Consider the following 58,959-nt stretch of genomic DNA (forward strand, 5'->3'; position numbering starts at 1 on the left):
AACATATATAAATATCAAATTATCAAAGATGTGCCTACAGTATTTGTCAAAATGTGACTTGTCCATAGCATAATATATATATGTGGATTTTTTGTCTGTTGTTTTATGTAGAATGTTTTTATGTTGGCTTTTCTTGTTGTTATGTGTGACATATTTAATCAATAAGGTCTGAGGGGTTGTGTTATATGGCCAATATACCATGGCTATTGCTATTATAAACTGGTTGTCAATGTAATTAGAGCAGTAAAAATAAATGTTTTGTCATACCCGTGGTATAAGATCTGCTATACCACGGCTGTCAGCCAATCAGCATTCAGGGCTCGAACCACCCGGTTTATAAATTGGTTTGTACAATATTCGTGTAATGCAAAAAAATAAAAAGAAGAGGGTTGCCACTAGTTACCACAGCCACAAAGTCAAAATATCGTGAACAATTTGTAAAAAAAAATGTTAGGTTAGGGTTAGACAATGTTAGCAGTGTGGTTAAGGTTAGGATCAAATCTGATTTTAAGAAGATAAATTGTATAAATAGGCTGGGTTTAGCCATAATTATGACTTTGTGACTGTGGTAACTAGCAACGACCGACGAAGAGTTTACCTAAACATGGCGCCCTTGCTGGATTATAAAATCGGCGATTCTATGTTGTATTTTTTACCTTTGCGATCAAAATCGATTCTCCTAACATGTTCACTAATTTTGGTTATTTACTTGACGTCGCAGCCAGCTTTGGCCAAACCGAGTAGCCTCAAAGAGATCACTGACGGAAACTGGGAAGACATCTTGGCAGGAGAATGGATGATTGAATTGTAAGTACAGCTAGCAAGCATGCTAAGCTAACTGCTGAGCTAGTCATATAGCTACGTTGTTCGGCAATAGTCCCGTTTTTTGTAGTCTTGAATCGGCACGTGTTGATTTCCAAGCCACACCTAATCACCTAGTTCTGATCTTGATAAACTTTAGATAGCTACATTGTTGCATAGGCTTGCAGCTAGGAATCTAAATGAAATGCTTTCAAGTAACACACGATAATCAGGTCCAATGAGATGGAAAGCTAGCGTTTGGCTGCTGGATACTGAGTATTGTTGTTAGGCGTCTACATAGAATTAGCAGTGTTTCCACCACGATTTCTTTAAGCAGAGGTGGCAAACTTAGTGGGGGTGGGGGGCACCATACAAAAAAATGTAGACACCCTCTTGGCCACTGAGACAATTGCTGTTCTCAAGCTAATTTCCTGTAATTTTGTCATGGGGCAGAGCGAAATGTGCAGTTTTAAAGCCATTTTCTTGCATTTCTACACATTTTGCTATGGCTTATGCTGTGTTATGCTATCTGAGTGACTCAAACATTATAACAAAATCTATGGGGCCCCATGCCATGACATTTTTGGAATTTCCAACCGAGATTGCAGCACGGTCTGCATTTTTCATTGAGACCACACATTTGATTTTTACACTCCCAAAGATGAGATGTATACTACTTTAACTTGAAGCAGCAAATTCTGAGAGGAAATCTGAGATTGCTACATTTTTTTAAAAAACTTAAGTTAATGGTAGCTAATATAGCCATTGACTCTTGAAGAATATAACTTTAGTTCAATTGTCTAACGCCATTAAAATCCAAAATATATGCTTGTTTTACTTCATTGTTTGTAAAAAATACAATTGTAAACCAACACTGTATAGTTAGCACAGCTGAAAACTGTTGTGCAGATTTAAAGAAGCAATAAAACTGGCCTTTAGACTACTTGAGTATCTGGAGCATCAGCATTTGTGAGTTTGATTACAGTCTCAAAATGGCCAGAAACAAAAAACTTTCTTCTGAAACTCGTCAGTCTATTCTTGTTCTGAGAACTAAAGGCTATTCCATGCGAGAAATTGCCAAGAACCTGAAGATCTCTTACAACGCTGTGTACTACTCCCTTCTCAGAACAGCGCAAACTGTCTAACCAGAATAGAAAGAGTGGGAGGCCCCGGTACACATTAACAATGTCTACACTGTTTCTGATCAATTTGATGTTATTTTAATGGACAAAAAGTGCGTTTCCTTCAAAAACAAGGACATTTCTAAGTGAACCCACTACCATTCAAAGGTTTATGCTTTCATATCAGCCCAAAATAATCTTTCAAATTAAAAAGATATCCTTACTGTAGCAGTTTTGCACAGATTCATATGCTATGTGTGCCTCCAGTTGATGGACTACACTTCTTCACCAGTTACTTACACACAGGTGTTTGGAGCCCGCTAATTAGCACAGGTGGTCTTTCGTAAACAAGCACTGTAGCATGGAGATGTGTCCATGTGGGAACCCTATAAAGGTGTATATGAAGTAATTATTTCTTGCTAATATGAAAGATGAGTTTCGTATGTTTCCAAAACCGTACCGCAAGCGATGCATTTTAATGTTCATTACGAGCGTTGGGGCTCTTAACAAAACTCCCCAGCCAGAAGATCCTATCCTCCATGGGAGCTAAAGTGGTTAGCGTCAATGAATGGGGTAGGTTGTGTTGACCTAGCTAAGGTATTCTTCAGTGTCCATATGAAGAACTCTGATTTTAAAATCTTTTTACAATCATAGATATGGCTAATGTTGATCATTCATAATATGTTGACAACTGCTACCATTGAATCTTGGGTAGTTGTGTCAGCTTATTTTGTTTGAAAACTGTCTAGCTAATGTTATTGTTATGCCAATGTTTGGCCTCAATTCACTCTTCCCCGGCAGCTTTGCCCCCTGGTGTCCGGCGTGCCAGCAGCTCCAGCCCATGTGGAATGAGTTTGCCGACTGGGGGGAGGACATGGGTGTCAACATAGCGAAAGTGGATGTTACTGAACAGCCTGGTATGTATACTCTCCTTCCCTGGCTGACTGCCTGCCCGACCGTCTGCTTGTCAATTAAATCCCTTTTCAGGTTTCACAGAGCTCCGTGATTAAATTTCCCCTAGGTACAGATCTGCGATCAGCTCTCCATCCCCCAATCCTAACCTTAACTATTAGTAGGGAAAATGCTAAACTGACCCAAGATCACTGTCTATGGGTGACTGCACCCTACTCCTTACACAGATAAATTAGGCGGGGAGGGGTCAGAGAGCTTTGTATTAAGGCCCTGGCTGTTTCCCACAACACCCACTATGTTTTGTAGTGTAGAATGACATGCATTGTCTATCTAGCTATAGTCCATTATTACCAGGTTTTTGTGGACCTGTAATATTAGTCAAGAACAAGATGTTGGTATCATTCAGAGAAAGTCATATTATATATATTAAGTCCTATTCACTAACATTCTGCTCTCCTTCCCCCACCCGCACCTTAGGTTTGAGTGGACGATTCATTATCACTTCACTTCCGACCATCTACCAGTAAGTTTTCTCTCCGTTACGTGAAGTTACTGTATGTCTCATATCCTGTTCTTCTCACAGATGCATGCCAACTAACCACTGTAGACTGCACTCACCAGTAAATGTGATCATTTCAGTTTATAACCCTCACTGGAATGTGAGGCTGTTAGATAGCTTCAGACTTTGTCTGGGAAGACAAAATGTTAGTGTCTCTTTTTTTTTGCTACTGTTGTGATCCTACACCCAGTTTAGACACTAGCTTCCTATGTTGCTATAAAAAGGTAAATTATTTTCAATGGTAGAACTGTAAATATATAACCCTATAGCTTAGTGGTGCAATAGGCAAATAAACTACATCTGTCCTTATTGTGGTTAATGTCCCTATTGGCTTGTTAACCTATTTTCAATTGTGTGCTAGATTTCTATGATAACTGTGTGTGTGTGAATCAGCTGTAAGGATGGTGTGTTCAGGAGGTACCAAGGGGCTCGCACCAAAGATGACTTCCTAAGCTTTATTGATGAGAAGAAGTGGCAGGGCATTGAACCGGTTTCTTCCTGGTTTGGACCATCTTCCTTCATGTGAGTGGATGGTTTGATCGTCAGTCTCTTCTCCATACTGGGTCGTTCTGTGTGTAAACAAAATCCTTTTTGGATCTTTCTGAAATGTAATGAAAAGGTCAACTCGAGATGGGGATGGGCATGAGTAATCGAGAACTCAAGTACTCAAACTGACGTCAACTCAATCTTTAACCAGAGATTTAAAAAAATAACAATAAAAAATAAATAAAAAATCTAATACTTGTGTAACTATTTGGTTGAAAGTTTATCTTGGAGACCAAGTTAATTTGCTTTGACTCTAGTGTTCCATTTGTACATATGCATTTGAGGGACCAAAAAGTATATAAGCCAAGCATCAGAGTTATGTTCCCTAAATTCCCTTTCCCTCCGTGTCTCACGCCCTCCCTCTACTTCTGCGCCTACAGAGGTAAAAGCCTAGTTATAAAAACGTATCTAACTGACGAGATACACAAGCTACATTCCTTGCCAAATGATAGTTTTATCACAAATTCAAAATGGACTGGTTGGCTGAAGTAGTGATTTGTGTTCCAACAATGAGCTGCAGTTTTGGAATAATTGCGTCATTTTCTGCTTAGGCTATTTTCCGAATGTCACTAGTTACCACAGCCACAAAGTACAAATTGTCTCTATCGTGTAAAACCATTTTTGGTCTTAATATAAGGTTAGTCATAAGGCTAACGGTGTGGTTAGGTTTTAAAATCAGATTTTAAGAAGCAAAATTTTAGAAACAGGTAGGGGTTATGACTTTGAGGCTGTGATAACTAACTTTAGTGGCGACCCTACCTTGCGAACTGCTTGTGGCCTTTAGAATTGGTTTTGAACGACTTTATTTCAAAGGAGTGCCTTTTGGTTTGACAGCCTGTGCAGTTCAGCGCGAGATGACCGTTAGACCCGATGACGTGTTTCTGAGCATAGCTATCCGTCGCCTAGTGGTTAGAGCATTAGACTAGTAAGCGAAAGGTTGCAAGTTCGAATCGCCGAGCTGACAAGGTACAAATCTGTCGTTCTGCCCCTGAACAGGCAGTTAACCCACAGTTCCTAGGCCGTCATTGAAAATAAGAATTTGTTCTTAACTGACTTGCCTAGTAAAATAAAGGTCAAATTAAATAAAAAATGACCGCCTACAAGTGTGATTGGGGATTTCTATTGGAGAATCCGTTTCTGCCTATCTTAGTGTACTTGTTTTTTTTCCATCTTGTGCTCTTGGCGGTAGTGCAATTGATTCCTACTAGTTGCGAAGGGCTTTGGAAAAGTTCCCCTTTGAACCATTTTAATTTGTCCGCCTACACAGCGGACCGGACCACGAGAGCTGTGGCTAAACCAAGTGCACTAGCAAAGAGCTGCTGTTTTTATTACGTTAATGGTGCATAGGCTTAAAATTTTTTCCTAAGCCATGTTTAAAATAACAACAACAAAAAAATTGCTTTTTGACTGTGAAAGTGATCTTGACTCAGAGGTTGGTGACTGCTTTTAGAGGAAGGATGTTTCATACGTATTTATAGTTTCGGTCTGAAAGGTTTGTTGAGATATTTAAGGTTATAACATGAGTGACCTGTACCCAGTATGTGATATAGCGGTAGATGACTCTACATGGAAATGTATGGTAGCTATCTCATGAAGACAGCATCTTATTTTTACTCATTCTTAACCACAACTGTTCTTCTCGTCAGTGACACACACTACACTTCAGAACCACAGGAAATATCAAATACTACACTCCAACCTCCCCTGGTAGTTACTTGCCACTTAGTTTTAGGTTTAGACATGCAACCAACAGACCCAAATGGCACCCTACTCCCTATATAGTTCACTACGTTTGACCATAGCCCTGGTCAAAGTAGAGCACTATATAGGAAATGGGGTGCCATTTGGGATGCAAACCATGCTTATTTCTCCCTCTGTCAGCCACTGACACTTTAACCTGGTTAAAGTTTTGTTTTTAGCTGTTGATTATTTTAGCTGTTTGATTATTAGATTCTCATTAAAAAAAGTCTAAAAGGTATTTTATTCCTTTTCTTCCTCTGCAGGATGAACACAATGTCAGCTCTCTTCAAGTTGTCAATGTTCATTAGGGTGAGTCCTGCTGTTGCCTTCTCCCTGCGTGCTGTTAGAACCCATTTGTACCACACTTTGGAACAAGGCCTTCAGGGTTCTGTTCCGAAAGTATTCATAACACTTGACTTGTTCCACATTTTGATGTGTTACAGCCTGAATTCAAAATTTAATTCTCACCAATCTACACCTACTGCCCCATAATGACAAAGTGAAAACATGTATTTAGAAATGTTAACAAATGTATTGAAAATGAAATCTAGAAATATCTAATTTACATGTTAGAATAACCTTTGGCAGTGATTACAGCTCTGAGTGTTTCTAGTTAAATATCTTAAGAGCTTTGCACGCCTGGATTGTACAATATTTGTCAATTTGGTTGTTGATCATTGCTAGACAACCATTTTCATGTTGTGCCATAGATTTTCAAGCAGATTTAATTCAGAACTGTAACTCGGCCACATAAGAACATTCTCGGTCATATTGGTAAGCAACTTTAGTGTAGATTTGGCCTTGTGTTTTAGGTTATTGTCCTGTTGAAAGGTGAGTTCATCACCCAGTGTCTGGTGGAATACAGACTGAACCAGGCTATCCTCTTTGATTTTGCCTGTACCTAGATCCATTCTGTTTATTTTTTTTTATCCTGTAAAAACTCTCCAGTCCTTATCATTACAAGCATACTCATAACATGATGCAGCCACCACTGTGCTTAAATATGGAGAGTTGTACTCCATAATATGTTGTATTAGATTTGCCCCAAACATAACACTTAGTATTCATGACCAATTCAACTGCCTTTTTTTTTTTTTTTTTTCCCAGCATTATTTTTAGGGCCATGTTGCAAACCGGATGCATATTTTGGAATATTTGTATTCTGGGCAGGTTTTATTTCCACTCTGTTAATTAGGTTAGTATTTTGGAGTAGCTACAATGTTGTTGATCTATCCTCAGTTTTCTCCTATCACATCCATTAAACTCTGTAACTGTTTTTAAAGTCACCACATTGGCCCCATGTCATGAAATCCCTGAGCGGTTTCCTTCATCTCTGGCAACTGAGTTAAGGACGCCTGTATCTTTGTAGTGATGGGGTGTATTCATACTCTATCCAAAGTGTAATTAAAAACTTCACCATGCTCAAAGAATTATTCAGTGTGCACACAGTGATTCCATGCAACTTATGTGACTTGTTAAGCACATTCTTTTTACTCCTGAACTTATTTAGGATTGTCATAACAAAGGGGTTGAATACTTATTGACTAAAGACATTTCAGCTTTTCATTTCTATTTCATTTATACATATTTCTAAAAACATAATTCCACTTTGACATTAGTGGGTGTTGTGAATTTAATCCATTTGAATTGAGTTTGACACTTGAGCTATAGTCTGTATTTGTTCTCCCGGCTTGTCTAAAATGCAGTATTTTGAATTTCCACAGCCTGCGGGTTCTCTCTCCATCACCCTCATGTATAGGCTCTAGAAAATTCCACTGACATTATGGGGTATTGAGTAGGACAGTGACTAAAAATCTAAATTGAATCCATTTGACATATTGGCTATAACAACTAAATGTGGAAAAAGTTGGGGGGGTGTGAATACTTTCTGAAGGCACCCGTATAGGGAATAGCTGCCATTTGGGACAAATTTTCACATGATTTGTGAATAATTTTAGGAGACTGTTCTTCTTAAACATGGTCCGGGTGGTTTGACTTGCATTTGACTTACTTTAACTTACCTTTTTATTGCGTTCCTGTTGTCCTTTCCCTCCAGCGTTGCCATAACTACCTGACAGAGCAGTTGGGTATTCCAGTGTGGGGCTCGTACATCATCTTTGGACTGGCCACTCTCTTCTCTGGTCTAGCCCTGGGACTGGTTCGTTAAAGTCATACCCCTTGATATGTGATCCCTATATTCTGTCTTTGTTTGCTGGATTTTACTTGCACTTTGATTTGAATGTACTTATAATATAAGGTGTCCTGAAAGGCATCTGACAAAGTATTATTTAGTAGTATGTGCATACCCTCCATAGTGGGCCACCTATACATTTTTCCTACATTGCTCACATTTTGTATGACTTTGGATGTTATTGGAGGCAACGGGCGCAAAATAGATCATTATCTTACAGTAACATCAAGTCTGCTCACCTCTCTAACCTCACCAGCCTCCCTTCTGCATTCTCTTCTCAGATACTGGTGTTCATAGCTGATTTTGTCTTCCCATCACGACGATTTAACTCTCCAAACTACTACCAGAGTGAGTATGATATGACAGCGAATCCATGTTCATGCAAATGCAACTTTGCGAAGTTTGTTTGTGCCGACATTAAGCAAGAACTCTTAGAAGTTATAGAGGAAGAATACATGTAATCATTTATCATAAACATTTCTTTCGAGAACAGACATTTTCTTTTTTTTTTGTATCCTTCCTAAGTTGTGACCCAGTTTCAAAATTATGTGTGCATTCATGTTTTAATTTAGGAGCAATGGCATGGAGTATATAATGTAATATATTTTTTATTGTCATGTTCTGTTATTCACATTGCTTTTGTCACTTTCCTGTTCCAGAGAAACAGACGATGGAACAAGCCAGGCTTATTCAGCAGCTGGAGGAAGAGCAGGAGGCCGATGGAGAGGAGGATGATGAGGAGGACGATGAAGATGGAGAACAGGAGGTCGTCTGGAGGAGAGTGTCTCCAGTGGGCCGTCCCGAGGCCAGAGGGCCGGGTTACCCAGAGGAGGTCTTGCGAAAGAGGGTGGTTGGCAACCGTGAGGAGGAGGAGGACTCCTAGAGGGCTGGAGGGGAACTGCAGATGCCGTCTAACACCCGTGGGAGACGCGGCGGGGCTGGGGAAGCAGCCCGGTTCGGGGCCCGAGCTCATATTTATAAAGCGCCTCAGAATAAGAGTATTGATCTAGGATCAGTTTTGCCTTCTAGATCATAATAAATAAGATGACATGAGCAGGGGTAACTGATCCTAGATCACCACTCCTACTCTTTCATGCTTTATGAATATTAGACCTGGCAGCAGTAGAGTTTACAGCAGACCGCTTACAGAGAGCCCTAGCGACGCGACGTCGTACTTCCTGTATTCTCCCTCTGCTTCACCGGGAGTGCTCTGCTTTCACCACCAGCACTCCTGGACTGGAGGTGCTACTGTACACTCATAAGACTAGGGTTGTGTTCATTATCTATCTTTTGAAGAGAACAGACTGGAACAGGCAGGGTTTATCCAAATTTGTCCAATCTAAAATGCTAATTTTCCATTGCGTGCCCTAATGAACCAATTAAATTGGGTGTGGTTTAGGAATGGAGTGCAGTAGAAATGGCACATTTTTTGCCACTTTTATGCTATGCATTTCTTTAGTGTTTATTGAATCTCTTTGTGCGTTAATCCATGTTTTAACAAATTATATACAGCTTGTGTTTTGTGCATTTCATTGTATGATATATTCCATATAATCTAATATGTACTTGTTTTCTTTTCTCCTTTTTACTGTTTTTGTATCTCAGAAATCCCATAATTTATTTTCATCCAAGTCTTCCTTGACAGACTGTGCATCCACCCGCCGTGCTACTCCATAATGGTTTAGAATGGTTAAATATTGTGCAGAAGTACAGCTGGAACCTCTTTTCCACCTTCATAATGAGTGTAGTTGGCAAGCTTTTATACAGGAACTTGTGATCAAATATCTTCGGGGCAGGGACTCTCCGTTTCCATTTGGACTTTAATCAGCAATGGCACAAAGATGTTGACTTGAGTTACGATGCTCTGCTCTGGCTCTACAAGACTGGACGGTTTAATCTCTGCTGCCTGCCTGGTTTTTATTAAGTTTCACACCAATGTATGAAGGCTTGTGGTGCTAAACCTCCCTGGTGAATGTTGTTCATTATGGATTATTAAAGAGCAACTCAACGTAATAAGGAATTTATCCTTTAAAAAAACGGCTGGTGTTGCATCGGTATGAGTCAAACATTTTATTCTAATGTCAAAATTGACTATGAAGTGTAAATGGGATCATTTCGCTCCTGAAGTCAGTCTCGTCCATAACAGGTTTATGAGATGACTAGGAAAAAATGGTGTGTCATGGAATGAAGGGTTTTTTAAAATATTTTTTTATCCTGCCCCCAAGTAATCATCAATTTGGAGCACAATGCCATGGTAAATTTGGTTTGACTTTCGATATCTTTATGGGGCTAGTTAGAATTACTCAAGGTACATGGGACAATATTTTAAAATACCAATACTGCCAGATTTCAATTACTTAATGTCAATTTTTGAAATTGTAGAAATTAATATATATATATATATATATATATATAGAAAGCATTTGAGGCAACTAAAAGGTGTGCAATATGAAAATTATGTACCATTTACATGTCAAATTTTTCGTCCAGGTTTAGCCGGAGTAGGCCGTCATTGTAAATAAGAATTGGTTCTTAACTGACTTGTCTAGTTAAATAAAAGGGTACATTTAAAACAACTGAAAAGAAAAATAGCACCAACAATAGGATATACAAAGTCAAACCAATTTTGGGCCGGCTGAAGCAAGTTATCTAGAAGGGCGAGTAACTACTGTTTTGTCAGAGTGAAAGTACAAACACTTCCCTCATTCGAACACACACGAGACACCCACATCAAAACATGCCTCCATAACCCAGATGTTGTTCTCAGTTGCATTTACTGAATGATGAGAATTGAAACCGAGGCTAAATCAGGAAGTTCAGCTCCACTTTAATACTGAGTTCATAACCAACTAGAAAAGTGGTAATTAGCAGTTGGGAAGTCGTAAATACCAGTTGGATGCGTTCAAGTGTTTTGAACATGTTGAGAAACGCTGATTGGCTAATGGCCAACAAGCGGTGTCAACCATAAACAAAAAGTACAGCTGTCATGCTTGTGAACAAGTTGTAATGTTCGAAAAACAGATTTATTTACATAAATAGTGTTTTTTTTTGCGTTTAAGTGCTGAAATTGCATGTTATCGAGGTCATATTCTTAGTAGGTGACGTCAGAGGTCAGCATGTGGGAGAAGTCGGAGCTCAGGGATGATAGACAAGTTTCCCACTAGTAATTAGCAGTTGGAGAGGTGTTCAAGCGGATTTCTCCTAACAGGGCCATACTGGGGTGCGTTCACAACACCAACCTGTTACAAAGATATTGTGCTGTAAAATGTAAATAACCTTGTTTTGTCAATCTCCACTGTAAAGCTAATATCCACCCCTTTGTAAAGCTGGCAGTGGACTGTATTTTGGATTTGTATCTTATGTTGTGTTCACCTGTGTGTGATGTTCTTCCATATTAATCAGAACCGTTTATGATTATTGATTGGTAATGGGCTGTCATGTCAGTCAGCCATCAGACACAATGCATGCCCGTCGTTACAGCTACAATTATTAAGGGAGTTCTTTAATAGCATGGTCCCAGATCTGTTTGTGCTGCCTTGCCAACTCCTATGGTCACTCTGGCTCTTCTATTTTGGACAAACTATGGGTGTTTCTCAATACTACTGCACTCCTCACTCCCGTGCTCCTAGTGCAGTCTTTGAGGGCATTCTCTTGAGTGTGACATTTATTAGGACGAGAGTGTGGAAACGCATACATTTTACATTTGAGAAGCGCTGCACACTCCCGTGCTACTGCATTACCTTTTGACCGTTTACAGTAAATTGTGTCACCAACATGTCGGCTTGCTCATCTACAGTATGCTGGACTTTCCTGGATCACAACTACCCTTGATAACATGTAATATGTCAAAACATTTGTAGATCTGAACATCAGATTTAGTTTAATATTGCATTATTGTCAGTAAAGCAATTGAGACTGTTTTGTGTTTTGTATTATTTAGCTCCATAGACATTTGGAAGTAAAGACCAACAAAATCCAACTTATCACATGGCATGTGCATGGGCTCCATGATGAGGAGAGAAAAAAAAGCATATGGTTCTCAAACACTTAAAAGAGATTGTCAGAAGTTTTATTGCAAGAGTTAAATTTAATTTAAAGAGCTGGGTTGGAGAGGCCGATGCTGCCGCCCACTGTCGTAACAGCAGCGGTGTAAGTGCAGGTATAGGGTGCCCCTTGGCAGAAAAGACGGAACTAGACAGCATTGCGCATGGTGATCCTAGCCACCTTGCTTCTACATCTGCATTGCTTGCTGTTTGGCGCTTTATAGGCTGTGTTTCTGTATAGCACTTTGAGACATCGGCGGTTGTGAAAAAGGGCTTTATAAATACATTTGATTGAATCATTTGTGCCAGGTGTGATATCCATCCTAAACAGCTCGGGCTAATGGTCCTATCGACCCAGTAAGACCAGCAGGCTAGTCTCTTTTTATTGGTATGTAACTGTTATGAGTGTTGTATTGTCAATTTGTTTTCTACTGTATTTAAATGCCATTTTAAACGTGTACATGATACTGCAACAAAATGTCCCCATGGGGACAAAGTCAGTAAGTGAGATATGTAGTCATCCTGATGAATAAGAATACAGAATTGTCCCTTATATCTCAGCACATGGACCAAGAAGGTCGTTTTCTTATGTTGAATTGTACCTTACATGGATTTCATTGTATATTCATCCCACCAAGGGCAAAATTAGGTGTTTTTAGATTATTTTAGCAGGTGACCTAAATTATACACTGATCAAAAATATAAATGCAACAATTCAAAGATTTTACAGAGTTACAGTTCATTAAGGAAGTGAGCCAATTGAAATAAATTAATTCGGCCCTGATCTATGGGTTTTCAAATGACTGGGAATACAGATAGGTATCTGTTGATCACAGATACACCATCAAAGTATGTGAACACCTGCTCATTGAACATCTCATTCCAAAATCATGGGCATTAATATGGAATTGGTCCCCCCTTTGCTGCTATAACAGTCTCCACTCTTCTGGGAATGCTTTCCGCTAGATGTTGGGACATTTCATTCTGAGGGGACTTGCTTACATTCAGCCACAAGAGCATTGGTGAGGTGGGGCACTGATGTTGGGCGATTACGCCTAGCTCGCAGTCGGTGTTCCAATTCATACCAAAGGTGTTCGATGGGGTTGAGGTCAGGGCTCTGTGAAGGCCTGTCAAGTTCTTCCACACTGATCTTGATAAATTATTTCTGTTTGGACCTCACTTTGTGCACGGGGGCATTATCATGCTGAAACAGGAAAAGGCCTTCCCCAAACTGTTGCCACAAAGTTGGAAGCACAGAATCGTCTAGAATGTCATTGTATGCTCTAGCGTTGAGATTTCCCTTCACTGGATCTAAGGGGCCTTGCCCGAACCATGAAAACGGCACCAGACCATTAGTACTCCTCCACCAAACTCTACAGTTGGCGTTATGCATTCGGATAGGTGTTCGCCTGGCATCCGCCAAACCCAGATTTGTTCTTCGGACTGCCAGATGCTGAAGCATGATTCATCACTCCAGAGAACCCTTTTCCACTGCTCCAGAGTCCAATGGCGGTGAGCTTTACACCATTCAGGCTGTTGCTTGGCATTGCGCATGGAGATTTAAGACTTGTGTGCTGCTGCTCGGCCATGGAAACCGATTTCATGAAGCTCCCGAGGAACAGTTCTTGTGCTAAAGTGGCTTCCAGAGACAGTTTGGAACTCGGTGGTGAGTATTACAACCGAGGACATGCGTTTTTTACGCGCTCCAGCACTCAGCGGTCCCGTTCTGTGAGCTTGTGTGGCCTAACACTTCATGGCTGAGCCGTTGTTGCTCCTAGATGTTTCCACTTCACAATCACAGCACTTACAGTTGACCGGAGCAGCTTTAGCAGGGCAGAAATTTGACGAACTGATCTGTTAGAAAGGTGGCATCCTATGATGGTGCCATGTTGAAAGTCACTGAGCTCTTCAGTAAGTTAATACTATGGAGATTGCATGGCTGTGTGCTCAAGTTTATACACCTGTCAGCAACGGGTGTGTCTGAAATTGCCGAATCCACTCATTTGAAGGGGTATCCACATACTTTTGTATATATAGTGTATACCAAATAACAAATATACCAAAAAACTATTGAGGGCAAATAAATCAGATTTGACCATTCAGACACTAGCTAAGTGACATGGCCAGGAATCAGATTTGTATCGGACTTCAAACCAACTATGAAGGTGGCTTGAAATGTGGCTTGAAATATCTGATTCCATGTGCTTTTTTACTGTTTTCTATAAATAAAGAATCAACTAATGTTTGAATCCAACTTTTCTTGTCACTCCAGTACCTTGACGGAAATCTATATTTATTAGCTGACTCACAATCGGTAAAATACTGTGAAGTTTTACAATGATGTCTAGAAGTTCCATTTTTAGCATTTACTCTCGTTTTCAGCCCAAGCTTTTAGTACATACATTTTTTTTTGTGACAGGAATTGAGCTTGTAAAACCAATATTGTCCAGTGGGTGGCAGTCTTTCACTTATTTTCCACTGCGGAAAATCAACATTTTCAAATGTGCTATCATGGGAGCAATTTTATTTTTCTCTCTCCTCCATCTTCTCTCGCCTCCTTTGGAAAAAGGTCAAAGGTAATCGAGGAGAAGCAGCAAGGAAAGTGAACCTGGACGAAAATGCGCTTGTATGCAATGAGAAGCTCCTTCTTTACTTACACATCATCAGGCAAGTTACGTTTACTGGATGTATCCAGAAATAAATGTGAAAAGTGATTAAAAAAATAAATAATACTTTTGTTGTGCAAGATGTTTTATATACTGAACTTAGATATAAATGCGACATGCAACAATTTCAAAGATTTTACTGAGTTGCAGTTCATATATGGAAATCAGTCAATTGAAATAAATCATTAGGCCCTAACCTATGGATTTCACATGACTGGGCAGTGGTGCAGCCATGGGTGGGCCTCCCTCAAAACTTGAGACACCTGGGGCGTTGTGTTGTGTGATAAAACTGCACATTTGAAAGTGGCCTTTTATTGCCCCCAACACAAGGTGCACCTGTGTAATGATCATGCTGTTTAATCAGCTTCTTGTTATGCCACGCCTGTCAGGTGGATAGATTATTTTGGCAAAGGAGAAATGCTCACTAACAGGGATATAAACAAATTTGTGCACAACATTTGAGAGAAATCAGCTTTTTGTACAGATGGAAAATGTCTGTTCATGAAACCTGGGACCAACACTTTACATGTTGAAAGGAGGCTATTGAGGAGGGAACCTTCTATTTGCCTACTAATGCATTGACACACTCCTCGTCCAGTCTACCACTTATCGATTTCACGGTCATGGAGTAGAGAGGAAAGAGGATGGACTTTTGCACAAATGAGAAAAAGACAATGACTGGGGAGTATGCTCTGCTCTGGAGGATTCCTGGTATGCGCTCTGGAGGATTCCATCGTGATACACGCACTGTATCACACACACCATGTGTATACAATATATATATATATATATAAAAGTGTCTCTGTCCATCCCGCTTATTGGCTGTAAAGAGAGTGAGTGAGTTTAGTGCTGTCATGTCACAGTAGATGTGTAGTGCTGAGTTGCAGTGTGGTGTTGGGTCACTCCTTAATCACACAGCACTACACTCAGGCAGAAGAAGGGCACACACACACACACACACACACACACACACACACACACACACACACACACACACACACACATACACACACATAAACATCTATCTTTGCACCTCTCTATGGTTCAGTCAACCAGTGAGAGAGGCAGGATCATATAGCTTCAAGTCAAATTTTATTGGTCACATATTTAGCAGAAGTGATTGCGGGTGTAGTGAAATGCTTGTCATATGGTTGTTTTTCAGCTGGATGTTTGTGGTTTGAGGCAGCAAACCCCTTCTGGTCCCTGGACCAGGGGCTTCAAGTCAAACAGGCAGGCCTCAACAGAAAAATACCCCTCTTTCCCACAAATTACTGAAAGGCACAATAAGCCAATATCAAATTATTTCTGGGTAACAGTTAAGTACCTTTCTGTGATTGTTTTCAATTAAAATGGTCAAAAAAGAAACTGAAATAGTTTCTTGGAAAGAGCAATTTCTCAAGCATTAATTTTGCTAGGACTTGTCTGGGAGTGGTCTGAGTTGGGAGGAGGAAAACTGAAAACTAGCTGTTATTGGCAGAGGTTCTGGAACTCTTTCTTATTTGTCTATTGTCTATTTACCAAAACTCCATCCCATCAAAACAGGCTGAAATGTCAAGCAGTCTTTTCAAACAGTTCTTATACTAAAAGCACATTATCGCAATTTGCACAATTTCACAGTATTCCAAACTCATAGTGTGGAAATACATAGAAATACAGGGAAATCACATTTTGACTGCACTGGGGCTTTAAATAGATGTGTGCTGTGCTGTATGGATGTAAAGCAATTCAAATGAACTCCCAGAGTTATCCCATCCCATGCTTGTTGGGTAGTACAGAATCAGATTCACAGGAAAAAACACAGTTGCTGAAATAAACAATGAAATGGTTTATTAAGTTCATGTGTTGAATTCTGAAACGCAGCCCAGAAAGGAACGTATCCCAGTGTGGGAAAAGCTGTTTTCTTTAGTGGTCTATTGCACCCAGCACCACTGAGGTGGAAACCGTGACTCAGGTTAGGGTTAGGGTGCTCCTCTCCCTCCCTACCCATGCAGGGTGATTTTAGGGAGGTCCTCCTCCACACCCCAGGATAGGGACGCGCAGTTAATCTAGGAACAAGATGGGCTACCTACCCCTTCCCCTTGGCTCTAAACCTCATCCAGCAACACGATCATTGTGTACTGTAATAACATTGTGCTTTCAGGGGGGTTCCATAGAGGGAGGATGAAAGCCATACACAGAGCCCCAGGCTTCATGTGGTACAGGCCATAGGAGCTATGGTTCCCCATTACAGCTCGCCTCCCTTTTTCCTGCTACACTTACTTTGTTTTTAAAGAACTGGATGACATCAGTATATAGGGTGTATTTTATGCTTATTACATCTGCCTGTGTGTGTGTGCGCCGGTGCACGCCACGGGCAACTAGGCATCACTTGTTCTTGTAGTCTGGACTGGTGTTTCCCTTCAGTGTCTGTTTTTCGGCTTATGCCTTTAGTATAAAATGCCTCAAAACCCATGACTGTTACTGAGTGTGTGTTTGCCATATGTTGAGAAAGGGGCTCTGCTAACAGGTCTTCTCTCTACCGTTGTGCGCAGTAAAAATCCAGAGAATTTTTAGGGAGAAACCCATCCATGTGTCTGTCTCTCTGTGTGTACACACTGGACAACAATAGCAGCACGGGCTGCCGTAAGTATAAGCACTGCACTGCTTCCAAAATGCCACTCTTTATTCCGCCACTGTGGGCAGTTTACCTTGCACTCTCAGCACGATCAAATATAAATATCACTGTCATGTCTACCTCTGAAAAGCCTCCCGGTGAAGCAATAAAAACAATCAAGCATCCCAGAAAAGTGCTAAAAATAGCCCTATGTAGCCCAAGAAATAAGGTTCATGAAATCGATAACTTGCTAGTAACAGATAGCCAGTATATGAATGTTGGTTGCTGGATCGATCGTTGCTGGATCGAAACCCTGAGCTGACAAGGTAAAAATCTGTCGTTCTGCCCGCTGAGCAAGGCAGTTAAACTGCTGTTCCCCCGGGCGCCGTGGATGTCGATCAAGGCATCCCTCCACACCTCTCTGATTCAGAGGGGTTACGTGTGGAAGAAACATTTCTGTTGAATGCATTCAACTGTACAATGCATCTCACCCAAAGCCTATTATTGTGGGAAGTTTCTATAGACCACCAAGTGCTAACAGTCAGTATCTGGATAATATGTGTGAAACGCTTGATAATGTATGTGATAGAACAGAGAGGAATATTTTCTGTGTGACCAAAAAAATTGATTGGCTTTCATCAAGCTGTCACACTCAAGAAAAAGCTTCAAACTGCAACTAGTGCCTGCAACCTGGTGGAGGTTATCAGTCAACCTACCAGGGTATATACAAAATCACTCACATGTATGGATCACATTTTTACTAATGCTGCAGAAATGTTGCTCTAAAGCAGTATCCACATCCATTGGATGTAGTGATCATAAGATACATGTACATAGTAGCCATATGTAACTGGCAGTTAGACTTACAGGTTATGTCATTGTCTTTTGTTTGAATTGTTTACGTGTCCGCTGTGCGGGGGAAATGATAAGCCAAGCGGAACTACGTAGCTAATACTGTTGTAGCGGGGATCCTTATTGTAGCAAGAGGGAAGGCAATCCCGCGCTGTGTTAGCTAAGTGTTCATGGGTGTAGTTCATAAAGGCTGAAGCGTAAAGCGTGTATGTTAGGATGAAGTGTGAATTCATGCCAGGAATAATACATGTGAAGTTTGATTTCCTCCCTTCTGTAATAAGCAGCCAATGAGGTATTTTTCCTTTATTTGTGTGTTTAATCTGATACTGTTATAATGCCGGTTAAACTGTTATGTATGCACTTCAGAGTTATAACAAGCTAATAAGTCACTCGTAAGATAAGGAGGTTGTAAGAGTGTGCTTAACCGTATTTTTCATTTACTTTATAGTTCTCACGCAAGGTGATAATTCTGACTAAAACTACAGAATAAAGCCACCAGTTAAAATCAAGGAACGGTTGTGCTCGTGGTTACTGAAGGGAGCTACACTATATCTAAGAAAACCAACATTTCAAAAGCCTGGCCAAATATAGTGTACCTGAGGTCATGTTAGAGGTTTTGTAGTGATCCCTATGTTGAAGATGTAAAGAAGAAGAATTTGCTGGTCTGTGGTGTGTAACGAGAAGCAACCAGACACTTCACTTGAATCATTCATGAAATTGCTTATTTTAATTACTAATAAGCATGAGCCCCTTGAATAAAATTACTAAAAATGGTTAAATCCCCATGGATGGACGAGTAATTGAAAAATTGTATGGTTGAGTGTGACAAGGGCAAAAGGAATGACAAATGCAGTATGTCTGGCTGCACAGCTGATTGGCAAATGTACTGTAAATTGAGAAATCATGTGGCTAAACTTTGACAAAAAGAAGAAGAAACTGTACTGAAACAAAGATAAATTATATAAAGGATGATAGTACACTTTGGTGCACCTTACATAACATTTTGGGCAAAAGGTGAACTCAGCTCCTTCATTGAATCAGATGGCTCATTCATCAAAACCCAGTAATTGGCAAGATTAGCAAACATAGTCATGACATCACATGCCAACAACAAACTCTGAACCGACACATCTATACATAACTGACCAAATTATGAAAGACAAGCATTGTAATTTAGAATTCTGTGACGTGTGGAAGAGTTAAAATGTTTTGTTGTCTATCAACAATGACAAAGCCTATGGGAAAGTGTGTGCCCTCAGGCCTGAAGGGAACCAAAACTCATTCTGCTTCCCAATAATAGCAAAGCACCCTTTATTGGTTCAAACAGTCGAGCAATCAGCCTGCTACCAACCCTTCGTAACTTTTGTAAAAAAAAATTGTGTTTCACCAGATACAATGCTATTTCACAGTAAACAAATGAACTTTTAGAACACTTATAGGGAGGGGCACTCAACTTGCACAAATGACTGATGATTGGTTGAAGGAAATTGATTATAAGACTTCAGTGCAGCTTTTGAAATGCTGATGACACGTGTGTGGCTTTACATCCTCTACTATATCGTGGATCGAGAGTTTCCTGTTTAAAAGAAAACAGAGAGTGTTCTTTAATGGAAGGCTCTAGAACATAATCTAGGTGGAGTCGGGCATACTCCAGGGCAGCTGTCTAAGCCCCTTACTTTTTCAATTTTTACAAGTTATGAGCTAGTCCTAAATATTTAAAAAACTAAACCGAATAATGGGGAATTGAGCAAGTTGAGGAAACTAAACTGCTTGTGTAAACCTGTATTGTAAACTGTCATGGTCAAAACATATTGATGAAATGGAAGCTAATGTAACGAAGACACAGGGAGTCAGGAAGCAGGTGCAGATGAGTTTAATAATAAAGAACATGGCAATTTACAAAACAAGCAATGCGTCTGGACATGAAAACATAACCAATGATGACTGAGGTTGGTGAGGGCTATATGAAGTGAGCGTAATCAGGATGGTGATGAAGTCCAGGTGTGCTTAACGATGGGGAGCAGGTGTGCGCAATGATCATTGCCAGGTGTGTGCAATGTGGGTTGACAGGACCGGTGGTTAGTAGACAGGCGACATCGAGCACCGGAGGGATGGAGTAGGAGTAAGCGTGGCAGCTAAGCTGGAGAGAGATCTGTCCATAATAAAGCGTTGCTCTGCTTTCTTGACATGGCTATCGACAAAACAAGTCTTACAGGCCCTAGTTTTATCACACCTGGACTACTGCCCAGTCATATGGTCAAGTGCCACAAAGAGGGACATAGGCGAATTACAGTTGGCCCAGAACAGAGTAGCACGGCTGGCCCTTAAATGTACACGGAGTGCTAACATCAATAACCTGCATGTGAATACACAAAGCTGCCGGCCCAGATGGCATCCCTGGCCACGTCCTCAGAGTGTGAGCTGAACAGCTGGCAGGCGTCTTGTCTGACATCTTCAACCTATCCCTGTCCCAGGCTGTAGTCCCCAGCTGCTTTAAGGAGACCACCATCATGCCAGTGCCCAAGAAAAACAAGGTGACATGTTCAAATGACTATCGCCCAGTCGCGCTCACCTCAGTCCTCCTGAAGTGCTTTGAGAGGCTGGTCATGTCCCAAATCAATTAAAACATGCCAGGCACCTTGGACCCACTCTAATTTGCCTACCGCTTCAACAGATCCATGGAAGATGCCATTTCCATCACTATTCACACGGCCGTAACCCATCTGGACAAGAGGAACACCTACAGTGGAGAGAACAAGTATTTGATACACTGCCGAATTTGCAGGTTTTCCATCTTACAAAGCATGTAGAGGTCTGTAATTTTTATCATAGGTACACTTCAACTGTGAGAGACGGAATCTAAAACAAAAATCCAGACAGTCACATTGTATGATTTTTAAGTAATTAATTCGCATTTTATTGCATGACATAAGTATTTGATACATCAGAAAAGCATAACTTAATATTTGGTACAGAAACCTTTGTTTGCAATTACAGAGATTAAAGGTTTTCTGTAGTTCTTGACCAGGTTTGCACACACTGCAGCAGGGATTTTGGCCCACTCCTCCATACAGACCTTCTCCAGATCCTTCAGGTTTCGAGGCTGTCACTGGGCAATACGGAATTTCAGCTCCCTCAAAAGATTTTCTATTGGGTTCAGGTCTGGAGACTGGCTAGTTCAAGTCTGGAGACTGGCTAGGCCACTCCAGGACCTTGAGATGCTTCTTATGGAGCCACTCCTTAGTTGCCCTGGCTGTGTGTTTCGGGTCATTGTCATGCTGGAAGACCCAGCCACGACCCATCTTCAATGCTCTTACTGAGGGAAGGAGGTTGTTGGCCAAGATCTCGCGATACATGGCCCCATCCATCCTCCCCTCAATACGGTGCAGTCGTCCTGTCCCCTTTGCAAAAAAGCATCCCAAAGAATGATGTTTCCGCCTCCATGCTTCACAGTTGGGATGTTGTTCTTAGGGTTGTACTCATCCTTCTTCTTCCTCCAAACACGGCGAGTGGAGTTTAGACCAAAAAGCTCTATTTTTGTCTCATCAGACCACATGACCTTCTCCCATTCCTCCTCTGGATCATCCAGATGGTCATTGGCAAACTTCAGACGGGCCTGGACATGCGCTGGCTTGAGCAGGGGGACCTTGCGTGCGCTGCAGGATTTTAATCTATGACAGTGTAGTGTGTTACTAATGGTTCTCTTTGAGACTGTGGTCCCAGCTCTCTTCAGGTCATTGGCCAGGTCCTGCCGTGTAGTTCTGGGCTGATTCCTCACCTTCCTCATGATCATTGGTGCCCCACGAGGTGATTGACTGTCATCTTGAACTTCTTCCATTTTCTAATAATTGCGCCAACAGTTGTTGCCTTCTCACCAAGCTGCTTGCCTATTGTCCTGTAGCCCATCCCAGCCTTGTGCAGGTCTACAATTTTATCCCTGATGTCCTTACACAGCTCTCTGGTCTTGGCCATTGTGGAGAGGTTGGAGTCTGTTTGATTGAGTGTGTGTCAGGTGTCTTTTATACCGGTAACGAGTTCAAACAGGTGCAGTTAATACAGGTAATCAGTGGAGACCTGGAGGGCTTCTTAATGAAAAACTAACATGTCTGTAAGAGCCAGAATTCTTACTGGTTGGTAGGTGATCAAATACTTATGTCATGCAATAAAATGCAAATAAATTACTTAAAAATCATACAATGTGATTTTCTGGATTTTTGTTTTAGATTCCGTCTCTCACAGTTGAAGTGTACGTATGATAAAAATTACAGACCTCTACATGCTTTGCATGCTCTACATGCAATCTCAGAGCCCTGCGTCTGGGAACCACCTTCTGCAACTGGATCCTGGACTTCCTGACGGGCAGACCGCAGGCTGTGAGGATTGGCAACAACACCTCTTCCACACTGACTCTAAAAATGGGGATCGGCCCCTTTTTTACCAATTTTCGCCTAAAATGACATACCCAAAACTAACTGCCTTTAGCCATGAAGCAAGGATATGCATATTCTTGGTACCATTTGAGAGGAAACACTTTGAAGTTTGTGGAAAGATGAAAGGAATGTGGGAGAATATAACACATAAGATCTGGTAAAGGTAATACAAAGAAATTGTTTTTGTAAAATAAATTGTAGCATCATCATTTGAAATGGAAGAGAAAGGCCATAATGTAATATTCAAGCCCAAGTGCAATTTGGATTTTGGCATATGTGCAACGTTTCAAACTGATGATCCATTGAATTTCTGTTAAATATTTTGTATCAAGACTGCCCAAATGTGCCTTTTCATGTTCAAAACTGTGCACTCTCCTCAAACAATAGCATGGTATTCTTTCATTGTAATGGTTACTGTAGATTGGACAGTGCAGTTAAATTAACAAGAATTTAAGCTTTCTGACAATATCAGATATGTCAATGTCCTGGGAAATGTTCATGTTACTTACAACCTCATGCTAATCGTATTAGCCTACGTTAACTCAACCGTCCCGCAGGGGACCCACCAATCTTGAAGAAGTTTTAACACCGGGGCCACCCAGGTGGTGTCCCCAGTCCTCTGCTGTACTCGCTGTTCACACATGACTGCGTGGCTCTGCACAACACCAGCTCCATCATCCAGTTTGCTGATGACACCTTGGTTGTAGGCCTGATAACCAACAATCACGAGTCAGCCTGTAGATAGGAGGTAAGTGAACTGGCATTGTGGTGCCATGACAACAACCTCTACCCTCAACCTCAGCAAAACAAAGGAGTTGATTGTTGACTTCAGGAAGCAGAGGAGGGAACATGCCCCGATCCACATCAATGGGACCATAGTAGAGAGCATCACAAGTTTTAAGTTCCTCTGCATCTATGTCACCGAGGACTTGTCATGGACCAACACCACCACCACTCTTGTCAAGAGGGCACAACAGAGTCTCTATAATGGTGACAAACGGTGCACAAAAAGGGCCTATATAAAGCTGTCCCATCAGCAGAGTTCCAACAGCAGTCCCAACACCTTACCACTGCTACACCTGGCTATCAGCGGAGCCTTGTCCGGCAGCGAAACAGTTCATTCAGCCTCATTTACTGACTTTAAAAAAACATAGCTGATATGGCTGACTTGCTTAAACAAATGTGGTTTCTACTGACAATTGAGATGTACAAAATATGGCATAAGGGGACGACAAGAGGATAAGAGGCAATCCGTAATTTTGATTAAGACATTAATGAGCGTGCTAGGACGGACGTAGTCAATAGAACTATTTGTTCAGCACTTTTGAAATGAACAGCAACATAATTCAGATCATGGGCCGTTCTTACAGTGTTCTCCCTGTACACCAAGTCAGAACCGTAGGATATATAAAGGAGGCATATAAGCAGACAATGAAAGCTCTTACAATATTCTATGATTACATTTCTCAAAAACACGTTATAGGCTACATGTGCACCACTAAATCAGAACAGTAGGTGAAATGAAGAGGTGAAAATAGACCAAATTACTAGGGTGAAGCACATGGGCTACTAACAGCTTACTACACAACACACTTAGTATTACTCTCTTAGCTACAGTATACATATCTCCCTGGCATATTACATAATTTATGCAGCAGCATACAATACATTTTTGGACTCACCTTGTTGTGCTGTGCTCACTTGAACAGGAAGGTGGTGTGGCGGTCCTTGTGGGCAAATTTGTCATCGAACTTCGTCATCAAAGTCTGACATTCTCTGGAATTGTGGTGCTTTTCAAGACAACTTGGAACAACAACAAAAAAGTTTGAATCATGATGATATCAGTGATCTTCAGGTCGTAGCTCTAGAAAGAGGCCGTGTTCCGAATGTACAATTCAGAGCTTGTTTTTCATGAATTCCCAGTTGTCTTGAACTCACTAAAGTCAGATTTTGCATTTCCAAGTCAAGTTGTTTTGAGCGCGGCACAAATCATGGTTCATGGACAGCATGGCCAATGTTGAATGTTTATCATTTTAAAAAGAAGGAAGGAAAAGAGACCCTTAATCTTAGACTTGGGACCACACAGCCACTCCACTGAATAGCAGGCTAATGATTGCTTTGCAATGCTTGCAGTTAGCCACTGATTCCTTCCAAACCACTCATTGTTGAATTTGCGATTTACATCTTGTTGTGTAATGTTTATGTCCAATGGTTGATGAGCACCGATATGTTTTATCTATAATTTCTCTTCATTATTTCTCTTCAAATGACAAGGATTAAAAAGTATTTGCCAGTAGATTGTCGACTTGATCAGTCCATTCAAAGCTACTGTAGATATAATGTGATTTGACGTCATATTATCTGTGGCCAATGACCTTGAGCCTTCTTGGATGGGCAATTCTAACATAACTCAATGGCAGCACTCAAGGGGCTTCAATTTTCTAGCTCTACCCTTAGACTTGGCGGTGAAGTAGTGTCCCCATGAGTGACAGAACACTGAGCCAATCACGGCGCAATGCTCCGTATTTTCTCCTGGCCCACCACCACAGAAAGCACTAAGCTAGGCTGAAACGCCTGCATTTTGGAGCTGCCTTACTCCTGGAAACAAAAAAGAGACCATGTTTGTATGCAGCTTTATTAACTCAATTATATATACATTTGTTACATTGTTGGCAAACTGTGACACGTAGTAATGCCAAAATAACATGCAAAACAGGAACCCCCCCCCCCAAAAAAAAGATTTGCAATGCTTGTAGTTAACCACTGATTCCTTCCAAACCACTCATTATTTTTAATTGTTTTTTTTTGGTAACCTCATGATTCAAGATGGTTAGTTACTTGGTTGACTAGACAGTTCACTGGTGGAATCTGACACTCAAAAGTAGTGTACTATAAAGGAAATAGGATGACATTTTGGGAAGAGACAGGGTAATTGCAGCCATTTCATCTCTTCTGAAGCAGAAAACATTCCCTTCACCCTTTATTTATAAATTCTACCCCCCCCCCACTTTTTATTTAAAAAGGTGAAATGGCTATGAAGACAAAGCTATTGAAGCAGTAGCTCTAGATTTCAAGCATGCTCTAGAGTTCTCCCCCCTTGGTAGCCATGATCAACCCTTACCTGAAGAGTTTGAAACGTTTTCTGTGTGCTTCACTGTGAATACAAGCTTACAGTGCCTTCAAAAAGTATTCACACCCCTTTACTTTTTCCACATTTCTTTGTGTTACAAAGTGGGATTAAAATGTATACAAAGTGGGATTAAATTATTTATTTTTTTCACGATCTACACAAAATACTCTAATGTCAAAGTGGAAGAAAAATTCTAACATTAGTAAATAAATTACAAAAAAAATCACATCTTGATTAAATAAGAATTCAACCCCCTGAGTCAATACATGTTCGAATCCCCTTGGCAGCGATTATAGCTGTGAGTCTTTCTGCGTATGTCTCTAAGAGCTTTGCACAGATGGATTGCACAGTATTTGCACATTTTTCTATTTAAAATCCTCCAAGCGCTGTCAACTTGGTTGTTGATCATTGCTAGAAAGCCATTTTGAAGTCTTGCCATAGATTTTCAAGCCGATTTAAGTGAAAACTAGGCCACTCAGGGACATTCATTGTCGTCCTGGTAAGCAACTCCAGTGTATATTTGGCCTTGTGTTTTAGGTTATTGTCCTGCTGAAAGGTGAATTTGTCTCCTATTGTCTGTTGGAAAGCAGACTGAACCAGGTTTTCCTCTAGGATTCTGCCTGTGCTTAGCTTTATTCCATTTCTTCTGATCATAAACTCCCTAGTCCTTGTTGATGACAAGCATATCCATAACATGATGAGGCCACCACCATGCTTTAAAATATGAAGAGTGGTACTCAGTGATGTGTTGTGTTGGATTTGCCCCAGACATAACACTTCATATTCAGGACATTATGTAAAAATAATTGCCAAGTCTTTCGCAATTGGTTTGAGATTATTAAATATAAAAGCACTAAATCTTTCCCTAAAAGCAACACTTATTAAGAAGTTTTACTTGAACCCTAAATGATTCTCAAGTAGATTATTAAGAAAAGCTCATCCATTGTTTAAAGCCTCTTTGCCTTTGCACAGATTGCCATGTCTCATTTTCAAAGTATCTCTCTTTTTCAAACAAACATTGCAGAGCTGTCTACAATTTCCATTTCATCCCCCTGAAAAGATAGAACAAATATTACAACAAATATTATGGCTGAACTCAAATGTGCTGTTTGATAAAATACATGTATTTATGGGAATTGATTTATTTGAAAAGGGTATTTTGTTCTTAAATGTTACTGGAAACTGGAATGGTAGAGTTATGTCTTTCATGGAGTTATCAGAATTGTACAGGAAGGTCTGCTCAATTCAAGAATACAACCAACTGATAACAACATTACCCCAAAAATGGAGGAGGCAGGTGGCAGTGGGAGGAGGTAGGGAACTGGTCTGTCTGCCCAATATAAAGGCTCAAAATTGGCAGAGGAATAAAAATAGCATAAATAGGAAAGTATACCAGTTTCATTTGAGGACCAGGATGCTGGCGACTGTGCCACACAGATTGCAAAATAGTTGTGAAGAGATGTTTGATGTACCGATTCCATGGTACAGGGTGTGACTTGATATATAAAACGATGCAAGATTCAAGACTTTGTGCTTTTCAGCTAAAATTATTATATAGATTTCTTGCCACCAACAAAATGTTGAATATTTGGGGCATAAAATCATCGAAGCTCTACAGATTTTGTTGTGATGATACAGAAACAATAGACCATTTATTTTGGTATTGGCCTCGGGTAGCCTGTTTCTGGTCTCAGGTTCAGCAATGGCTGAAAATGCATAACATTGATATAAAATTGACCCTAGAAAAAGTACTGTTGTGAGATCTGGAGAGACCGGAATAATTAATTACTAATATACTAATACTCTTAGTAAAAGTATTTATCTTTAACTTGCAATCTGTGGATTTAATTTGATTAGATAGATTGAAATTGTATGTTAAACATCACAGCATAGTTGAAAGATATACATTTGAAGTCGGAAGTTTACATACACCTTAGCCAAATACATTTAAACTCAGGTTTTCACAATTCCTGACATTTAATCCTAGTAAAAATTCCCTGTCTTAGGTCAGTTAGGATCACCACTTTATTTTAAGAATGTGAAATGTCGGAATAATAGTAGAGAGAATAGTTTATTTCAGCTTTCATTTATTTCATCACTTTTCCAGTGGGTCAGAAGTTTACATACACTCAATTAGTATTTGGTAGCTTTGCCTTTAAATTGTTTAACTTGGGTCAAACTTTTCGGGTAGCCTTCCACAAGCTTCCCACAATAAGTTGGATGAATTTTTGCCCATTCCTCCTGACAGAGCTGGTGTAACTAAGTCAGGTTTGGAGGCCTCCTTGCTCGCGCACGCTTTTTCAGTTCTGCCAACAAATTTTCTATAGGATTGAGGTCAGGGCTTTGTGATGGCCACTCCAATACCTTGACTTTGTTGTCCTTAAGCCATTTTGCTACAACTTTGGAAGTGTGCTTGGGGTCATTGTCCATTTGGAAGAACCATTTGCAACCAAGCTTTAACTTCCTGACTGATGTCTTGAGATGTTGCTTCAATATAACCACATCCTTTTCCTTCCTGATGAAGCTATCTATTTTGTGAAGTGCACCCGTCCCTCCTACAGCAAAGCACCCCCACAACATGATGCTGCTTCACAGTTGGGATGGTGTTCTTCAGCTTGCAAGCCTCCCCCTTTTTCCTACAAACATAACGATGGTCATTATGGCCAAACAGTTCTATTTTTGTTTCATCAGACCAGAGGACATTTCTCCAGAAAGTACCATCTTTGTCCCCATGTGCAGTTGCAAACCGTAGTCTCTTTTTTATGGCGGTTTTGGAGCAGTGGCTTCTTCCTTGCTGAGCGGCCTTTCAGGTTATGTCGATATAGGATTCGTTTTACTGTGGATATAGATACTTTTGTACCTGTTTCCTCCAGCATCTTCACAAGGTCCTTTGCTGTTGTTCTGGAATTGATTTGCTCTTTTCGCACCAAAGTATGTTCGTCTCTAGGAGACAGAACGCGTCTCCTTCCTAAGCGGTATGACGGCTGCATTGTCCCATGGTGTTTATACTTGCGTACTATTGCTTGTACAGATGAATGTGGTACTTCCAGGCATTTGGAAATTGCTCCCAAGGATGAACCAGACTTGCGGAGGTCTACAATATGTTTTCTGAGGTCTTGGCTGATTTCTTGTGATTTTCCCATGATATCAAGGAAAGAGGCACTGAGTTTGAAGGTAAGCCTTGAAATACATCCACAGGTACAACTCCAATTAACTCAAATTATGTCAGTTAGCCTGTCAGAAGCTTCCAAAGCCATGACATAATTTTCTGGGATTTTCCAAGCTGTTTAAAGGCACATTCAACTTAGTGTATGTAAACTTCTGACCCACTGGAATTGTGATACAGTGAATTATAAAATTACTTGTGTCATGCACAAAGTAGATGTCCTAACCGACTTGCTAATTCTATAGTTTGTTAGCAAGAAATTTGTGGAGTGGTTTAAAAATTAGTTTTTAACCAAAGTGTATGTAATCTTCTGATTTCAACTGTATGTTGCGTAGAAATCCGAAGAGGGTGGCCAGCAGAGATAGGTGGGATGGGCTAAGCGAAGCTGAGTGTAACGTCTGCTTCCATCTCACACCCTCAAACACGTAGATCCCCTGAACGCAGCTCACTTTCCAGCCGACTTTCCAGCTCACACTCTCAAACATCTCGATCCTGTAATGTTTGTCGTCTTCCTCTGATGAGGAGTAAGAGAGGTCGGAAGTGTCCATTATAATAAGACAAACTGAACACTAAAAAAAATACAAAATAACAAAGTGAAACAAATGAAGCAGTCCTGTGTGGCAACAAACACTAACACGGAAAATAATCACCCACAAATCAAAAGTGAAACCAGGCTATCTAAATATGGTTCTCAATTAGGGACAACGATCAACAGCTGCCTCTGATTGAGAACCATACCAGGCCAAACACAGAAATCCCAAAACATAGAAAAAGGAACATAGACAACCCACCCAACTCACGGCCTGACCACACTAAAACAAAGACATAATAAAACAACTAAGGTCAGAACGTGACAGATCCCCACAGCTCACTATCCAGATCCCAATGACCTGAATTCTAATCAGCTGTCCACACACCTGTATGTCATTATCACACACTATTTAGTTAAGTTCTTTGCTCCCATCACTGTGAGGTATTGTTTGTTTTGTGACACACATCTTTCAGAGAATTGGTGGTCCTGTGATTTACTGCTCCCGTGTGTGATGCCTTTTGCCTATTCCCTATCTGTACTTTAGCCTATCGGATTTCCTGTTATCTACCTATTACATGATCTCCTGGACTAGCCTTCTCCCTGCCTGTACTGTTGCTTTTTTGGAGCCCCTGTGTATGACCTTCTGCCTGCCCCTGGACCCAGCTACCTGCCTCCTCCTGTGTTTTTTTTCTTTTCAAAAACACCTGTGCCCTGCACTTGAAACCAATGCTCTTTCTCCCCTCATGTTCATTACAGAATACCTCACCAAAAAAGGGTGTGACTCGGGAGGGAAAGTCTATATGTTTTCTCTTTCTTTGTTTTTGGCCGAGTGTGGTTCCCAATCAGAGGCAGCTGTCTATCGTTGTCTCTGATTGGGGATTACAACAACAGATGGATTCAGTGGAGCTGCAGCTACGTCTGGGCCGACAGGATGAACGAATCGATGAACTCTGCGACCTCTTTCGCCAGTCCATTCCTGCTTCACCCTTATCAGGTGCCACAGCCTCCTCTCGTTCTTCTCCCCCATATCCATGACTAATAAATACGACGGCTCCCCAGGGAAATGTCAAGGATTTCTCATGCAATGTAACCTGTACATAGACCATCATATCGCTGACTTCACCTCTGACAAAGACAGGGTGGACTTTGTCATTTCCCTACTCACAGGCAAAGCTCTGGATTGGGTCACAGCCTTGTGGAATGCTCAAAGTTCTGACCTGTCCTCTGAATCATATTTCCACGCTCTCTTTAAATAGGGGATCAACCATTAAGTTGCAGGGGGTCACACCGGGGACCTGTTATGTGAGCTGTGACAGGACCATCTCTCCACCACTGAGTATGCCCTTGAGTTCCGTATCATGGCTGCCGGCAGTGGATGGAGTGAACCAGCTCTCCTTACAGTCTCCCGGATGGGTCTTAATCAGGAGTTACAGACCGAACTGGCCTGCAGAGGAGATTTAACGGACCTAAACCAATACATCCGGATGTCCATATCCAATGGCAACCTACTGGTGGACCGCAGACCTATACAGTCGCCCGTGGCCTGCGAGTCTTCCACACCATTCTCTCGTTCAAAATGGTCCAATAGCCCCGAACCCATGCAACTCGGCCACGGCCCTCTCACGCCTGCCGGAGGTTACGTGAAAACCTGTGCCTCTATTGTGGAGAGAGTGACCACCTACTCAATAGCTGTCCGATTTGCCCCACACGAATGGGTGAACACAACCCCTCCACTTCCGCCCGGGTAAGCACCTCTGTGTTTTTGAACATTACCTAAAGGCAGTTTGTGATCCCAGCTCTTCTTTCTGTTAATGGGGTCACTCAGTTTGTGGTGGGACTAGTGGACTCGGGGGCTGCAGGGAATTTCATTGATGAACAATTGGCACAAGTTAATCCCAGTTAATCCTCCCTTTAGGATTAATGCGCTGGACAGACAACGTCTCAGAACTGGTTTTGTGACTCGCATGACTGAAAGTGGTGTTGTCTTCACCTGAAGAACCCCTCATCCTTGGTCACCCCTGGCTAAGCCTTCACAACCCTGCCATCTCCTGGTGGCAATGGAACTGCTGTCATGCACTCACACCTGTTTTAAGAACTGCTTCAGTCTACCCAGTCGAGCCACTTCTATAGAAGGATCGGAGTCTGCCATTCCAGTCCACATCCCACCTGTATATGCCCAGTTCCTTGGTGTCTTCAGCAAGAAAAAGGCGTCCATTCTGCCCCCTCATCGCCCGGAGGACTGCGTGATCGACCTCCTTCCTGGGGCATCATCACCTAAGGGTCGGATCTACCCCTTATCTATCCCAGATAATGAGGCTATGGACACCTATATAGAGGAGGCTCTCGACATGGGATTCATCCGTCCACGTCTCCTGCTGCATTCAGTTTATTTTTTTGTAAAACAAAAAGGATGGTAGTCACTGTCCCTGCCTAGATTTCCGACCTCTCAATGACCTTTACCATCAAGAATCGCTTCCCTCTCCTCTGATTCTCGCCTCCCTAGAACAAGTTGGACAGGCTACCATCTACTCCAAACTGGACCTACATCCTGATCCGAAGTGAGGATGAGTGGAAGACGCCGTTCATCACCGCTAGGGGTTACTACGAATACCTGGTTATGCTCTACGGTCTCACCAATGCTCACGCAGTCTTTCAGTCCTCCATGAAGTTTTCCAGGACATGATCAACCAGTTCTTCATTGTGTACATTGACAATATCTTGATTTACTCTCACTCCCTTGCAGAATGCGTATGCATGTGCAACAGGTCCTCCAACGGCTACAGGACCACCATCTTTATGTCAAGGCTGAGAAGATCACTTTTCACATTACTATGGTAGCTTCCTAGGGTTCGTGCTGACACCAGGAGGGGTCAACATGGATGAAGGCAAAGTCACGTCTGTGCTTAACTGGCCCAAATCTACCACCGTAAAGGAACTACAACGTTTCCTAGAATTCTCCAACTACTACCGCCGGTTCATCCGAAACTGCAGCAACACAACCTCTCCTCTCTCAGCTCTCAACGGTCAAAAAACCCATACCCTCCAATGGACCGACAACGCCCTTACTGCATTTGAGACCTTGAAATGCCCCTTCACCTCTGCATCCATCCTTAGGCAGCCAGATCCTACCCATCCTTTTGTTCTGGAGGTAAATGCATCCGAGTTTGGCCTGGGAGCAGTTCTCTCTCAACTGGTTGGGACACCTCCCAAATTACACCCATGTTGCTTCCTTTCCAAGAAACTGTCACCCGCTGAGAGGAACTATGATACTGGGAACTGAGAGCTCCTCGCCATTAAGCTGGCTATTGAAAAGTTGTGCCATTGGATATCACCCATTCCTTGTCCGTACCGAACACTGCAATTTGGAGTACATAAGAAGTGCTAAGAGGCTCAATCCCAGACAAACTCTCTGGGCACTCTTCTTCACCCACTTCAACTTCACCGTCACCTATCTGCCCGGCAAGAAAAATGTGAAGGCTGATTACTTATCCTGTCTATTTGACGCCCCTTCCTCTAACCCAGCTTCCCAGCCCATCCTGCCTCCGTCTTGTGTTGTGGGACTCATACAGTGGGAAATCCAATCAGCTGTCCAAAAGGCCCTATGCCCAGACCCAGCACCTCCCGACAACCCTGCAGGCAAGACCTACTTTCCTGGATCCGTCAGAACCTAACTAATGCAGTGGTGCCATACCTCGCTGAGTTCTGGCTATCACCTGGACCACGGAGCTACTGACACACAAGTTCTGGTGGTCATCCCTAAAAGCCGACGTCCGAGATTACGTTCTTTCCTGTCCCGTCTGTGCTTGAGCAAAGAGCCCTTGTCAACTACCTACAGGTAAGCTCAAGCCTTTACCTACACCACACAGTCCCACATCGCCATGGATTTCCTCAATGATCTGCTGGACTCTTCAGGCTTCACAACTATTTTAGTTGTAGTGGACCGGTTCTCCAAGATGTGCCGACTCATCCCCCTTCCGCATCTACCTAATGCCATGGAAATGGCGAGTGCATGTTCCAACAGGTTTTTCGTCTGTATTTATGCCTCCGTCTCTCAATCATCATTATTCACAATTAATTAATGATTATCCGTAATCATGATAGCGTCCAAATAAATGTAGTGTTCAGAAACTTGTTTTATTCTTATCCACAACAAAGTGACTCCAAAATGACAAAATACATTATTTACCATTCATTTCAATTTGCACAACATAATAGAAAACACAACAAAATAAACTGCAAATGCAAGCATGATGTAGTCATTGAGCGCAAGGCATATGGGAGCTAGTAATAAACTTTTGACAAAATGTACACGTGCATTTGTCCAAATACTTATGACAACATCAAATGGGGGGACTAGATACATAAAGGGCTTTCATTTCTGATCTCAAATCCAAAATGCTGGAGTATAGAGCCAAATTTCAAGTTTTAGCTTCACTGTCCAAATAAATACATAGGGGACTGTATCTCTCTAAAAATATATTAAACCTATAACGACCACCCATGTGCATATCACCCCAATCTTGGACCCTTGAATAAATTGTGACGAGCACAATGTAAAAATGAATCTCTAAATGGTATACTATTTTCATGTCATGTGCATTTTTCAGCGACAGTAAGGTGTGTTTCCAGTTGATGTTGTGTGGTTATGTAACCAGATAACAGTGGTGACACGATAGATGCCTCACAGCACTCTGTTGTTATTTCTATTGCTGTTATTATGGTTAGCCTAGTGCTCTATTTGCCTCCCAGGTGACACCCTATTCCAATTATAGTGCACGACAATTGACTTGGGCCCATAGGGCGAGCCATAGGGCTCTGGTCAAAAGTAGTGCACTATATAGGGAATATACTGTATTAGAGTGCCAATAATGGGACGCACCCTCAGTGAGATGTGGCATCAAAGTGCTCCCTATAACCTGTAGTGACAGGTTGTTATGCCTTTTGGCCTGTCCTGTGCAGTCACAATTGCACCTCCCAAATGACACCCTATTCCCTTGTTAAATGTAATGCACCATGTAAGGAATAGGGTTCCATTTGGGACGTATTCACATTGACTTCACCTCAGTCTGCAGAGAGGGAAATGCATGTGAGGGCAACAAGAGCATAGATCATGTAAGGTGACTGGCAGGCAGCACAAACTTGATACATCAAATCAGTGTGTACAGAATAGATAGATAGTCAGAGGTAGAGGGAATTGAATGTATGAACCTAATTTAATCTCTCTCTCTCTCTCTCTCTCTCTCTCTCAGGGCATACTCTCTGTGGCTTTGTCAGGGAGAGGGGAAGGAGGGAGAGAGTTTGGCCTATTTCAGTACTAACCTGACATCTGAGCGGGAAGAAGATGCCATGATTACTATAGCAAGGTTTAATTACAAGGTTTAGATAACTAAGGGACACTTACTGCCTCTGTGTCACCAGCATCGATCTGTGTTCCTCTGTGTCCCAGGCAGAGCCTGTCCTTTTAATTGCAGGTCTGTGGTGTTAATCAACATGTATTTTGGGGGTACGGCTTTAGAATAATATGGGAGTACGGATAGACTCATGGGGACATTCTTTTTCTGTATCCTCTTTGTCTCTACATCCCTGTCAGTTGCATTCGGTCGGGAATGTGTCTCCCAGGCCACCAGTGGAACAAAACAAACACATTTGAGAAAATAATTAAATGAACAATGTGAAGATATGCAGTGTGCAAATGTACTGAGGAAAAGGTGGCGCCGGGGAGGGAGATTTTACGCCTCTGCTGATTAAACTGCAGAAGAGGACACGTCGGCTAATTCACTGCAGTAATGGACTCATCAGATAGACTGTGCTCATGTATCATGCTCTCTTCATCCCATTACTTCTATTAACACGGCCTCCCACCCTCCTGCTGCTGCCTCCAGCGTCTTTGCATCTCAAATGGCATGCTATTCCCTATATAGTGCACTGATATGACCAGGGCCCATTTTAACCAGGACCATAGGGAATAGGATGCTATTGGGAACACAGCATCTGACATCATTCAGACCGATATGAAAATGATCAGATGCTGCATACATTGTACTACTTTTAACACGCTCATTATTTCTCTCCATACAATAATGAATTGTGTGATACCGGTAGTGACAGGTTGTTGTGCCTTTTGGCCTGTCCTGTACAGTCACAATTGCACCTCCCAAAATAAACCTAATTTAATCATTGAATTGAATGTATGAACCTAATTTAATCATTGAATTGTTATACTGCTATAATTGCATTGCTTTGGCAAAATCTGTACTCCCATTCATGCCATCAAAGCTAATTGATTTTGAATTTGTAATTTAATTGAGACTTATTCTGCTTATGTCACATAGGCACATTCACACAGATGTCACTTATCTCAGACATGCTGTCACCTAATGGTTCAATATCACATCTCCACTATTAATAAGGTGTGAACCAGAAAATCTGAAATATTTAGATTCATGCATGATATTCTTGTGAAGGGCAAAAACATGCATGCTTCAGTCCTTGACTTTTTAATGTCGTCATTCAGTGTGAAGAAAGGGTAGTCATGATGCAGTCATGCTGTAGAACTGACTCACCAGACTGACTGTCATAGTGACTTCTGGTCTCCATCCCCGACAGAACCTCAACCTTTTCTTCACTGTTGACATTCGTAAACCACATTCCCGCTCATTCAAAGGTTCAACCTACAGAGAGAACATACAATTACATGTGAACCTGATGCTGCAGAGTCTGGGCTGCAGGCTCTGACTGTTAACATCGGCGTGTCTGTGTGTGCTATATCAAAAGCAGGAGTCCTCTCTGTCTCTGTAGTCCTCAGACTCTCCAAGGTCTCCCAGCCTCTGGATTCAGTTAAAGCCTGGTATGCGTTCCAAATGGCACCCTATTCACAATATATTGTGTACTACTTTTGACTAGAGCCCAAATGGGCCCTGGTCAAAAGTAGTGCATTTTAAAGGGAATATGGTGCCATTTTGGACGCAGACCTGGTGTTCAGGGGGTAGAACAGCGGTGTTATCCCTCCCTGGTGAGGGTTATGTCTGGGAAGATCCATTGTGTGCTTTACAATTCAGGACCAGCTTTATGGTATCTGCTCCTTTCATCTTCTCTCATATGGAACACATGCAATTCTCTTCATCTACATGCATGAAACTCTTTTCAGTGTTTCAGAGGTGCATACCACTGAATTCCAACTCCAATCTAAAGCTTTTTGTGTGCTAACATGACTTATTTGTGGTGGCAACACGGCTCACCAAGCAGACACTCAGATCTTATTCACGTAACTCCTACAATCCCAAATGAGATTCATCCTGCTTTCGAGCAGGCTGAGCATGGAGGACAAACCAATGTGGCTATAAACGCAAAGCCAACAAACATCAAGCTTTGCTCTCAACAGCAGTTAGTCAGGCAGTGTGGAATGAGGATTGTGTAACCCAAGTGTTGTTTAACATACAATATTTTCACCCATTTCCTTCTTCCTTCGACGCACCTCAGACTCAGTGCTGTTCAAGGATTACAGCTCCCACTAAAAAGAAGAGGAAAATCAGAGGGGATTCTGGCATTCCAGAACTCCCAGAATGGAACTCCGGAGTGTCTGCTGCAGGGATTCTAAGATTCCTCCTCGGCCGCATATGGAAGATTCATGTCCCGGGACTAAAGGGGTTCACCCCTCAACTTTCACCCCATTGATCACCCCTCTGATCTTGCAATGAATTCCACACCAACCCCGGTCATGTCTATAGGCAGAAGGACACCCCTGCTACTGAACTGATCTTCTGGCAACTACAGCACGTTACCTGCAGAAGAGGCAGGCCGGAGATCACGTGTATGGACAAACTCAGGAGCGACACTGGCGGTAGAGGAGGAGGAGGACATTACGTCTGAAATGGAGAACAGGCAGCTCTGAAAAACCCACTTTTGCTCCCGTGGACCCCAGACGACCAGATGATTTAGTATACAAGCAGCCCAGGACCCGACCAGTTCTGGACCAGAGAACTGAGCAGTAAAAGGCAACAGGGTAGAGAGAGGTCAGAGGTTATGAACCACAGCCACTCAGGGACACCCTGGGTCAGTCCAAAGGCTTAAGGAATACCACCGTTTTTCTCCCCTTACCCTTGCACTTCTCTGTTGACTGAGCTAGGCTTGTGCACTGTACAGCCAGTCATTGACTACTGCCTATTGCAACTTGGACACAGGACACATTTATTAATGAAATCAATAGTTTTTTCCTTTTAAGATAAATGTTATGTTATGGTAAATTACATTGAAAATGAAAAAAACATTTGAATATGTTTCAGTACAACACATGCACTCTGCTATGAATATTGACCATGCTTTTTGATTGCACAGTGTTTCTGATGAGGCAGATGAGGCAGAGATTTCATGTACTATATATGGCCACATTCCTACCCATCAGATTACAACAGGAGAGGACAGGTCTTAGCCTGCCCCCCCCCCCCCCTCCCTTGTAATCCAACCAGGCAGCGATGATTTTTTCTTTTTTTCTTTGACACACTTTAACGTTGCTTTGTTCCACAAAAAGCCACAGCCGGGCATGTACAGTATACAAGAAGTCCTTTATTTTGACACCCTGGTACCATTTCCTTTTTTCTCCCTGTTTTCACTTTTAAGAATGCACTTGAAAGTGGCTAAACTAACTGTCTGTGGAGGGAGCTAGAGGAGGTGTCTGTGCATCCCAAATGGCACCCTATTTCCTATTTAGTGCACTACCTATAGGATCTGGTCAAAAGTAGTGCATTATATAGGGAATAGAGTACCATTTGGGATGGGACCATAGTGTTTATGTCTTTGGGAAGCGTCCAGGGCAGGTATAGACAGGCAGAGCCAGCACACATAGAAGGAAGAGGGGTGGAGAGAGATGAACTCAGCAGCACTGCATTGTCATGGTCTTGTCAATCCCCATACCTTAATCCTGAATGAATAAATAAGAAAATAAGTGTTTACTCCATGCTGCTGGGCCTCGATGGGGTCATCTGTTTAGGATTCAATCGCTGATCTATTAACTCCTGAAAAAAATGTGGCCTAGTGATCTGGTGCGCCCCAGAGCATTGGTTGAGCGGTGTTGTGAGGGGTTAATATTCACTATGTGTTCCGTTACATTAGTTTGATTGTTACCGTTTGTGCCAATGTGGCCTTGTTCCACACAGTTGGGGAAAGTCCCACTTTTCAATCCACAAAAGAGTTTAAAAACAAGGCTTTTGAACAGATCATATATTTTTACATCCAGCTATTTAAACAAATGGATTGTGTGTTTTCTCTGTGAGAGGTCCAAACGCTATTAGAGTCACAGCATGCTTGGAACGATGCATGAGACGTCTCAGCCTAATTGTTTGTGTTGTTATTTTTGTTGTGTTGTGGTACATGCCAACACTGTGGAATGATGAACGGTGTATTATTCCAAGTGTACGTCCCAAATGGCACCCAATTCCCTATAAAGTAATGCACTATAAAGGGAATAGGGTATCATTTGGGATGTAACCCAAGCTTGCGTGTCTGCCAGTCCAGTCATGGGGTTTTGGCTTGCTTTATTCATGGGTTGCACGTCCGTCACTCTGTCGCGTCGGGCCAAAAGTTGACTAATGCCCAGTCTGAACGGGGGATAATGACTGTTTCATCTAAATTACACTATAGTGGCCTGGAAATAAGATATCATTGCTAATGTAGGCAAAGATTTCGCAGGAAACAACTGTTCCATCAAATGTACTTTAGACATATGGTAATGTTGTCATTAACTAGAAAAGTGCATTTTTTTTTTGCTAACGTAAGCTAGCTAAAATCTGTTTTTTTTCTCAATTGTTTACATCAATCAATCTAGCTAACATTATACTCCATCTAAATTCAGTTGGACAACATCACCATGATGACAAAAGGTTTTCCTACTAATTATCTGCCTCCTTTAGAAATGTAACTGTATTTCCAAACCACTGTAATGCACGTTTGATGAATGCCAATTGACAATGCATTGAGTATAATGCTGGGCTGTAAAGGCCTACATGTGGCCTAATTACTCGGCATTAACTTCACAGTTGTGTTTGACAGAGAGAGAGAGCGAAAGTGAGAGAGAAAGAGAGAGAGAGAGAGAGAGCATGGCACTCATCAATTGGCTGAAGTGTAAAGGGAGATCTTTTTTTGGGCCTACACAGATTACATTTTCCCTTTCATGTTTATGCTACAAAACACACTCTCGCTCTTTTTCTAACTTTCTTCAATATGTCTCTCCAACGCTCTCTTACTCACTCTCCTTTTTTCTTTTTCAAAGATTGTTTGGTACACAGGACATTTAGAAAGTCATTGAATTGTTCTCCTTCCCAATCAAAATATACATCAGTACACTACAGTATGTACTAAACAAACATCACAAAAGCAGTTAAAGGGGCAATCTAGGATTGGTTCATCCAACAAGTGTTGGGTGTCTTCTTTGTTTTTGTTTGAATCCCAGATTGTCGCTTTAATTCTAAGGTGAGAGGGCTGGCTCTGTAAGTGGGGAAGGGCTATATAGGCTTTTCTGACTTGCAAACTGACTACTAACCTTAACCCTAACCTAATTTTAACAAATTCTGTAATTATTTATTGGTTTGCGCGTCAGAAAAGTACATATAGTCCATTCCCTGTGACTGGGGCCACCATGATGGCAAGGCAGAGTGGTTCAGCCCAGCATAGCACGGTGCCCACTCCTTTGTAATAAGCACCACCCAGCACCATCCTGCCTGTGCTGTAAGAATGCAAGTCTGTGTCCCAAATAGCACCCTATTCCCTATATAGCCCACTACTGTTGACCATGGGCTCATAGGGCTCTGGTCAAAAGTAGTGCTGTGTAGGGAATAGGGTGCCATTTGGGTCGCAGACCCAGAGACCAGGGAGTGACTGCCATAGGTTGTCTGTGGCTGTGGAGCAGATCTGTTTTGCTGTATAGCCAACTCCTTGACAGATCTGGGACCAGGTTAAATGTGCTCTGTACGGCAGCAGGAGAAGGCTGCATCACAATAGCCTTGATCTAAAGTGAATTGTTACGTTTCACTTCACAATACCATTTAAATCCAGGCTAGCTAATGCTCTATCTCCAACCCACTGAGTTATGCAACATCGTTGTTGGCCCAGGCCAGACCAGAGTTGTGGTCCAGAGTCTCTGCTGGGATGAAATGGATGTGGTTCCTCTGAGGGGAGAGAGGAAGGGTTGAGCCTAAGTCCTCATGATATGAATGTTCTGTTTATTTCCATACACACCACAGGCACACACACACACACACACACACACACACACACACACACACACACACACACACACACACACACACACACACACACACACACACACACACACACACACACACACACACACACACACACACACAAACACACACACACACACACAGAGGGACACATGCACACAGGCGCACACAGGCGAGCACACACACACACACACACACACACACACACACACACACACACACACACACACACACACACACACACACACACACACACGACAGGGACACAACACATTCCACCCAATGAGAGAGAGGGACATGGCGTCTGTTTCATCATCCAACAATGCAAGTCATTTTAACCATAATGCTAGTCAGATGAATAAGAGCTCTCAGCTGCAGCGGAATGTGAGAAATATGTCCAAAATGACTCCACATTCCCTATTTAGTGCACTACTTTGACCAGGGCCCGTAGGTCTCTGGTTAAAAGCTGTGCACTATATAGCGAATATGGTGCAATTTGGGAGGGAGACTAAATATGTTGTTTTTCTGTTTAAGTACACATGGACCATAGAGATTGCTCCCACAGCACTGCTGCTCCTCCAAACTTCCAAACTTAGGGTTCAGTTACAACATAAGTATGTTTCCATAGCCAACCAACTTCTTTTAGTTTCTGGAGAATATGTGTGTGATGTTAGATAAGATCTGATGCTGACAAATTATTTTATTGGTGAACTGAACATTGTTATCTATACTGAATAAAAATATGATTGAAACATGTAAAGTGTTGGTCCTGTGTTTCATGAGCTGAAATAAAAGATCGAAAATGTTTTCCATTATTTCTTTCAAATTTTGTGCACAAATTTGTTTACATCCCTGTTAGTGAGCATTTTTCCTTTGCCAAGATAATCCATCCACCTGACAGGTGTGGCATATCAAGAAGCTGATTCGGTTTTTTCAATTGCTTAAATTTTGAAAACAGGGACGGTTTGTCAAAACACTACACACAATTAGCACAACCCTACACCAAAGTAGCACAACACTTCAGATCATTTGCAAAATGGAACACTTGTCAAAACTATACACGACTTCATAAAAATAATATTTTGTTACCATACGAAACACACACATTTCATACGACTTCAATCCTTTTGAACCAGTTACACACTGCTGTTGCTAACCTAAAACACTTTTTGTAAGTCTAATTGTCAGTGATTAGAGTACTGTAAATGAAGTACACAGAGAAAGTGCAACTATACAAACACAAGACCAATGCTGCAGACAGAGGAAAATCTCATTTATTTCTCTCCATTACACCCAAATCAGTCAACATGGAGAATCACAGCAAAACATGTCAGTTTTCATGCTACTACAGTAGTGTGCATAACACTGTTAGCTCAGCAAACAGACAAACGGAAAATACTGTATCCAGTACAGGTTACAATCACAGTAAATAACAACAAACATAAAAAATAATCTGAAAAAAACTGACAATATTGTACAGAAAATACTAGAGTAAACATACTATACATTATCTCATCGCCTAGCTGGACCTGGCCAGAGAATTTCATCAACATCACAAGTAATATCGTCATTAGCAAGACAACGCGGGAAGAACCGTCTTGAATGTCGAATACATCCTTGCACAGCTGCGGCGTCGACTTGGTCACAGGCGTCCTCCATAGCCTGAATGAGGGGTACCTGAGCCTGGAGATTGTAAACCTTCCACCGCCATGCAGAGAGAAACTCTTCGATAGGGTTTAGAAACGGAGTATGGTGGAAGGTATAGCACTGTCAACTGTGGATGGTGTTGAAACCAGTTCTGGACCAAAGCAGAGCGGTGGAATGACACATTGTCCCAGATGACCGTGTATTGCATCTGGTGCATTTCATTACCTGCTGTGACGATGTGGTGCAATCGGTCAAAAAGTGCGAGAATGTGAGGTGTGTTGTAAGGGCCCATTTTGACATGACGGAGGACAACCCCATGCTGTGAAATGGCAGCGCAAAGGGTGATGTTACCCCCACGTTGCCCTGGGACATTGATTATAGCCCTGTGGCCAATGATATTTCTGCCTCTCCTTCTTGCTTTTGTGAGGTTGAACCCTGCCTCATCAATATATATGAATTCATGCAGGATTTCTTCAGCATCCATCTGCAAAACTCCCTGAAATACAGTGAAAGACAAGATTGTGTAGTTCAGGATAGGTCTAGTATACAGTCAATGTAAATAAGTCATGTGTGCAGTATGCAACATCACAGTGCTAAAGTGAACAATACAAACCTCCACATACTCATGCCGCAGCCGTTTGACCCTCTCTGAATTCCGCTCAAAAAGCACTCAATAAAGTTGTTTCATTTGAACCTGATGTCTTTTCAGGATGCGTGCCAGTGTTGACTGAGAGACCTGATGGACATGTTTGAAAGTGACATGGTCACCGATAATGTTGGCTTGTAGTTCTCTGAGCCTGATAGCATTATTGGCCAAAACCATGGTTATTATCTCCCTCTTGTTCTTGCGTGAATATGGACCCCCTTCCTCCGTGTCGTTCCCGACCCTCAATCCTATGTAACATGTAACCTACTGTACAATGTCACAGGAAGGGGTATCACAAGTGCTGATATGGTGCAGGCAATAAGCTGCTGATTACTGTAACTGTAGACAGATCTTCTTTTACCTGTTTTCCCGTCAAAAAGTCCTTATGCCAAATGCCACTGTATATCTGCTCAGATTTGACTGAACTCTCAGTCCAGCCTCCCTCAGCGTCAATCCGTGGTTCACAACATGGTCCACTCGTGTTGCACAAGTGTAATTTGATAAGTTTGGTCCTCTTCTTCTTTGTACACGTTCTCCTCCTGCTTCAGGTCTTCCTCGACCTCTGGCTCGACCTCTGGCTCGGCCTCTGGCTCGGCCTCTGGCTTGGCCTCTGCCTCTTCCTCTACCTCCTCTACCTCCTTCTTTACCTCCTTCACCTCCTTCTCCTCCTCCTCTGTGTACTCCTCCTCTCACCCTCACTCTTCTTCTGACTCCTTCCATTTTGGTTGAAGGCAGGTGAACCTACCTGCTGTATTTTTATAGTGCTTAAACCTGATTGGTGTGTCTACAATTTAGCAATCCTGTGTTTGTGCACCTGATGGCTGTGTTTAACAGATTGGCTCATAGGTGTGGTAATTTGACTGTCAGTGCTTTGGAATTGCAAGGAAGTGACATCATGATATACTTCTGTGTCTGATGTATACAAGTGTGTTTAGTGTTTTGCCAATCACTGTGTGTAATGTTTTGCAAATAGTGTGAAGCCGACAATGTGCTTACAGTTGTGCAAATCTAGCCTTGTGTTTTGCTCCTTGAGTGTAAGGTTTTGCTAAATATGGGAAAAGTTACATTTTAGTGTGTAAGCAATTGTAAAAAACTGCAAACAGTATGATCATTACACAGTGCCCCTTGTGCTGGAACAATATAAGGCCACTCTAAAATGTGCAGTTTTGTCATACAGCACAATGCGACAGATGTCCCAATCTTTGAGGAAGCGTGCAATGGCATGCTGACTGCAGGAATATCCAACAGAGCTGTTGTCAGAGAATTTAATGTTCATTTCTCTACCATAAGCCATGTCCAACATTGTTTTAGAGAATTTGGCAGTACATCCGACCGGCCTCACAACCGCAGATCACGTGTAACCACGCCAGCCCAGGACCTTGACATCTGGCTTCTTCACCTGCGGGATTGTCTGAGGGGGAGGGGGTGTTGAGGAGTATTTCTGTCTGTAATAAAGCCCTTTTGTGGGGAAAAACTAATTCTGATTGGCTGGGCTTGGATCCCCAGTGGGCAGCGCCCCTGCCCAGTCATGTGGAATCCATAGATTAGGGCCTAATTCAATTTCAATTGACTGATTTCCTTAAATGATCTGTAACTTAGAAATTGTTGCATGTTGCCTTTATATTTTTGTTCAGTATCGTTGTCCTCCCGAGAGGAAGCTTCATACTGTGACTAATGCCTGTAACATGACCCAGGTTATCAACCAGCGAGACTGTATACCAATAGTGTTTGATTTGTGAAATCCACTTGTATTGATCATATCTTCACTAACGCTGCAGAGCTTTGCTCCAAAGAAATGTGAACCACTCCCCCCCCACCACTCTTGGGCTGAGTGGGAGAAAACGAGGATGTCATCGAGGTAGACGAAGACGAACCGCTTCAACATGTCATGGAGAACGTCATTGACCAGGGTTTGGAACACAACTGGGGCATTGGTAAGAACAAATGGCATGACCAGGTATTCATAGCGACCGCTGGCCATGTTGAAAGCAGTCTTCCACTCATCCCCTTCCCGTATCCGCACCAGGTGGTAGGCGTTCCGCAGGTCCAACTTGGAGAAAACGGTGGCCCCCTGGAGTGGCTCGAGGGCCAAGGCGGTGAGTGGTAGCAGGTAGCGGTTCTTCACCGTGATGTCATTGAGGCCCCGGTAGTCTATGCACAGGCGGAGGGTTTTGTCCTTCTTCTCTACAAAGAAGAACCCACAAAGAAGAACCCTGGTGTGACAAGGTACAGAACGGCAAGCAGGCTCAGGGTCAGGGCAGGCAGAATGGTCACAACAGGAAAAACTAGAAAACAAGAACTAGAGAAAGACAGAAGCACGGGAAGAAACAACGCTTGTAGGCTTGACGAACAAAACGAACTGACAACAGACAAACAGAGTGCACAGGTATAAGTACACTGGGGATAATGGGGAAGATGGGTGACACTTGGGAAGGGGTCGAGACAACCACAAAGACATGTGAAACAGATCAGGGTGTGACAATAAGAGATCATACAAAATGCTTTCTCAGGACTCTTTTGTTGAAGATGTAAAACATGTATGTTGGCCTGATATTTATAAGGAGGAGAATTCAGATGCAGTACTTGGAGGATTTGTAAAATTATTATAAAATGTGCACATGTTAAGAAAGTGAGAATTGTTAGAGCCCCCTGGATCGATAAATTGAAATATTATGGTTCAAATAAATGATGCAAAAAAAGTGTCAAACAAGTCAGGCTGCTCAGCTGATTGGTTGATATACTGTCAATATACTGTCAAAAGAGTCTTTTTGTGACTGAACTTAACAAAACAATGAGGAATTATATTACCATAACAAGTATAAATGACATAAAAAACAATGGTGAAAGACTTTGGAGCACCTTAAATGATATTCTGGGCAGTTCATCGTTCATCGAATTTGATGGGTCATTTATAACAAAACCTTTTGATATAGACAATCATTTCAATAACTATCTCACTGGTAAAGTCAACCAACTGAAAAGTGAAATGACAACATTGAACAGTGAACCATCATATTTGTGTATTGAAGATCTAGTAATAATATAGAAGAATTGCTGTTTTGAATTTGGTCAAGTTTGTGTGGAAGGTGTGGAAGACGATTGTTATGCATCAACAATGATGAGCCACCAGGTATAGACCACCTAGATGGCAAACTATTGAGAATGGTAGCACCCCTATTCCTCTGTCTATAACCAAACCTAAAGGAGTTTGTGTGTCCACAGGCGTGTCTCTTGGTGTCTTTCCAATATATAACTCTTATTTTATTTCAAATGTAAAATGTAATGTAATGTCTTGTTGTTCTTGTCTATCATTGTACTGTACTTTGTTATGTATGTGTACATTTTATGTGGACCCCAGGAAGATTAGCTGCTGCATATAGCAATAGCCAATGTGCAATAGCTAATGGGGATCCTAATGAACTAAACTAATCTATCCCTTTCTTTCTTAATCTCTTCCTGTCTGACTCTCTCACCTATTGTATCTATTGTCTTCCAGTGTTTCCACTAGATTCTTTTCCAGAATGGGAGCTTATGCCCAAGAGCAACATCCACGTCCTCTGGCACCAACACTTTCAATTAAAACCAACAAAGGTAAGTGAGGGGGGCTGGGCCCCTATACAATGAGAGAGAAAACACTGCTGTCTCCACCTTTCTGTTTTGGTTTTCTGTTTCTATGGTTACCCCACTCTCTCTGGACAGCGGTTGGAATATGTGTGTGTGGGTGTGTCAGCGAGTCCAACTCTCTGAATGGAGAGTTTACATTTACATCACTTATAAAAAGAGCGACTTACAGTAGTGAGTAGTGACATTTTCATACTGGTCCCTCCAGGAAACAGGCCTCATTATACTGCCCCAGAACAACTGTACTCAAAAAGCTTCTCAAAGTAGGAGTGCTGATCTAGGATCAGGTCCACCCTGTCCATGTTATGTTATTCCTTATGATCTAAAAGGCAGAAATGACCATGGGAATCGAACCCACAACCCTGGCGATGCCACACGGACTGAGTTCACATCCTGGATGAGTACACCCCATGAGGGTTTGAATCAGACTGAATTACACTACTAAGAACCCTTCCTCCAGGAAACAGGCCTCATTATACTACTCCAGAACAACATCAGAGTAAACTGCTCGGCATATTGATAATTTCCGTTTGGATCATTTTACATGTTAAAGTTCCTTACGAGAGAAATGTAGCTGTATGAATACACAGTGGGTGTTGTAACACCACACCACAGAGGAAGAGGCACTGTTCATTGATCATTTCCGATCATTTCAGGAAGACTGTTGTTTAGCCAAGGCCTTAAAGCAGGGGTTGTTGTAGGCCTTGGAGACGGTTCATGGTGATCAGCCAGCCCAACCCTGAGAGGGACGGATCACAGTGCACTCAGCACTCCAAGGTTTGTGTCCAAAAATGGTACCCTATTCTATTCCCTATATAGTGCACTACTTTTGAATTTGCACTATATAAGGAATAGGGTGTCATTCGGGACGGAGCCCAGTTCATGGCTGGAGTTCGAGGAACATGTGGTTCTAGTTAGTCCCAGTGTGTTTATTCCACTCTGTTCCAGGGACTAGCTATGATACGTTTGGTTCCCCCTGCCTCTGCAGAGACAAGAAAATTACAGGCCAGGGGCTGTACTCAAAAAGCTTCTCAAAGTAGGAGTGCTGATCTAGGATCAGGTCCACCCTGTCCATGTTATGTTATTCCTTATGATCTAAAAGGCAGAAATGATCCTAGATCAGCACTCCTGCTATGATAGTTTTTTTATTATCACAGGGCCAGGAATCCATCCTTGAGACAGTCAGTCTAAAGCTCTTCTCATCCCCTGAATTATTTAAAAAAAAACTGCTCTCGTGTTTTTGATCCTTAACCATAAAACTGGATCTTTCTGCTCATGTCTCATTGTCTTGGGTCCCTGATTTGCCTAGAAAAAAACCCTGACTGTATTTACAGAAATCTGTTGCTTTCACCCAAGCATACTAGCCTGGTTCCAGATCAGCTTTTGCCTACTCTATTGTCATTGGCAAGCCAAACATTGCATGGCAATTCCATAAGGGGTTGGCAAGAGAACAGAAACTGACTGGCACAGGCTACGAGCATCCGCAGTCATTTAAACACAGGCATTTGTTTTATGTGGGGGGGAAATTACACAGGTTGACTTCTGAATTAGAAAGTGGGAAGACACACACTTCTACTCTCTGTTGCTCACCACATTGTCCTGAGGTAAATTCTGACTTATCTTCCATAGCCCAAACAAACAACTCCAACACCAGCCCCAGCGTCAACCCTGGTCCACGCCCTAGCTTCAGTACTAGCGTCAACTCCAGTGGAGTCCACTCTCACCCAGTTCCTGATCCTCTTTTATCAGGATTTTCTCACCAATCCTCCTGACTATCAGTAGCAGGAAGTGTCTTCAGCCAGCCTTGGCATGCTGTGGGTCCCTGGCTCCTGACCTCATGTTGTTTACCAGACACTGTGACCTGCTGCTTGTGGTATCAGGAGCTGCGGGGACACAATCACCCATGTTTTTACAGGAAAAGCATGTAAACATATCAGATATCTTTAGCTGCACAGACAGAAATGATTGTTTGTGGAAGTCTTAGGTCATCTGGCCTGGGTGCCTGTCTGCTTCTGTATTAGTTTGATAAGTTAGTTGATGAAGATACGCACTGGCACCCAGACTAGTGGTCTTCAATGGCAAAGTTTTAAAAAACAGACGGAAAAACAATGCTCCACTTCCCATACTGAACAGGAAAGTCATAGACAGGAATTGAGGCTAAGCCTTGGTAAACACAAGATAAATGGCAGTTACATCACTGTCAGGAATAGTGTTAAACCTTCATCCAGAACAAAAGTAATCTTTATAATACTATAGTGTACTGGCACCAAGGTGCAGTCCTATAGCTGACATATTGATTTCCATTCAGTTCTGTGAGTAGGAGTCCGATTCACACTGACAGTTAGATTATCAGAGCTCAACTTTATGCATCACATTTTTTAGGTAGAAAGAAGAAATTCTAAACCTTTTTATGTCAGATTATGAGCATTTGCATGTAGGTATACAGCGGTACCCACAGCAAGCAACTAAATTCAGACTTGCCATGTTAATCTCCATCTGAAACTGAAACTGAAAAGTGAAAGTGGAAACTCTAATTGAAGCATAGATTTTGTGACAGTAAACCAAACATACAGTAAGGCTCATATGACACAGCATTTCAGTACTTAGAAGTTACAGATTATGGCTTTAGTTTCTTATACCTGTCATCAACAGCAAAGCATGTATTTCATCAGACTAAATGTTGAGCACTCTCTGTCCTATCGTTGTGGGGGGAAAAAAGAGGAACACCTCCCAGATTTTCATTTCAAGGAGGTGCGTTTGCACTTAGCCCTCTAGGTACAGTAGCTAGTCTAGCCTCAAACCCCAGGTAGCTCTGCACCAGAGTGTGTTTCATTCAACATCAAAGGATATCATTAACAGATGAACATCATCAGCGTGCTGGAACAAATATGGCAACCACAAAGGGTAAGTGTTTTGAAAGGAAGAGAGCGCACCTACTGTAGCATGGACGTGAGGACTGAGCAGGGAAGGTAGTTGTGCCACAGGTACTTTAAAGCAGACTTCCTGATTAGTTCTGGCGCTAACTTGAATGGGGCTGGCTGGGGATGGGGGCTTGAGCTGGCTGGGCCTAGAATCTGACTGGCTGGGGCTGGGGGCCGGATAAGGTTGGGGCTGAGGTCTGACTAGCAGGATGGGGTTGGGGATAGAATTTGGCTGGGGCTAGGGTTTGGGGCAGAGGCCAGGGGCTGGGGGCTGGGGCTGGCTGGGGGATTTTAGTCAACAGGAGTGCCTTTAGGGCTAGGGGTCAATTTGTAATTAAGCTGGCTGGGGTCTGAACAGAGCAGCACAGTGGGAGACCAGACAATGCAGAGCTGAGGGTCTAGTTGTTCACAGAGAGGAGCCAGTTATAAGCTACTCTGGTTAATTATTCCCCAATGTGCTTTAACAGGAGTAACTTCAACAGGTCTTTGGTTTCGTTTGACGTTTCCAAAAATAAGAGGATAACGAATGACCCAAAAATCTAAAATGTGTCATCAGCCCCAAACATTTTGTAATGCTGCTTTTGTAATATTCCAATAACCCAGTGTGTCTTCATTGGTGAATGCAGTGTCATGATTCCTTTCCCTAGTTCAGTGTTATGAATGGAGTGTGCTGTGAGGTTTGGTAGAGGAGAATTGTATCTGTTTCTGGTCTTATTTTACAACACTACGGAGTACAAGATGGGTGGTGTTCCTACGGGTTACTTCTCCAGTCCCATCCTTCAGCTTTATAGCAAACTAAGGGGCGGGGTTGCTATTTTGTTATTTTACAAATTAGGGAGTGGGCCTTTAAGCAGCACAAGGTGGGTGGTGTTCCCACAGGCTACTGTTCTCCTTAATTAGCCCATTATAAAGAGATGGCAGAAGCAGTCCAACCTCTAGGAGATTCATAGCCCACAAAACTCCCTTTGTTGCACTTTCCCTCCACCATTGACTACCCAGCCAGGTGCCATAAAGTGGCAATGAGAGGAGTCGCTCTGTAAAAGAAAAAAGAAAAACGGTAAATAGTAACCATGCCCCTAATTATGCCCTGTCACTGATTGTGAATGGTTAAAGTGAAGTTCTACTTTTGGAAATGTTTTAAATGATGAATGGTGACTGCTTATCAGCTGGTGACATCATAAATCTGTCAACTATGGCACAGGGTGCCATAAACAAAAATATTGTAACCCGAGTCTAGGTTTATGATATGGTGTGTTGGGATTTCAGAGACCAGTAGGAATAACACACATGTTTTGTACTGTACTGTAATGTTAGTTGTATTGCACTTTCCAGAAGATTCAAAATACCATCCAAACAGTACAGGTGAAACCGATTCAAGGGCAAGATTTACAGAAAGAAAATCATAACTTCATTTCTAAATCACACACATTGTTCTGGGGAAATTACAGGATGACGGAGAACGTTGTCTCTCCCTGTCGTGTCATGTCCTGTCCTGTTCAGAGAGGTCGAACAGAGTGATGCTCCTTTAGGATGTCTGACTGGCACATACTGGAGGCTGTGTGTGTGTGTGTGTGTGTGTGTGTGTGTGTGTGTGTGTGTGTGTGTGTGTGTGTGTGTGTGTGTGTGTGTGTGTGTGTGTGTGTGTGTGTGTGTGTGTGTGTGTGTGTGTGTGCCTAGACATTCAGCTGACTAATAAATGCCTCACAAGCACATTTAGGTCTGAAACTATTTCATACTCCTAGTCAATCAGAATGTTGTTAATTCATGTGTTTGGAATGTTTTCCATCCAGTCATCTGGAATTTGTAACTTGGATTTTTCCAAAATATTGGAAAATCCTTACCACGTACTCTTCCTGGCGACAATGCATGACAATCTGAATAATTATGAGCAGTTCCTGGTGATGTTAGAAGACTCGCCAAAGGTTCCATTGAAAAAATATGATGATTCCATTCATGCACATGGTTAATCAAAAATCATAGATTAGAGGTACAAGGACCATTATCTGTCTCGAATGGCCATTAAGAAGAGTTTTAAACAATATACTGTGTGTTTGATCGTTCAAGTTAGTCCAGTCCTTTTTTGGATTAAAACAAACAAGCAAACAAAGAGAATAAACACTTTAGTTGTCACGCCCTGACCTGAGAGAGCCTTTTTATGTCTCTATTTGGTTTGGCCAGGGTGTGATTTGGGTGGGCATTCTATGTTCTGATTTCTATGTCTTCTATTTCTTTGTGTTTGGCCGGGTATGGTTCTCAATCAGGGACAGCAGTCTATCGTTGTCTCTGATAGGGAATCATACTTAGGCAGCCTTTTTCCCTGTTGTGATTGTGGGAAGTTATCTTTGTTAGTGGCACTATAGCCCTGTTAAGCTTCACGGTCGTGCCTTTGTTTTGTTGGCGACATTTTATATAAAATAAAGGTATGTACGCTCACCACGCTGCACTTTGGTCCACCTATTCCTTCCAGGAAGACGGCCGTGACATTAGTGAAAGAAACACTTAAGTGAACGAAACACTTAGTCATTAAGAAAGTTCCGATTTTTTACTTTGACACTGCTTTAGGTATTTTGACCATGAACGTCTGAAATGTTCAGTTGAATGCAGTGTCCCTCCCGCATGACTGAAATGGCACACTATTCGCCATTTACTGCACTACCTTTTATCAGGGTCGACAGGGCTCTGGTCGAAAGTCGTGCAAAATATAGTAAATAGCGTGCCATTTGGGACACATGCAATTATTTTAAACTGCCATTCACTGTAATTACCAGAAACAAATCACAAATAATTGTTCTTTCAATCAGCACCTTTTGCAAACAGAGGAGGGGAGATCAATCCCAATATATATGGGAGAGTGGGATTGTTTCTAGGAAACGATACACAAAATTAGTAATTTGAACTGTTCAAATGATTAATTTTGTGTATGGTTTCCCAAATCCATCCCACTCTCCCCTATATCTTGGGCTTGATCTCACCTCCTCTGTTTTGCAAACACACGTAACAACACGTTTGGCAACACCTCAGCCAGCTATGCCACCAAATATCTAGCAATATTTAGGATGAGGTCATCATTTCATGGAGTCTGAAGGAAGAAACCACATGGAAAAAGTGGTAAGCAAGTTAGAGTAGGTCCCCCAAAAAATGGACTTTCTCCCCATGTCAAATTCATTTGTTAGAGGTTTCATGATGTTTCATGATGCTTGAAACCTCTAACACAATAATAATGTTAAGATTGTGCTTTACATCAGTTGGGGTGCTAGCTAACTGTAGCTTATGCTTTCAGTACTAGATTCATTCTCTGATCCTTTGATTCAGTGGGCAGCATGTCAGTTCATGCTGCAAGAGCTCTGATAGGTTGGAGGACGTCCTCCGGAAGTTGTCATAATTACTGTGCAAGTCTAAGGAAGGGGTTGAGAACCATGTTCCTCCAAGGTGTTTTTTTGAAGTCAAAGTACCCAGAGGAGGATGGTAGCTAGCTGTCCTCCAGCTACACTATGGTGCTACCCTAAAGAGTGCTTTTGAAGCTAATGTAGACCTTCATTGTAAAATAATGTGTTTTAATCAATTATTTGGTGACATTAATATTTTTAGTATAGTTTAATCTAAAAATGATGACTTTTTGTATGTTTGTCTTTTTATTTTTTAAATTAAATTCACTTGAGGAGGATGATTGTCCCCTTCCTCCTCTGAGGAGCCTCCATTGAATTAAATAATATAAAAACTTAAACTAAGTAAAAACTAGTAAATCTGATCTGACCACTAACTGAAACTAAGCAGACTAATATAAAACACAAAACTAGAATAACCTTGAGCACAACTTATGCAAGCAAGTATGTTCTGAAATTGAGATACACCTCTCTGTAACTCATGATATAGAGTATAATACATGATATAGAGTAGGTTATTACCTGAAAATGGGTGTGTCGTCGCCACACATCTTCCCTGGAGGTTGGAAAGTGCACATATGGGGTGGGATTCTGGTGATCAAACCCTGGGAATTGATATATAATACTTCATTACTTTTCACAGCAGAGAGAAAATTCACTGAGCCATTTACTGGAAAAGTATAGCTAGAATTTACTCTGAAACCTACTTCTATCTATCCGGATTTGCCTTCTTTAAAATCCTCTTCTCCTTTCCTTCCTCCTTCACCCCCATTACATTACTGCTGGGAATGTTTTTTACTGCAGGAGGGATGGGGGAGGGAGCAATGGTAGACCCACTTCTCGACATTCTTGCTCTACCTCTTCTCTACCAAATGACTCAGTATTCACCTCTCAGTGTTCCATGAATACAGTATACTGAGCAACTATTCAGAGTATATAAAGATGCATGTACAGGAGTGAGTTTGAGAGTGTTTGAAGCCTTGCAGAAGCATGTTGGTCTTTGTGGTATTGGTGGCAGGGGACAGGCAGCCATGGACACATGTTGATGGCTAACAATGCAGGCTGGAAGAAACAAACAGGCACATTCCATGGTTGCGGGTGGGGGCTGGAGGAAATGTATGCTTGCGTGTGTGTGTGTGTATGTGTGTGTATGCATGTGCATGTGCGTGTGCTTGTTTGGGGACTGGAGAAAATGTACGGGGGTGTTTGTGTTTGTTGTTTTAAGGCAGACAGCCTGTAGCCTTTCTCTTCATGGCATCTGGCTACATTGACATTGTTTTCAGTTTCCTATGAAAGTTACAGAGAGCTTGTGCATCAACAGTCCCTTTTGAGAGTTCCATAATGCTCTTGATTTATGACTCAGTGAGAAACTAGCAGTGACCTGTATCAGGACATACAATAACCTCGTAACTGTGTTGTACTAGTGGTGACATGTTATCAGGACACACAATAACCTGGTGACTGAGTTGTGCTATATAGGTCTCACCCAGAGTAAACCCATTCACTCTATGTGTTTTCAATCTCTCTTATAATGCCCGTACATTCATCAGAGAAAGGGCATACTGTTATCTAGTAGTGAATATATTGGATAGTGGGGTTGTGAGGTTGTGGGTTGAATTTGGTACAAGGACGCCTGTTCTGTTTTCCTAGCCTGGAGCCATTGAGAATAATCATTAAATGTAGCGTTTAATGGTTAACCAGGCTACTGTACTGTCATCCGTTCCTTCTCATCAGCCTTGCTGCCAACAGGCACAGTAGGGCAGGCACCAGGCAGCTGCCAGGACCAATCTGACCCTTGTGTGACCTTTTAAACCCTGGCTCTGACTCATGCTACTGGCACCACCCCAGTGAACCAGGTTTGGGTTGTTTTGTGGTTACATTTGATTGATTGTTTTATTTCATTTATTAAGTGCCCAGCTCATATTGGTAGACAAGACACTATAAGGGATGGATTGAAATGTTACAGAATGGTTACCTGGAGGGAAATGGGGGAGGGTCATGCTTTTTCAATTTCAGTCAAGGGGAGGGCTTAGTAAACTTAGCAAAAAAAGAAACGTCCTCTCACTGTCAACTGCATTTATTTTCAGCACACTTAACATGTGTAAATATTTGTAAGAACATAACAAGATTCAACAACTGAGACATAAACTGAACAAGTTCCACAGACATGTGACTATAAGAAATTGGATAATGTGTCCCTGAACAAAGGGGGGGTCACAAAATCAAAACTAACAGTCAGTATATGGTGTGGCCACCAGCTGCATTAAGTACTGCAGTGCATCTCCTCCTCATGGACTGCACCAGATTTGCCAGTTCTTGCTGTGAGATGTTACCCCACTCTTCCACCAAGGCACCTGCAAGTTCCCGGACATTTCTGGGGGGAATGGCCCTAGCCCTCCCCCTCCGATCCAACAGGTCCCAGACGTGCTCAATGGGTCTGAGATCCGGGCTCTTTGATGGCAAAGGCAGAACACTGATATTTCTGTCTTGCAGGAAATCACTCACAGAACGAGCAGTATGGCTGGTGGCATTGTCATGCTGGAGGGTCATGTCAGGATGAGCCTGCAGGAAGGGAGGAGGATGTCTTCCCTGTAACACACCGCGTTGAGATTGCCTGCAATGACAACAAGCTATGTCCGATGATGCTGTGAAACACCGCCCAAGACCATGATGGACCCTCCACCTCCAAATCGATCCCGCTCCAGAGTACAGGCCTCGTTGTAACACTCATTCCTTCGACGATAAATGCGAATCTGACCATCACCCCTGGTGAGACAAAAATGCAGTGTGGTAGGCGAACATCTTACTTTTATTAAAATGAACACCGAAAAACAACAAAATGCGAAACGAACGTAAAGTTCTGCAGGCTACATAGCAACTATACAAAATCAAGATCCCACAAACTAAGGTGGGAAAAAGGCTGACTAAGTATGATCCCCAATCAGAGACAACGATAGACAGCTGCCTCTGATTGGGAACCATACCAGGCCAAACAAAAAAATAGGAAAACTAGATTGCCCACCCTCGTCACACCCTGACCTAACCAAAATAGAGAATTAAAAGGACAAAGGTGCGGACTACGGCCGCAAACCTGAACCTATAGGGGGGGTCCGGGTGGGTATCTACCCTCGGTGGCGGGTCTGGTGTGGGACGCAGACGCCGCTCCGCTCATGGCTCTGCCAATTTCGGTGGCGCCTCTGGTGTGGAGATCGTCGCCGGAAGCTCCGGACCGTGAATCATCGCTGGAGGAATCGAACTATGGATTGTCGCCGGGGACTCCGGACTGGAAACCGACGCTGGAGGCTCTTGACTGGGAACCCTCGTTGGAGGCATCACTCTGGTCCAGAGCCTCCAGTGTCGGTTTCCAGTCTGGTGACAGTCCCCATTCCGGAGCCTCCAGTGGGGGTTCCCAGTCCCTGGCGACAATCTACGGTCCGGAGTCCCCGGCGACGATCTATGGCCCGGAGCCCCTGAATAATCACTGCAGGCTTCTTGCCATGGATCATCACTGGAGGCTTCGGATCATGGATCATCACTGGATGCTTCGGGCCATGGATCATCACTGGATGCTTCGGGCCATGGATCATCACTGGAGGCTTCGGGCCATGGATCATCACTGGAGGCTTCGGACTGGGAACCCTCACAGGAGGCTCCGGACTGCGGAGGCGCACTGGAGGCCTGGTGTGTGGAGCCGGCACAGGGCGTACCAGGCTGGGGAGACGCACTGGAGGCCGGGTGCGTGGAGCTGGCACAGGATATACTGGGCCGTGGAGGCGCACTGGAGGTCTGGAGCGTAGAGCTGGCACAACCCGTCCTGGCTGGATGCTCACTTTAGCCGACAAGTACGGGGCGCTGATACAGGACGCACTGGGCTGTAAAGGCGCACTGGAAACACAGAGCGTAGAGCCGGCAAAGGGTATCCTGGACCGAGGACGCGTACTGGAGACCAGGAGTGCTGAGCCGGGACAAAAGGGACGTTTCTTTTTTTGCTGAGTTTATTTGTTAATCTAGTCCAGGGGTGTGTTATGTCAATATTCCGCAGTGTTTCAGAATTAGTTGCTCATTAGGTTATATATCAATGTGTGCCGGAAGTTAAGTTTTTCATTATTATCACAATTTTCTACATTGTAGAATAATAGTGCATACATCAAAACTATGAAATAACATAAATGGAATCATGTAGTGACCAAAAAAGTGTATTTTATATTTTATATTCCTCAAAGTAGCCACCCTTTGCTTTGATGACAGCTTTGAACACTCTCTCGCATTCTCTCAACTAGCTTCATGAGGAATGATTTTCCAACTTCTGTATACCACCCCTACCTTGTCACAACACAACTGATTGGCTCAAACTCTTTAAGAAGGAAATAAATTCCACAAATTAACTTTTAACAAGGCACACCTGTCAATTGAAGTGCATTCCAGGTGACTACCTCATGAAGCTGGTTGAGAGAATGCCAAGAGAGTGCAAAGCTATCATCAAGGAAAAGGGTGGCTACTTTCAAGAATCTCAAATAGAACATATATTTTGATTCCTTGAACACTTTTTCAGTTACTGCATGATTCCATATGTGCTATTTCATAGTTTTAATGTCTTCAGTATTATTCTACATTGTAGAAAATAGTAAAACTAATGAAAAACCCTGGAATGAGTACGTGTGTCCAAACCTTTGACTGGGACTGTATGTGAAGGACAAATATAAGCACCCACCAAATTATTATTAACATTAGATATGAGGAATGGGGACAAGGCCAGGTAAAGTATGACCTCATGGTCTCCCTTCAGTATTCAACCTTTGTCCAGGGGGATACATTTCTATGGGTGAAGTTAAGGTTGATAAAACAGGTCAAACTTGATGGTTAAGTTTAGGCATTAACTCCGACTGGTTAAGGTTTGGGATAAGGTTAAAACACTTGGACTGAACCCACAATTCCCAGAGCCAAAGCGTACGGTTTAAGCTCATCCTCTAACTCCATTCACAACACCATAGCAAGCCGGTTAGCATACATGGTAATACGTGCTTAAGTTGCCCCTAGTGGAAAGTACTGAAGGCATCTCCCGACGTCCTGGGTTCTTGGACAAACGTTGAATACTGAAGTCAATCTGGTGTGATCTCACTTGGTATGATAAACACACACACACACACACACACACACACACACACACACACACACACACACACACACACACACACACACACACACACACACACACACACAAACACACAGAATCGTCCAGTCCATTTCTGTGTCAGGCTGTCACCAGACCAGGTTGTTACATTAGCCTGTACGCTAACATGTTATCAAAACAACACATCTCAACTGTCTGTTGACAAAACAGATGGTTCCTTTACACTTCCTTTCAATTTCCATGAAACACACACACACACACACACACACACACACACACACACACACACACACACACACACACACACACACACACACACACACACACACACACACCCACACACCCACACACCCACACACACAATACGTACACAAACACTACTCTCTGTTGCCCTCTTCACATACACACATCATATGGTTTCTGTGGATGTGAAGGAATGAAGTCTCACATGGCATATTTCACTATACACTACACACAGATAGTGTGAGTTTTCGGTTCCCTAAGGTAGGGCACGGGGGACTGGTACTAGTTGGACTTTTTGTGTGTTGCTTAGTTGCTCAGTTGTTAGTGTGGGATTGCAACTCTAAGGCCATGGGTTCAGTTCCCACAGGGATCACATACACATACTAAAAACGTATACACTCACTGTACTGTAAGTCTTTGCTTCAAATGGATGAAAGCAACTTTTGGTGTAGTAGTGGAGGTCAGAACTCTGGTCACTGCAGGGCATCGTGGGTAATACCGGGGATGTCCTGTTCTGTTCTGTTCCGCTTGCTCTGTAAAGCCCATTAGGTCTCTCTACAAAGAGAGCCCGAATCTCATCATCTTATGCATTCCTCTAATGCGTTTCACACTAACAAAGGAGATGCCAAATATAGCAGCATGGATGAAAAGTTTTCAGCCCTTCAAGGTTGAAAGAGAGGGGCACCATTGGTCCTGCTGTATGATCACTATGAAAGGGCTTCACTCGGGGAACGTAGTGTGCAGCACAAGGCACAAGCACACACTGTTAGACACACACAGACAGACACACGGACACACACATACACACACACAAACACACACTCCAGTCTGCTCTTATAAACTAGATGTAA

At 42.4% G+C, this 58,959-nt stretch overlaps 1 protein-coding gene and 1 long non-coding RNA gene across 3 annotated transcripts; one reads left to right on the forward strand and one right to left on the reverse strand.

Annotated features, from left to right (window-relative positions):
- The first annotated feature begins 382 nt into the window (after positions 1-382).
- On the forward strand, positions 383-11,788 carry LOC135507866 (thioredoxin-related transmembrane protein 1-like). The gene is made up of 8 exons (XM_064927590.1): positions 383-807; positions 2,724-2,839; positions 3,312-3,357; positions 3,787-3,915; positions 5,943-5,988; positions 7,736-7,837; positions 8,152-8,218; positions 8,530-11,788. The coding sequence occupies exons 1-8, from the start codon at positions 605-607 to the stop codon at positions 8,751-8,753; spliced, it is 933 nt and encodes a 310-aa protein (XP_064783662.1). The 5' UTR covers positions 383-604; the 3' UTR covers positions 8,754-11,788.
- A 36,469-nt stretch (positions 11,789-48,257) lies between these two features.
- LOC135507346 (uncharacterized) lies at positions 48,258-53,509 on the reverse strand. Of its 2 annotated transcripts, none has more exons than XR_010450647.1 (3): positions 53,442-53,509; positions 53,257-53,339; positions 48,258-48,313 (listed from the first exon to the last, which is right to left on the reverse strand). It is a non-coding gene; the product is annotated as an uncharacterized LOC135507346 (long non-coding RNA). The 2 variants fall into 2 exon arrangements; XR_010450648.1 differs by lacking the exon at positions 48,258-48,313 and adding an exon at positions 50,198-50,385.
- Positions 53,510-58,959: the final 5,450 nt, after the last annotated feature.

The sequence above is a fragment of the Oncorhynchus masou genome, chromosome 21, assembly GCF_036934945.1.
Source record: "Oncorhynchus masou masou isolate Uvic2021 chromosome 21, UVic_Omas_1.1, whole genome shotgun sequence".
In the NCBI taxonomy this organism is placed as follows: Eukaryota; Metazoa; Chordata; class Actinopteri; order Salmoniformes; family Salmonidae; genus Oncorhynchus; species Oncorhynchus masou.

Coding starts and splice junctions, on each gene's coding strand:
- LOC135507866 (XM_064927590.1), top strand. CDS start 605: ATGGCGCCCTTGCTGGATTATAAAATCGGCGATTCTATGTTGTATTTT. Junction 3,916..5,942: donor TTTGGACCATCTTCCTTCAT/GTGAGTGGATGG, acceptor CTTCCTCTGCAG/GATGAACACAATGTCAGCTC. Junction 5,989..7,735: donor AGTTGTCAATGTTCATTAGG/GTGAGTCCTGCT, acceptor CTTTCCCTCCAG/CGTTGCCATAACTACCTGAC.